The sequence below is a fragment of the Cryptomeria japonica genome, chromosome 9, assembly GCF_030272615.1.
Source record: "Cryptomeria japonica chromosome 9, Sugi_1.0, whole genome shotgun sequence".
In the NCBI taxonomy this organism is placed as follows: domain Eukaryota; kingdom Viridiplantae; phylum Streptophyta; class Pinopsida; order Cupressales; family Cupressaceae; genus Cryptomeria; species Cryptomeria japonica.
The window spans coordinates 546,626,308-546,698,396 of NC_081413.1; the positions used below are offsets into that span (position 1 = coordinate 546,626,308).

At 35.5% G+C, this 72,089-nt stretch overlaps 1 protein-coding gene across 1 annotated transcript; it reads right to left on the bottom strand.

The window, feature by feature from the left end:
* Positions 1-23,486: 23,486 nt before the first annotated feature.
* On the bottom strand, positions 23,487-38,365 carry LOC131060997 (probable RNA 3'-terminal phosphate cyclase-like protein). Its single transcript, XM_057994495.2, has 6 exons — positions 38,060-38,365; positions 37,839-37,988; positions 32,789-32,970; positions 32,509-32,684; positions 24,146-24,365; positions 23,487-24,035 (listed from the first exon to the last, which is right to left on the bottom strand). Exons 1-6 carry the CDS (start codon positions 38,265-38,267, stop codon positions 23,826-23,828), a joined length of 1,146 nt encoding a protein of 381 aa, XP_057850478.1. The 5' UTR covers positions 38,268-38,365; the 3' UTR covers positions 23,487-23,825.
* Between the last annotated feature and the right edge of the window lie 33,724 nt (positions 38,366-72,089).

Below are 72,089 nucleotides of genomic sequence, written 5' to 3' on the forward strand. Positions count from 1 at the left end.
TTGTAGTTAAGTGGAGAAATAGGAGAAGATAATTAACACAATAAGACCAATCTAGTGTAGGAATGAAAATTGGCATTCTTCATCAGTTATGATGATTCTTTTTATTTGTTGTTGGAGCGTTTTAACAATTGAGTTATTGGGTTTTTATTGATCAATCTATAGTGCACCGCTTATTTTCAGCATCCCTCTTAAATATATCTATAGTTTCATTGGGGCTTATTTTCAACATTTCTTTAAGTCTATATTTGGTTCGGATGTGACTTATTTCCAACATACCACTTAAGTCTATCATTGGTTTGGGTGTGGCTTATTTCCAACATCTCTGTTAACATCCCTCTTAAGTCCATTGTCTGTTTGGGTGTGGCTTATTTCCATCATCCCTCTTAAGTCAAGGCTTATTTCCAAAATCCCTCTTAAGTCCATTGTTGAGGGTGTGGCTTATTTCCAACATCCTTCTTCCTCCTTAAGTCCATCATTGGTTCAGATGTGACTTATTTCCAACATCCCTCTTAAGTCCATCCTTGGTTTTGGTGTGGCTTATTTCCAACATCTTTCTTAAGTCCATCATCACTTCAGGTATGGCTTATTTCCATAACCTCTCTTAAGTCCATCATTGGTTCAGAGTCCAGAAGAGACTTATTTCCAACATCCTTCTTATGTCACACTACAGATACTTGAAACTCCTAGCCCGGCTTTAATACCACATGTTGAGCTATAATTCATATGATCTAGTTAAGATGCAATCTAAGAACCTTTCATTTGGTACTGGAGTGCTCTACCAACTAAACTGCTGGCCTCTCTTTGACTAACCCATCATTGATCCAAATGTGACTTATTTCCAATGGTTATGAGATTAATGAGGCAAAGCAGTGGGAAACTGCAGAGTGAGATTGAGGAAGTGAATGATGAGGACATTAACATCAGCAGGGAAATTGTGAAAGAGAAGATTGTTAAGATTATAAGATACCAGAAAGAGCAATACATTCTTAATAGGAATCCCATTAGCAGAGATGCAGTTGTTGAGAAAAATGGGTCTCGCAGGCGTGGAAAGCTTTTGCAGTTGATGAAAGATGGGGATTCTTCTCTTGAACGTCTGTTCCGTTTGGAGAATGCATCTCCTCATGACTACACCAGTGTTCCCACGGAGATATGGCCTTGTTTTGTTGGCAGCACCAGCATTGTTAGTCACTTGGATTTAGATGATTGGGAATATGTGAGAAAAGCAGTGCAAAGCAAAAGTGGGCAGCCTGAGATTAGTATAGATTCCACAAGGCAAACAAATTTAACCAGTTCAACACAGGTTAGAAAAATGAAATTTTTAGTGATCAGAAGAAAAAGAAGAAAGAAAGAAAGAGTTTTGCGAAGGGTAAGAGGTTTCCGCACATTACCTTACCCTCAAAAGTCCAGAACAGGTTTCAGATTGAAGAGACCATTGAGACTGTTGATATGTTGTGGAGGAGTAAAGCTTAGAGGTGCATTATGATAAAAATATGGTAATTGTTTGTCATTTTTGTGCGTGGATGGATTGTAAATTATATATATTTTTGTGAATGGGTGAACTGTACACTTTTTGTTAGATCTTATATATTGTTCTCTGTAAGTGCTACAGAAGATTATTTGTTTCTTTGTTTTACTGGAATTAGTTTTTCCAAAGTACTTGTCCACTTTCTTATCATAAATTTTCATACAAATAATCATCATTTGTCTCATCACAAAGCTGAAAGATTGGTCACACAAGAAAAATGATTCGTTTTAAGCATAGCAGTTTCTCACAATGGTTGAGTATACCAACAGATATTTTACAGTTTGATTAAGAGGAATGTAAGAAAGACTCGGAGAAGTGTATCCAGAACAAGTATTGTAAGTAAGTTGCCTGAATATTTTCTAGAAGAAAACTAAGATGTGAGCGACAAAGGAATGGGATTCATGGAGGAGAGATTCTGTAATTGCATTGCTTAAGGAAAGAACTGGATAACTGAAAGCGCTGAACAAATAGAAAACAAAATCTGACACTTAAAATTTCGCTAAGACAATTATTTTTCCATTTTTAGTAGGGATGAGGTGTAAAATTACTATTGACTTTCTAATTGTCCAAAAGTACAATGACTAAGTAGAGTACTAAAATTTTATATTTTTTGAATCATTTCAAGGCTTTCTGCAAAAGAAAATACATTCCAATCACAAGCATGCTAAAGATGACGTCATATAATAGTGAGATATTATATATTTTTTTTATTTTTTTATCGGTGAGCTTCAAGATTTTTAGCCTAGACCGAGACCAAGTGAGGCCACAAATGGGGTACATTAGACCCAACATGAAAGCACTGTTAGGTCCCGGAGACAACAGGGGTGGGGGGGTGAATCAGTTGTCAAATAAATTCAAACCAAAAACCAATTAACCAACTTGATGCTTAATACCAGTAAACCAGTTAAGTATGCCGGTAGACAGTGTTAACAGTAAATTGCTATTCCGGTAAAGATTAATGCATGAAACAGAAACATAAAGTCATCCACAACACATAACACCAATATTTGTACATGGAAACCCTATAAGGGGAAAAATCACGGTGGGAAACCTTACCCACAATCAGATGATAATACTGCAGATAGTAAGTGTACATAAATGGGGTCTGCACATGCAAAAAGGCCAACAGCCTAGAGCTCATTGCTCAATCACAAAATGAGAGTCACACTGACTACAGTTGGATGGTTAAATCCAATAAGAGTGTACTGCACAAAATAGCATCTTCATATACTGGATTCAGTACCGGTGTAATGCTGATATGCTTATACAAAAACCTAGCTTCACTTTCAAATGATGTCTTCATATATACCTCTGCTTAATCTCGCATATACCTTCACTCAATTCTTTTTTGCATTCCACACTTGATCTTACAAATAAGATCTTACATTTATACCATAACCTAAGACCAATTTTAGTAGGTCGGCTTTACAAAATATTACAATAAACATTTTACATAGAATATAATATCCGATGCAATAACCGATTAAACATGTCGGCTTAATGCATTTACATCAATAATAAATCATCTCCATAGCGTGCCATGCTGATCTGGAAAAGATAAACCTGTCGGTGTAACCCCAGATAACCTGGACCTATTTGCCGGTAAAAGCAAATATGCAAATATGAATATACCAATGATTAATTCTTCAAAACAAAGTGTCCACATGATGTCTTCGACATTATCAAGTGTCTTCCATATCATTCCAGGTACCGGTGAACATTATATCCTGTCGGTGAACCATATACCAGTAACTGTGCAATAGTTACTTGCTTGCCGGTGAATGTTGCTGGATTTCCAAAGTGCTTGTTTTCAGTAGGTGTTGACATCAATGACAAAACCACACCAAAATACCAACAATCTCCCCCTTTGGCATTGATGGCAACACAAGATGGAAAAACCGTCAAAATGTCAAAACTAAAATGCCAAATACCAAAAACCAACAATCTCCCTTAGACAACAATTTCTCCCCCTGGGAGCAACATGTGTTTATCCAAATATTTATTTTCAATACCAATCTCTCCTCAAAAGATAATGTGTAGATAATGTGTTTTTCCATAGATATCTCTCCCCCTTTGACATCAAATGCCAAAGTTACAAAAATCAAGTTCATACAAAATACCAACTACTCCCCCTGAGAAGTAGCTTCCTCATCAAAGACCGAAGTAAAAGATTTGTCTTTTAATTCTGCCGGTTGATGACAATCATCAACTGTCTAAGTCTCTACCAGTGGTGGTATGACTCCAAGCTGATCTCTGAGATATTCAAAAGTCTCCTTAGGCAAAGGTTTTGTGAAAATATCTGCAAGTTGTTCTTTAGTATTCACATAAACTAGTTTTATCTCCTTTTCTTCAACTTTTTTCCTTAGAAAATTCAGTTTGATAGAAACATGTTTTGTTTTAGAATGTAATACCGGATTCTTAGATATATCAATTGCTGCAGTGTTATCACAATATATAGTAATGGGTTCCTTGCATTTTACCTTTATGTCTTTAAACATTTGCTTAAGCCATAGTACCTGTGTACAGTTAGTTGCTGTTGCAACATATTTTGATTTTGCTGTTGATAAAGATGTACAACTCTGTTTCTTACTCAGCCAAGAAACTAATCTCTTTCCAAGAAAGAATGCTCCTCCAGTGGTGTTTTTTCTATCATCCACATCTCCTGCCAAATTTGCATATGTGTATGCACATAGATCAACATTTTCATCTCTAGGATACCATAATCCAAGATTTGTTGTGCCTTGTAAGTACCGGAAAATCCTTTTTACTATTGATTCATGATTTTCCCTAGGATTACTTTGAAATCTAGAAACAATACATATTGCATTCATAATATCAGGCCTGGTTTGTGTCAAATACAGTAAACCTCCTATCATAGATTTGTATCTAGTTGGATTAACAGGTGTAGATTCATCCCTTTGAGATAATTTGTCATTTGTAGTCATAGGTGTGCTTACCGGTTTAGAGTTCTCTATCCTAAATTTCTTTAGTAATTCTTTCAAGTACTTGGATTGACTCAAAAATATACCTTTATCAGTTTGTGAAATCTGCAATCCTAAAAAGAATTTTATTTCTCCAATCATAGACATTTCAAATTCTTGCTGCATTTTAATAGAAAATTCCTTACATAATCCATCTTCTCCTCCAAAGATTATATCATCAACAAATACTTCAATAATCAAGATGTCATCTTTAGTTATTTTGTAATATAAATTGCTATCTGTTTTTCCTTTAGTGAAACCAATCTTTAAAAGATACTTATCCAACCTTGCATACCAAGCTCTTGGGGCTTGTTTTAATCCATACAGAGCTTTTCTTAACCTGCAAACCATATCATTGTCATCTGTCAAGGAAAATCCATCAAGTTGTTCAATATATACTTCCTCTTCAAGATCTTCATTCAAAAATGCACATTTAATATCCATTCGATAAACTTTGTAATCCTTGTGAGCTGCAAAAGCCAAAAATAATCTGACTGCCTCAATTCTGGCTACCGGTGCAAAGGTTTCATTGTAATCAACTCCTTCTTTCTAAGAATATCCCTTACACACTAGTCTTGCTTTATTTCTGACAACCTTACCATCCTCATTAAGTTTGTTTCTAAATACCCATTTGGTTCCAATTACATTTTTATTTTTAGGCTAGGGAACTAATGTCCAAGTATTGTTTTTCTCAATTTGTCCTAATTCTTCTTCCATAGCTTTAATCCAAAATTTATCTTCACATGCCTCATTGATAGATGATGATTCAATTTGAGAAATAAGACATACCTCTTCATTTGCCAATTTTCCTCTTGTCATAACTCCTTTAAATTTGTTTCCAATTATCTGATCTTCAGAATGATTCAATCTTACATACCGGGGTGTCTTAGTTTGTTGTTGTTCTTCAATTACTGTGGAATCCTCTGATGATACCGTGGTAACTGGATCTTCATTCTGTACCGGTGGATTCAGTGTAGGTTCATTTGTCACAATTTCTGTTGGCGGTTCAGAGTCTATATACCTTGAAGTTCCTCTGAATTGTTCATCAATCTTTACATTTGTACTCTCAACAATTTTCTGCAATCTTTTATTAAAACATCTATATGCCTTGCTCTTAGATGAATAACCAAGAAATATTCTTTCATCACTTCTAGGATCAAATTTGCCAATATACTCATCTCTTCTAATATAACATTTACTTCCAAAAATTCTGAAATACTTAAGAGTAGGAGTATTACCAAACCATAGTTCATGAGGGGTCTTACCGGTTTCACCTTTGATGTGAACTTTGTTGAATGTATAGACAACAGTGCTAACTGCCTCTCTCCAATACACGTGGTAGATTTTCTTTTGATAACATACTTCTTGCTGCATCCAAAATAGTTCTATTTTTCCTTTCAACAACTCCATTTTGCTATGGTGTCCGAGGTGCTGATAATTGTCTTCTGATTCCATTCACTTCACAGAATGTATTAAAGTCCTTAGATGTGAATTCTCCTCCTTGATCTGATCTTAAACATTTGATTTTCTTATCGGTTTCATTCTCAACCATTGATTTTGACAGTTTGAACTTCCCAAGTGCTTCTGATTTTTCTTTGAGAAAAGTAACCCAACACATTCTAGAATAATCATCAATAATTAGCATGAAATATCTATCACCTTGTAAGCTTTTAGTTCTAGCTGGACCATATAAATCAGTGTGAATTAAATCAAGAGCAATATTGGATTTTTCTGGAATACTTTTGAAACTAGGTCTAACTTGTTTTCCAAATTGACATTCCTTACAAATTGTATTCTGAGGTTTCACAATTTTAGGTAGATCTCTAACTGCCTTAGAAGTACTGATCTTTACCATGCAATCAAAGTTTACATGACATAGTCTCTTATGCCATAACCAACTTTCATCTATATGTGCAATTAAGCATGCCTTTTCACTGTTATCCAAATGAAAGATGTTACCTCTAGTCTGATTACCGGTTGCAATTTCCAAACCAGTTCTATTCATGATTTTGCATTTTCCATTTTTAAATTGTAACTGATATCCTTTCTCAACTAATTGACCAACACTTAAAAGATTATGATTTAATCCTTCAACATAGTAGACATTGTCAGTGTTATGCTTACCATCTAGAGATATTGAACCCTTACCTTTGATTGAACAGGCTTTGTCATCTCCAAATCTTACTAAACCTCCATTGTATTCTTGAAAGTTCAAGAATTTACCTTTGTCTCCGGTCATGTGATGTGAGCATCCTGAGTCAATGATCCATTCATCCTTTGCTTCAACTTTAGCTGTAGGGCTTGTTCTCCCGGTTGAGCAGTAGGTGTTGGTTGATCCTCTGTTATAGCAACAAAAACCCATCCATTGTCTGCTGGATCCTCATCAGAATCATCAGTCACACCTTCATCAGCAATGTAACAAGATTTGTCTTTGTTCTTCTTAAATCTGTATCTCTGATATTTTGGATTAGGCTTGTATGTTCTTCTAGCTTCTTCTCTTAGTCTAGCATGTCTATCAGGGCATCTTGAAGCCATATGACCAATCTTATTGCAGTTAAAACATTTAAACGGTGCTTTACCTTCATACTTACTTCCAACTGGACCTTTTGGCATTTTTCTTGCAAATAGTGCTTCAAGTTCTTCAAGCTCTTCATTGTCCTTCTTGGTTTCTTCAAGTTCTCTTGCATAAAAGGCTTTCCAGCCTGATTTGTCAAATGATGGAGCAGATGATGTTGATGCTTTAAAGGCCAAATCAGTTTTTATAGTAGCAACAAGACCAAATTCCTCAATTTCAAACGCTGAAAGTTTTTCAATCAATGTATCCCTAGTTACTAATGTATTAGGCATTGTTCTTAACTTATTTATAGCAGTAACCTTCATTTTATATGCCGGTGGCAATCCTCTTAATATTTTTGAAACAATTTCATCCTCACTCAGGGTTCCTCCACAACATTTAATATCCAAAACAATTTCATTTACTCTTTCCATAAAAGCAGAAATCCTTTCATCTTCTTCCATTTTCAGATGTTCATACCTGACTCGGAAGCTTTCAAGTTTTGCAATCTTGACTGTGGAATCTCCTTCATTTAGTGTTTCCAAATGATCCCAAATAGCTTTAGCAGTAGACCTATATGATAATCCCATGATTTGTTGATCTGATAATGTGCTCAAAAGTGTTTCTCTTGCTTTGCAATCATTTTCTTCATCTTTAGCTAAGGTAGTTGGAGCAGTCTGACCAGCTACAACAATAGTATAACCATTCTTTGTAACTTCCCAGATGTCTTTACCAATGCAATTCAGATGTGTCTCCATCCTAATCTTCCATATCCCATAGTTGGTTCCATCAAGTTTAGGACTGTCCTTCCTGAAGTAATTAGTAGACATTGGATCTCCTCAAGTTGTTAAACTTTTGCAAAAGAGGACTGGGCTCTAATACCAATTGTTAGGTCCCAGAGACAACTAAGAGAGGGGGTGGGGGGGAGTGAATCAGTTGTCAAATAAATTCAAACCAAAAACCAATTAACGAACTTGATGCTTAATATCGGTAAACCAGTTAAGTATGCCGGTAGACAGTGTTAACAGTAAATTGTTATACCGGTAAAGATTAATGCATGAAACATAAACATAAAGTCATCCACAACACATAACACCAATATTTGTACGTGGAAACCCTGTAAGGGGAAAAATCACAGTGGGAAACCTTACCCACAATCAGATGATACTACTGCAGATAGTAAGTGTACATAAATGGGGTCTGCACATGCAGAAAGGCCAACAGCCTAGAGCTCACTGCTCAATCACAAAATGAGAGTCACACTAACTACAGTTGGATGGTTAAATCCAATAAGAGTGTACTGCACAAAATAGCATCTTCATATACTGGATTTAGTACCGGTGTAATGCTGATATGCTTACACAAATACCTAGCTTCACCTTCAAATGATGTCTTCGTGTATACCTCTGCTTAATCTTGCATATACCTTCACTCAATTCTTTTTCGCATTCTACACTTGATCTTACAAATAAGATCATACATTTATACCATAACCTAAGACCAATTTAAGTAGGTTGGGTCTACAAGATATTACAATAAACATTACATAGAATATAATATCCGATGCAATAACCAATTAAACATGTCGGCTTAATGCATTTACATCAATAATAAATCATCTCCATAGCATGCCATGCTGATCTGGAAAAGATAAACCTGCCGGTGTAACCCTAGATAACCTGGACCTATTTGTCGGTAAAAGCAAATATGCAAATATGAATATACCAATGATTAATTCTTCAAAACAAAGTGTCCACACGATGTCTTCGACATTATCAAGTGTCTTCCATATCATTCCAGGTACCGATGAACATTATATCCTGTCGGTGAACCATATACCAATAACTGTGCAATAGTTACTTGCTTGCTGGTGAATGTTGCTGGATCTCCAAAGTGCTTGTTTTCAGTAGGTGTTGACATCAATGACAAAACCATACCAAAATACCAACAAGCACAACATGAATGTGAATAGTCTAGACCCATGAGCACAGTTGTCCAGCAGGGGCACAAAGCCCACAAGCACACTAGCCCAGCAAGGGTGTGGAGCACAAGGTATTGGGCATAACTCCAGCAGCATCAACATAAATTTTGAAACTTGTGAACAAATTGGATCAGGGCTCAAAGCCCACATTAAATATAAATATTTTATATGGTGATTTCAAATCATTTAAAAAAAAATGAAATAGGCATTTATATTAACTATAAAAGTCTTTCAACATATATTATATCACCGAAAAAAGAAAGCTAGGGAATACATATAAATGAGAAAAACAAAGCTACTAAGTAGCTAGAGTTTTAGAACCACTAGAAGAAGGTCGGTACCAATCATTTAATTTTTACACATTCAAATTTTCCTATTCGTCATGCTAATAGGGGCACCATCAAGATTATACTTATTGGTTTACACTTCCTCAAGAGGCTAAGAGGAAGTTCTAGTAGGAGAAATGGTTAGGGCAAGCTTAAGGAATTAACTAATTTTTGGCCAAGTTAGAGCTACTCTAAAATGATGCCAAAAAGAAGGTGAAACTTGATGAGAGAAATGGGACCAACTATCAATACTGTGACCACAAGATATATAATGAGAAGCATGAGAATTGCAATACTCGTGCATATTTTGACTTTTTCATGTCCACGCCCTCTAATAGGGGAGTGGCCCCTAATTGAAGGAGGGGAAATCAATGGCACTCTAACAACAATACAAGGGGCCTCTACCTAGTGATCAAGGAGAACCTATAAGTGGGCTAGTTTAAGTGCAACTTTATTAGCTTGCACTTGTATTTGTATTAACATGTTGGAACATATCATCGAATTAGTACATACATGAAAAATGTCTATCAACATGTCCAACAAAAAGAGAAAAATTTATATCTTTCTAAATACTAAAAAAGAAGGTGAACTTCAATGAGAGGAGTGGGACCAACCATCAACACTGTGACCACGAGCAATATAATAAGAACGATGAGAATCGTCATACTCGTGCATATTTTGACTTTTTTCATGTCCACACTCTCTAGTAGGGGATTGGCCCCTATTTAAAGGATGGGAAGTCAATGGCACTCTAACAACTATATAAGGGACCTTTACCTAGTGATCAAGAAGAACCTATAAGTGGGCTAGTTTAACTGGAACTTTATTAGCTTGGACGTGTATTTGCATTAACATGTTGGAACATATCATCAATTTAGTACATAGATGGAAAATGTTTATAAACAACATGTCCAACAAAAACAACAAAATTTCTTTCTAAATACTAAAAAGGGTTATCACTTTAAAAGCATTCTAGACATAGCTATATCCAATAGAGATTTTGGATCAATCTCCTATGAAGATCATATGCCAAGAAGAAAGGTGGAGTCTAAGTGGCTTACAGATCATGAATTTTCAATGTCAACCAATTTGAGCTTTAGGGAAAGCCTAGAAAATGTGTTTGAGTGTTTGTAGATGCCCACAAAAAGGATAACAAGAATTGTAAACTCACAAATGAATTGATCCAGATTCAATAACAAGGCTCTAAACATGAATGTACAATGCAAAATAATAATATATGGCTCAATAATATCCTATAAAATATTCTAAAATCTACACTGTGAAGTACCAATTAATGAGAATCTAAAGACTATATTTCATTAATATTTTACACCATATACATATGTGGAAAAAGTGAAGCATAACCGAGTTGTGATATTGATAGTTAACAAATGGTATATCATGATACATTTTCGATCTTTCCACCATGGTTTGAAACTTTTAGTCCCAATTTTGAGTAACATTTTCATAATAATGAAGTTGACAACAATATTAAAGAATTTAAAATCCTACATAGTGAGTCTATAATTCACCTTGGATTTAGGCCAATAAATAAGGCCTCTAGTGGTCCTTGAAGAAGGATTGGAGAAACTTTTAATACCTCTATTTAAAAAATTAAATGAATAGACCCAAGAACTTTCAACAAGGGGTTTATCCTAGAAAGTGATAATAGGAGACCACCAAATAAACTATTTAATAGACAAAAAAAACTTGAATTTATTTTTATTCCAAATAATCTATGGCTAAGACTTACATTTGGTGATATAAGTGTCATGGCTTTCTAAAGGCTCTTACATTATGAGAATAATGAAGACTAAGATCTATCTAGGATTTACACCCACATAACACTCCTATAGAAACATAGTAATGAAGTAAAACCTTCCAAGCTTCATCTCTCAAGAGTACTTTGTAATGCTAAAAGTATAATTTTGGATCTTAAAGAGTACAAATAGCATCACTATGAAGTACACAAAAAAAGTATATTCACTTAAAAATTATATCTAAGAAGGATTTCATATGAGCTCAAATGGAGCCTCATAAGGTTCCAAAATAAGAACTATATAGAAACACTCACAACAAATTTTGAGATACAGAATAACATTACATCAAGATAAAAAGATTGTCTAAACCATCATAAAGTACACAAAAAAATCCCTAAATAAGATAATTTCTCTTTATCTACTAGGAAGATGGAAAAGCGATTGATGGATATTGTCTTTTTTTTGCTACGACAGGGGTATCCCCATGAACCAACCCAAAGCCCACCCGCTTTACCTTGGTCTTACTCATTTCCAAGTTGGGGTTAACGAAGGGGCGAGCTAAGGCAAGACTAGTCCCTTGTGGGGAGGATCCATAGCCCGCAAGTAGTCCCCCCTCATAAATCCAGGGAGAGAGTCAAATCTGAGACCCATGGGGAGAAAATCAATGACCCAAGCCAACTCACCTACCCATGCGGGCTGATTGATGGATTATGTTTATCCATGCTTACAATCCTCACCATCATCACCCAATGAAAGAATGTTGTTATGTTGTAATAATGTTTATGGGAGGGAATTGATAGATTGTAAGGTCTCCACGTCAACATTATCCTTGTAATAATTGTGTGAGGGAATTGATAGACTATAAGGTCTGCACCTCAATGCTCTCCTGCACAATAGAAGGGACTATCACATCTTGAATGTCTAGTTTAGCTAGGGGTCTTAATTATTTGTCTTGGGCATGACATGCCCCCTCCCAACCTTATATAGAGCCCTTGTCTTTACTTCAAAAATTTCTCATATAAAAATAATTTGAAATATCATTGAGGACAAACCCATAATTGAGAATCTTCAAGAAATATATTGACACCTTTTTATTATTGCATGGGGTATTGTAAAAAATAATCCACCACCTATCCCAAAAATTATCCCTTATTTATCATGTTCGCACCAATGAATACACAATTTTTGCAACGTTTATACATAGGTGCATTCATTCTCACATCCACAAAGATACACACAAATTGGATTTAAATTTTTTCTTTCACTATTTTATATGATAATTTTGCAAAAAAGAATTGTCATGGATTCTATCTATGATTTGACCATATGTTTATTTGGCCATTAACATAATCTATATTAAAAATAATAGATTCCAAGGATATGGCAAGGGCACTCCGACATGAACGTGATGCATTAAGATTTTTGAACATTTCAACTAATGTTTGGAGTATTTTTTTATTATTGTTACTAGTCTTTAGTTGTATCTCCCTCATGCACATTGTTTGGTGAAATAGGGTTTAGGGGTCTTAAAAAAAATTAACTCCTAATTTTAAAAAAAAATTGAAGCATAACAATTGAAAAGTAAATATTAATCTAAATTAAACTATGAAAAACATAGAAATCTTACCTCCTTGACCTCGTAGACATTGTGGTGGCATAGTGATGGGTCGAATTCACTCTAATGGTATCCAAACATGTTTATATGATTCTTATATCATGTTTAAGCATTGGGGACAAATGAGATCGAGCTAAAATAGGTTTGGTTTTCTTTTTTATATTTTTATCATAGGCAGATGTGAGCATATTAATGTGCCCATATCGTAACATGATTGCATTATGTCTCAGTAGTGACCGAACTAAGCTCAATCATTATTAAGCCATAATGCAAACATGCTATAATGCGCTTGCATTTACCTATCATGGAGTAAAAAGTGTTTGTGGCCATTTTTTGGTCCCCCATCTTTATGCACATGCCTAAGCGATAGATGTAATATGTTGTTAATTAGATAGCATTCTAATGTTGTGTTGGGTGTGGACATGTCTTGAAAGTATACGATTATGAACTACAACATGTGTAGCCGTGTGAAAAGTCACCTACAATATGGAGATGTGTGCTAAAGGATTCTAGACAAGTTGATGTCAAAAGCTAATGTGTGGAATTCTAAGATGGCATATGGCCATGAATTTGCATGATGTGATTGAACAGTATGTGTCTTGCATTAACTTGTGAGTAATCATTATAATTGATGGTTGGGCAAACATGTGATTCTTTTTTGTTGGAATTACCTATGTATTGTGTATCTTGGTGTTTTTTGTATGCAAGGGAAGATAGAAGCATGAGATTGTAGCACTGTAAATCGCATCCCTATGCAATTTCTCGCTCAATGCCCAATTTTAGCATGTATGGCCTCATGCATCCGATCCCATTCATCCCAGCTCAATTTCACATTTCATTCTAGCTTCTCCTTCCCAATTTGGACCTCAGGTCCAAATTTGGGGCTACATTGGAGGGAGAAAGGCACCTAGGGCAACCTACTCCAGGGAGCGGGCCAATCAAGGCTCCATGCTCACCCATGTTTGGCCCCAAATTCAAACCACATAACAATCAGCATGATTGTGGGGTATCTTTTCCCATATCAGCCTGCTCCAAGTTTTGTACCCTGAAATACTTGGAGAGGTATATAAGCAAGGTATCCTCCCTCATTTTGGGTAATCATGAATCACACACAAAACATGGGAGGAGAACTATAGGCAATTCAATTCAAGCATTCAAGGCATTTCATCCCACAATATTCTTCATTGTGGCAATCTTCAACAACCTTCATGCAAGGATGTCTTTTGTGAAGTCCTTTTAGGTCTTTTGTGAGTCATGCTATTGTATCTACATTTGTGATCACCTTCAAAGAAGCATTTTCATCATCAAGGTATAAGACATTATCATTCTTAGAACTAGCCTATGCTATATATCAACATGCTTTCCTTTCAATTTTAATTCAATTCAATTTGGTTAATTCCAAAACTAAGGTTTGACTTAGACAAACCCCTTTCTACCCAACATTTTCCCTTCTTTTTGTGTGCAAGAACATATGACGAGCCCATGAAAATAGGTATAGAGCAAGCAGGAGGAGATCCACAGTTTGCAATTCGTCAGAGTTGAAACTATCAAGAGCGGGCCAAGCATATCACCATAGTCCCAGGAGTAGGTCGAGCATATCTCCTTTCTCCCTCCACTTTTGCTTGAGATTTGTCCTGCAGGTTGGTTATAATCTACTCTACTCGATCCTCTGCCAAAATTAGTCCACCAGTTTACTATCTCCCTATACACATAAAAAGGTCATCTTGTCACCCTATTTCACATCTTTCTTCCTAAATTGCAAAGTCTAATCTTCAAGTATCCCCACGAGGGACCACTAAATTCACCTTGTGCCTAATAACATCTTAGGCCAAGTGGATCATTCTCCCTCTCAAAGTGATTAAAGTGGAAATAGGCCTTAAGCTTCCTAGTTTTCCCATATAAGATAGTGAACCCTATTTTCCCACATCAAATTTTGGTGAACCCAACGCTTTTACATATTTTTGATTTGGTGATTTCAAATCTAACTTTTCATAATTTCATTGCATACATTGAGTGAACATTGTTTTAGTTATTGATTTGATAAATGGAGTTGTTATCTTGCTTGGCTAATTCAATTTCGAATTTAATTTAAGACCTCCATAATGTTCCCTTTTCTGCATATGACGATATTTCATGTTTTTATTTTATTGATAGCTATGATTTACTCTCTCTTGAAGATCCTCTTACCCATAAGAACATTTTAGTGGAAGAAGAGATTGATAATACTTTTTTTTAAACTCTCTCTGCTAAGGATGAAATTTTGATGGATGATGTTGATCTTTCTCCTAAAAAGGGTTTCTCTAATAAGGATATCCTAGAGGAGGAGGATGGTATCATAAACACCTTCCATAGTGTCACCTCACCTTTCATACATGATATTTCTCCTAGAGATGAAGCATTGATAGATAGTATTAATCCTCCTCCCAAAGCTTTTCTTACCCATTAAGATAATTTGGTGCAAAAGGATGACTTTATACCTTACTTTACTAATGATAACATACCTACTTTTCATTTTAATGACTTTCCCTCTATAGATGAACAATGAATTATTTTTTGTACCTCTCCTAGGGTATCTTATGTTAATACTCATGTTAATGCTATCTCTAATGGAGAGACAATATTGAAGAGCAAGATGACACCATTCTCTTGTCATAAAGATACTTTAGTGCAAGGAGGGCAAGGTCAAAATATTGGTATACCAATCTCTCTAGATCCTTCTTATTCTCCTATAGTTTACATTAATCATCAACAAATTTTAAGGCAAAATTATGTTATGCATTTCATTCATTATCTATCTCCTAGCATAACAATAAGCAAGAGTGAAGTCTTAGATGATAAATATCTTTCTTCCCAACTTACCAAAGAGGACATTAATGTTAATGATGGAAAGAAGAATCTTTTAACAAAGGATATCCCTTCTTCATCTATTCATCCTTTTGGCCTCTCCACATGCCCTTATGCAGTACATTACAAAGACTCTCCTCGTTTGTCTAATACATCTTTTTCTGACTTTTCACCACAACAAGAGAGTATTTTGTATGAGCTTCTTAAAGCCAACTTAATTAATTTACCTTTGAAAAATTGAAGAAATAATTGTAAGAAACATCAAGACAATCCTTATTTTTGCAAGTATCATCAAATCCATGGCCATGCCACCAATGAATGTCATGATTTGCAAAATAAAATTCAACAACTTATTGTAATTGGTATCATTCAAATACTTGATGACACTAAGTTGAACTCCCATCTTATTCCTTCTACATAGAATTTGAGTGTTTATTATGTTGCTCCTTACCCTATGACATTGGTATTTTACCTTAATTGGGGTCTCTTTGTCATGAGTGGTGATGCAACTTAATTTCCAATCATACTTGGACACCAACATAATAGTCATCATTTCTTGCCTCCCTGCTTGGGGGGAAAGGATAATATTTCAATTTTATCTCTTATTTTGGCCTTTCCCTTTATGAGTTGCTTTTTTTATAACTCGGTGTTCTTTCTTGCATAAAATTTTCCTTCATGCAAATTCGTTTGTGTTCCTTGTTTTGGACCTATTCTTTTTTTGAAATACTATGTCTCTTATGGACAATCTATTATTGGTGAATGTGTGCAATTATTCTCTCGAAGGATCCACTTTTCCCTTGGTTGAGTGGTATTTGTTTATGATACGATGTCATCTCTTGTGTGGAATTGTTTGTGTGCTCAAGGATTCTCTCTTATGCAAGATGTGTGCATCATTGGGTACAACCTCTTCCTCTCTTGATGATGTATGCCTATTTTAAACAACTCCCTCACTTGGAGCTAAAAAGTGTGTTATCCTTCATCAAGAATCATTTTACCTAGCAATGGGAGGAAGGTGTGAATTCTTGTTCTCCTTTGTTTTGGTCAATGATGTTATTTTTGTTCATGATCTCCTCTTGGAGGTAGATGTCTTTGAAAAAAGATCTCTTACTCCTTCATATCCCTCAAAAGGACCCCTTAACACTTGTTGCAAGATAATTCACAACTATCTCCTCCTTGGCTCACAAGAGTTATGCCTCTTTGGCTAGGATTGTATGTGCATTCTTGTTTATGGACATTTCCTTGGTGATTGAAGGTGGGTATCCTTGTTCTTCTTTTCCTTAAGATGCCACCATAGCTCTACACTATCTTAAGGAGGGGGCATATATGTGGCCTCCTTGTGTATTATAGCAGATTTCCTTGGAGACAATGCTTTCCTTGGTTACCTTTTTGTACCATTTTTAGCGGATTTCCTTGGAGACAATGCTTTCGTTGTTTATCCTTTTGCATCATTTTTGGTGGATTTCCTCGGATACAATGCTTTCCTTAGTTATCCTTGGGATGTGTTGACTAGAATAACACAACTTGCTAACCCATGGAATCCATGCTCTCTTTCTCTCTCCTATGTGATCCCATAGCATACCGTTTCTAGTTGATTGGCTCATGGAGTCTTGTCTCATATTTGATGTGTGCTCTAGCTCTTTCCAGGTAACCACCTATGCTCTTGCAATAGTATTATAAGGATCATATTACAGGTTGAGACATTTTTATTGTCGAGGTCTCATCAACTAGTTGACTTGGAGCCTTTTTTTTTTGTACTGGCGCTCTTTGTTTGTTTGTCTTTCTTTTTTGTGTGTCCTTGCATGTGGTTGTATGAGTTAAGATCCTTGGTTTGGGGGCTTGTTCCCTTGAACTTAGTGATATTTTATCTCTTTGCAAGCTTTCCCAATGCCTCTCTCTCTTTCTCTTTCTTCTACTTTACCTTGAGTATGTGTGTAGGCTCATACTCCCACTGAAGTAGGGGCTAAATGTAGCATCGCAAATTGCATCCCTATGCAATTTCATGCTCATGTAGGCCCTATTTCAGCATGTATGGCCTCATGCATCCAGTCTTATTCATCCCAGCTCAATTTCAAATGTCCTTCTGGCTTCTCCTCCCCATTTGGGACCTTGGGTCCAAATTTGGGGCCACATTGGAGGGAGCAAGGTGCCCAAGGCGGCCTACTCTTGGGAGCCATCCAATCAAGAGGCCATGCTCCGCCATGTTTGGCCCCAAATTTAAACCACATAACAGTCGGCATGGTTAAGCAGGAAATTGTTTCCTGTGTCGGCCTACTTTGAGTTTTGCACCTCAAAATGCTTGAAGAGGTATATAAGCAAGGTATCCTCCCTTATTTTGGGTAATCATGAAATACGCACAAAGCATGGGAGGAGAACTATAGGCAATTCAATTCAAGAATTCAAGGCATTTCATCCCACCATATTTTTCATTGTGGCAACCTTTAACAACCTTCATGCAAGCATGTCTTTTGTGATGTCCTTTTAGGTCTTTTGTGAGTCATGCTATTGCATCAGCATTTGTGATCACCTTCAAAGAAGCATTTGCATCATTAAGGTATAAAAGTATTTTTATTCTCAAATCTAGTCGTCGCTATATATCAGCATGCTTTCCTTTCAAGTTCAATTCAATTCAATTTCTTGGTTAATTCTAAAACTGAGGTTTGACTTAGGAAAACCCCTTTCTACCTAACTTTTTCCCTCTTTTTTGTGTGCAATAATAGGTGATGAACCCACAGGAACAAGTACAAAGCAAAAAAGTGGAGATCTATAGTCTACAATTCATTGGAGTTGAAACTGCCAAAAGTGGGGCGAGCAAATTGCTTCGGTCCCTCCACTTTTGCCTGTGATTTGTTATTTAAGTTGGTTACAGTCTTCTCTATTGGATCTCTTGTTGAAATTGGTCTGCTAGTTCATTGTCTCCATGTACACACATAAAGGTCATATTGTCACCCTATTTTACATATTTCTTCCTAAATTGCAGTCATCTTCAAATACCCCCATGACGGACCACTGAATTCACCTTGTGCCTAAGAACATCTTGGGCCAAGTAGATCATTCTCCCTCTCAAAGTGATTAAAGAAACAATAGGACTTAAGCTTCCTAGTTTGCCCATACAAGCTAGTGAACCCTATTTCCCCACATCACAGAGATTTGTTTATATTGAACCAAAGCACAAATTTGTGAGTTGCAAGATGCATAGAATTGCACTTGATTCATTCACACTTTCTTATAGAGAAATGGTTTCATCATGTTCTAGTGTGCATTATGAAGAAACTTGTACAAATTTTATGATTATCTAAAGACAATGGTTGTGTATAGACCACTTTCCCTTTATTGTAGGGTTGTAACCCTTGTTTCACTAAAACATACCTTGGGGTGACAATGCCAAAAATGAGACAAGGTCAATTTTGGTGCACTAATGTAAGTTGCATGTGGTGCACAATTTGTAGTGCATGTTTTTAATAATAACTTAAAGATATTGATTGTTTTGATTGTTGTAGATAGAGCCTTTACTTTTGCTCATGAATTAATAAAGATGTGAAGCAATCATACTCCTTAAAAACTAGTGAAGGTCCAAAGTGTTCTAGCAATATTATTGTTTGAATTATGGTCCTAGATGCATATGCTTTCAGAAGCCAAGTGATATTGGTCCTTGTACATTCACACTAAAAGGAGAGGTAATTGTTGAACTTGTGGTGTCTTGTCAAGAGAAACACAAAACATTACATAGTGAGAAAGTAAAAATATTAATAGTGAAGTGGTTCAATGGCACACATTGAAATGTATTGTGAAAGTTTGAGTTGGATTCTAGTTGAAATCACTAAAGTGTGGTTGTTGTCTAGAATGGTGCAAAGTTGGAGGAGCTTAACCAGTAGAGTAGAATTACAAAGAATTCATGTATGTAGTCTTAAAGAGAGTTGTAAGCTTTCAATTTGGACATAGGAATGGCATGTTACAAGTGTGGAGCTATTAGGGTAGGCCTTTTTTATTTCGGATGCTAGAGGCTGACATGAAGATGTGTGAATTTAGCATGTTACTAACAAGGAAGGATGTTGTACTTGTATATAATCGAGTGTTCCTATATAGGTTGAAGTAGATGTCTTTGTTTTTCTTAGGTCAACATGTTGAAATGGTGTGCAATGTGAACATTGTAGAATATGGTGAAATCAACAATAGAGGGTGGATAGTTGAAATATGATATGAATGTTTGTACAACTATCCAAATTTGGTCCTTCTAATAGTTATAGAAGCTAACCTGAAGACTAGTTTTTTGTTAGTTTTGAAGTGGGGCCCCATGGGATCAATTCCTTATGCTCAAATACTAATGATATAGTTGTGGCTTGAGAACTAAAGGACAAACTTTCAAGTAGTAGCAAGATTATGGAATACTAATGGATATAGATTTATGTCCATTAGGTGTTTGAATGCAAAAGCTCTATAAAGGTAACATGACACAAAATATTTGGTCATGCCAATCAAATGAAATGAATATTCTCCTTTCTTCATTGATAGTGTGAATATTCAAAGTTGCAAAGGTGATGGTAGGAAAGTGGGTTCCCATGATCATGCAAAGAATGCATCCATTCGATTTACCAAGGAACCCTAGAAATGTTTGACCCATGATTTTAAGAATCTCTATTTATGTACCAAATTGTTTAATAAATGATGTTAATTCAAAAGTCTTAATAGACCAATTCCATAGGACTAATTATAAATAATGCACCATATGACATCACAATTTTAACTTTTGGCATCAAATGTTCAAACCATGCAATTATATTGCTAATTTAGTGTACTATATCATTTTTTTGGCTAACAAATAGTTTTTCTTGTCATTACTAGAATTTAACATAATTCTACCTCTCACCATCATTTATGGTTTTGAATGATGGTTCTTAAATAGCCTACAAACAAACAAATATTGTTTTACAAATAGAACTTAAATTTGACAATCGACTCTACTTGTCAAGCCATTACCTGTGACAATCATTGAGTCGTCCTTCAAATGTTAAAAGATACCTTATTTCATTTAATTCATATACAATCCACACACACACACACAACATATATATATAGCACATGAAAGGGGACACACAAAACAAAGCTCAAATGTCAATGAGTTAGTCTCATCCAAAACCAAAATGAACTTTTAACCTTCAAATGCATATCAAAAGATAATAAAAAGCATACAAATGGAAGTAAAACAAATGAAAAGAAGAGATAAGAGACTCCCTAAGATGCTCCTATTATGCTCTTGATGGCTCTTCCTTGTTCTTCTCCCCTCCAAGATCTAAATGCTTGCTTGAGTATAGCTCTCAGTTTTAGCATGAAGTCATGGATGCCAAATGGAAGATTGAATGTGGTTGAAAATAAACTTCTATTGCTATACAAATGCACAAAATAGAATTGCTATGAGAAACCTAAAGTAGAAATGTCTATGCAACTATAATATCAATGCTAAGAATGCTTCCTCCCTTCGCTTGAGGTTGAGGATTCCTTTTATAGGCAAAATGGGCAATTGAAGGGTCAAGATTGATTTGGCTTAGCAAGGTCTAGGATTGCATGAGGAGGGTTTGATCCTCAATCCATGTTTGCAACTTCCACTAATGCCATGGTGACAAGTGGCATCATGAGAAGGCTTGAGAAGAGAGGGAAGAAACATTAAATGCTTGAGAGGACATCAGGGTAACCCTAGGTGGTTAAGTATGGTTAGGTTAATGGATAAAGCTTTTATCTAATGGTTAAAGGAATGTGCGAGGGTTAAAGGGTTAGATTGGTCAAAGCATTAAATGCTTGAAGAGACTTGAGGGTTAGATAGATGGTTGAGTTAGAGAAAAAGTCTCTAACCAAGGGTCAAAGGGGGGTTAGTTGGATTAAAGCCTTTAAGGTTTGATGAGACTTTGAGGGTTAACTTGTAGAAGGGAGAAAGTCTTTAAGGCTTTTGTAAGAGCCTTAATTGTTTTAAGAAGTGACTCCTTACTAATCCTTAGTTTAAGAATGTGTAAATGCTTAGGAGGGGATTAGGCTAATTTAGAAGGGATTGGAAGAAATTAGAAAAAAGGTTAGTGTGCAAGTGGGTATTGTAGGAAAATGCAAGTGGGTGAGGATAAAGAAGATTTTAAATAAATAATTCATTTATTTAAAATAGTGGTGCAACTTGCCTTTTTCAGGAAAATGCAAGTGGATGTAGATTGAAATGAATATGCATTTATTTAAATGTGTGCAACTTGCCTTTTTAGAAAAATGCAAGTGGTGGAGATTTAAATAAATAATAAATATTCATTTATTTAAATAGAAATTTAATTGGGGATTTTAAATAAATGTTTTATTTATTTAAATGAGGAAAGGGGGTAATTAAATAAATTGATAGATTTATTTAACATTTGGACTATAGTTAGTAATTTTAATTTAAATAAATTTATGAAACTTATTTAATTAAATTGGTAGAATGAGTTGAAATGAATTAATTAAATGTAAATTTAATTAATAGAAGAACATTAGTACATTACACAAATATGAAATATTCTCCCCTTTTATGTCTTGATATTTCTAAGAATTTAATTAGATTTTACAACAAAAATATTTATCTATGACTGCAACCATCAAATTTAGATCTATTAACTACCAACATTTATTGTCTTATTTGCTTTTTTGTAACCATCTAATAATAGATATTATTTCATTTTTCAGACTATAAAAGAGCATTTTTTTTAATTATTTGAAGTGACTTTAAGAATATTTATTTACATAAATTTTAAAAAAAAATAGATTTAACTTTTTTTTATTTTATAATTGAAATAAATTTTGCAATTACAAGAATTAATATAAGTGCCTTAAATACATTCCTCTAAAAAATGTTAAAAATATCAATTTTGAACTATTTTACTTATTTAGAAATCATTTTATTTTACTTTTGAACTATTTAACTTACTGCATATTTACATAAATTCTATATACTATTTATTTTGGAAATATTATGTTGAATATTGAATGTTAATATTTAACGTTTAAATAGCTATCAAATTTAAGGTAAAAAATTAACTGCTTTTTAAACACACCCTGATAGTTACACTCTACCCCTTGCTGCCATTGTAGAATACTTTTTGACATTAGCAATAAGTGTTTAATATTTATAAATAAATTATTTATAATTAGACACTGAACTAAATGCAAACAGACATGTTTCAAATTTTGATGTACATATTATTTTTATTTTGTGCGTATATATATATATAATTGCATTGAGAGAATCTTTACCACTCCCTGCATTGCCTCTATCTCACTCCAATTTTTTGTTATTCCATTTAATATTCATCTGCGAGCTTCTCAAATATTCACAACAATAGACCTCGCTGCCTAGCTCAATCAAATTGGAAATGATCAAATCCCCTTTCTACTAACACCATTGCTATGGATCATATTCTGCATCCTTCTATTTATAAAAATAGCCCGTGTTACTCAATATACCATCTATTTGTAAATTGTTTTTCTATTGAAATTGCTAAAGAATCTTTGCTTTGGTTCTATATGTTATCTTACCCAAGTGCCTTTAGCTGCATTTATTTAAAAATACTGATAACACAAAACTGTGTGTAGTCTTGAGTCCTACCAGTTCAAAATCAAAATAGAAACCAATTTTTGCCATATTTACCGAGGTTCTGCCACCAACTCACTTGGACCACTTGCAGTTTATTTTTGCTTCACGATATAACAAGATTGTGACTTCTTAGCATTTTGTATGCAATGGCCTATAACTTTGTTATAACATTTTATATTCGTAACTACAAAACATAGCATCATGTAAAACTCATTAGGAAGATATATACAACAAAAACTTGAGAGGTATACTCCAAGGAAATTCAATAAGTTTAGAAAAATATTAAATTATTTTATAAATTTCAGATAGACAAGTAAAGAGGTAAATTCTGATTAAGTTCTCTTTCAAGTAAATTTTACATCATATAAAGACACATAAAGACCAAAAAAGACCAAAGGAATATCAGATCTCCAACTAGAAAGCTAGTTAGAAAAGTATGATGAACAGATGTAATTGCAGTGTCTCTTTTTCTGCTTTTAGGCATTTGAAAGGAATTATCATGATACATGGGAGGATAATTTCCAGCTCCAACAATACTGCTGAACAATCACCGGAGGAGACTTACCATCGCTGCACTTTTTCTGGCCCGCATAGATGTTGAACACGACATGCTTCATTAATAATACAACAAGATTGCAGTTAAGGCTAAGAAACTTTACGTGAAAGATTCTTGTAACCACTACCAATACAAGTCAAAATTACGGTGCCTGTTGTTGGATCTGGCTTGATATTAAACTGAATGCCAAGAAACTCCTTGATGTGGCGCAATGTTTTCATACCATAAGCAGAGAGCTTCCCAACACGGACTTTTGAAACATCCTCTGGGCATAATGCGCAAAGAAGAAATAGTAAACCCTGCAATTAACACCAAACTATCACCCTGGAAAGCAACATAGTTGGAGAAATTTATACAATTGTGCAAGCTACAGTTATTGGACAAAAAACCTGAAAAGGAATGTTATTACCTGGTGTGTTGAATCTACCACGCCACCCTTCTTGATTTCTTCAAGAAGCATCATTGCACCTTGTGAACCAATATCTTCGGGAAGCATTGGGGCTTTCTGATTCTCTGCATCAGAAATATCTCCACTTTCTTCACTCATTGTATGATTGGCAGCACACTCTGCTGATATAAGGCAACCAGTAGTAGTCTCAGCCACTAATGATATGCCATAACCTGGAGATCTTCACAACAAATTATACGATCAAATCAGGAACCAAGACAAATCTTTAATTTAGACACAAAGGAGAGCAATCAGAACGTCACAAACAATACTTCCCAAAATTATTTCTTTAAATAGATAGAAAGAAAAGCTTTTTTAGATTTTAGTATTGAACTTCCTTTGAGAGAGCATGTTGCAATAATAATGGAAAACGAAAATAGTTGAACAGTTTCCGATAACTATAATTAAACAAGCATATAAAAAAGTAAAAGACCATGGCTAGAAAGAGCTCAAAGTTCGTGAGATGACAAACAAGGTTAATGTATTAATGAAACCATAACAAAGCAATGACTCAAAGTCAAAACAATCTGATGTTAAATAATAAATATTTTTCCATTCGTTATAAACATATTACAGAATGTACGAAGATGATGATGGGAGGAACACCTGGACAATGCTTTCAGAGAATATCACTATTGCCTTCATTAGAGGAGCCCTTCAATACGTAAGACCATCCAGATGCCCCATAGGAAACATAAAAATTGTTTTAAAATAAGTGAGATTTGGATTACACGCAAGAATGAAATTTATATCAAGAAAAGAGAATGATACAAACTTCTTGCCACCTGAGCAAGAAAGGATCATATGCCCTACTAAAATCTACAACAAATTTGCCAAGCAATAGCAGTATGCACAAACCTATATTAAGCTCGTCTAGAAACCTATTAAATTCCATGCTACACAAAATCTCTTTTAGGTCCTTTACAACGTGATCTTATACTTTATCAAAGTGGTGACAAAATATATTGGGTGATTGTGGGGACTATCTGAGGAAATCTGATCTGCAAAAGAAGAGAATGAAGCCACATGAACTAACATGTACTTCCTTTGCACTGTAGTATTTAGCTTTGATGGTAGATGAGGAGATGGATGCTTGCTTCTTTGTCCTCCAGCTCATTGGGCCAAATCCAAGAGAGATGTGGTCAAATGTGCTCTTCGAGTTATCAAGATCCCCTGCATAATTAGTGTAATGCCACTTTTCTCCCAGACTAAGTATTAGCAGCGGATTTGATAGATTAAAATTAGATTTATGACAATTTACAAATGTAATATTATTAAAATAGATGTGAATAGCTATGTAAAATAACCAATGTAAACTATACATGTAATGTCCCCTTTTGTAAATGCCCTAGTTTTTGCCCTAAAACCACAAATTCCATTCAAATAAGAAATGTAAAGTGGTTAGACGTATAACTTTCCCAATTAGATCCTGATTGAAACCCCTCAATCATATTAAATATAAGATCAAACTTTCCTACTAGGGTTAGGAACATTATCTTAATCATCATTGTAATTTACAACTTTACATAATATGAATGTGGCTTTCCTTCAGGCTTAACCCAATGACCCATCCACGCTATGAAGCTAAAGGAACCTTGAGCCTATCCATCAAGTTCAGGGGCACGGAAGTACATCCATCATTCAGCCTCCTCACTTAACTCAAATGGACCACCAAGCTACTTGCTTTCCTTATATGTCCACATCTCCCCTCCGTAGCGGAACGTCAGATTGGATGAAGCTTAAAGGAATCTTCATCATCCTTATATATATATATATTATATATATTAGAAGCAATAGATTATCTGCATGTCATTCCTATTTCATTCAAATGAAGGACAGTAATAAATCAGCCAAGTCATTAAGCATTATCTTCATACCACAATATTAGATGATTATATAACTGCTGATTAATAAGTATGTTCTGGGTCTGCACTCTTATTAATTTGAATGATTTACTTCCTCGTTAATGACCCTTGGTGTATATATGTACTTGATTATCTATTCAACACACCCCTTCTTCTTTGCATTCAGCCTTTATGTATATCTTCATTTTTTATTGAAAGGGCTCTTAAAATCAAATCGCACCTCTTGCTTATTAACTGCTTTTTAATTGTTTGTTTATTCTAACCAAATCGCTGTAGTATTATATTATTAATCACTGTTTCAAAGTCTTGTTAATACACATCGCACCACTTGAGAATCTTATTAGAATTGCACCCGTTTAGATATAAACCGCTTGTTCATTATTTATGGTTTCTCAATTCTATCATAATCTCAATATACCCGATGTCTAATCTTCTTTTCTGATCACTGCATTTGTTAGTTGTTTAATATAAACAAATTCTATTTATATTGCCTTTGCTGTTAATATGTCTGATAGGTGCATTTTGTTGGTAAATACTAATCACTGTCTATGAAGAGTTTCTTTAGTCAAATTGCACTTGCTTACTAATCAAATCGCCACCACCTAATTGCAAGTCACTTAATTCATGGATGAAGTTCGCCAAGCATCAGGGTGTTAATAAGATTGCTGCATATTGATATTCTTTGACATTGTGGATCACTGCCTAAGTGGTTAAAATTTATGAATATTTATACAAAGCTGCTCTTAAACTTATCATCGCTGTTCCATACTAGTCACATTTGGTATATATTATCAAAAGCATCGGGGTTGAATTGGATTGATAGGATAGAGTCAGTATTTTCTTTCTATTTGCCTTGGCTTGATTAGATTACAGAAAATTGTGAATTTTCTGAATCTATTTGATGATTAATATGTTATAGCTGGGGTCATGACAATACATGTGGATAATTTGGCAAAAATTTCTAAAATAAATAATTAACATGGTAAATGGAATAACACAATCACATATTATCATCGAATTCACATATATAGTATTCCCAATATCTTTTACTATTAAGGGTCTCCAATGCTTATCTTAATCAAGCACTTGGAATGATTATTCTCACCCAAGGAGAATTTCAGTGATCTTGGCCCTCGTAGCTATGGCACACTCCAAGAAGAACCACTTCTTATTGGAAATCAACACACATGCTTCCAAAGCAACCTCCCTGGCCAGGACAATCTTGGGTGTACCCCATACCCCAAGTTGGACACACACTATGTGCCACTTCTTCCATGCTCATAGCCCACCAAATCACTTTCTTCTTCCTAGAGTGATCTCCATGTCCCTTTCCGAGTCTCCCATAACTGCTTTATATAAGCCTCACGGAGTGGTTTTCAAACCATCACACCCTTTCACAATGGTTGTCTTTAATAATTGTTTAATAAATATGTGTATTCCTCCCCTTTTAAAGGTGCTTATATGAATACTCTTTATTAATGCTCATTTTAACCTGAAGATCATATTATCCTTTTATTTTTGTAACTCCTTTAAATGCTTTCATAACTTTATTTTCACTCTGGACTAAAAGTTTCATAACAATTAGAGTCATAGAATCTTGAAAGAACGAGAATACTGTCTGTTGCATAATGAACTCTAAACTGAAGAAATACATGCTTAGTTATCTGAAGATGACTAGCACAAGGTGTCTGCATGAACCTTGAAACTACAAACAGCAAAGAAAATGTCAGTTCAAGTATGCATGTGGTAAAAAAGGATCTGCACAAAAAGCCATTACTCCATTACCCACAGGTACATAGCTTCAAGGTTCTCCAGTATCTTCTGTAGGACCTTGGGGGCTGTGTGTAGTGTGGTGTTTAATTGGTTTGGCATGTCTGTGGATGGGGTCATCCTTTTTTAAGTTAGAAATCCAATGGTGCTTTTCCCCTCATATCAGCGATTATTATGGTCAAGTCGAAGCTGGATAGAGGTGGTGTGAGATCTGAAAAATTATTTTCAATTTGTAGCAAAAACTTTGTAATTTGTCCGGATAAACAATGTGAGATTGTTCTATCTGTGGAAAAGGAAGGTGAGGCAGCTGTGTCTGCAAGGAAGTTTAAAATATAGTAACACAACTATGAAATTCATTTTACAAATTGAAGAAACTAGGGTTGCTCTGCCTCATTTAAATGCCAGAGTTCTAATTTATTTAACTCCTGATTTTGAAATTCCAGATATTCTCGAGTATACATATTGTAGACAATATTGTTAAGTGTTAAATTGAGCTATTAAAGAGTTTAAATGCTCCTTTCTTGTGCAAAAAGAACACTCTTAAAAAATACGGCCCTAAAATTCCTCAGTTTTTTGATAAAGCTTTCAAGAAAGAGGAAAATTAGAGTAAGGAATCTTCGGATAAAAATAATAAGGGAGATAAAAATTGGAAGGAATAATCAACCTATGAATAACAGACATGGTGACAAACAAGATGCGAATAACAGTGAATTGGAAAAGGAAGAAATGATCCCCACAAACAGTGGACCTTCTGAGAGAGCTTTGCTGAGTAAAGATATGGCTCCTCCCATATTAGACCTACTATTTGAGGGAGATTATGTTGTTTAAAAAGCTAAATGTGATAATAGGCATAGCAGTGCTCTTGACAAATACAGGATTACAAAAGAAACTGAAAACCCCTTGAAACAAAATGCTCAGTAGTTAGCCTTGGGGAAAATTAAAGCCAGAGCTGAAGTTGAGGAAAAAGCAAACAAGTGACCCCGCCACCCAGCACACCGCAATGCTACTGGGCAAGGAATCTTTGAAGGACCTAAGTAATTATGTAAATACCGAATAACAATAACCCTTAAAGGCAAAGATTGTCTTAGATTGTATTAATCCTCTATCCTCAAAAAGTTATATGGAAATGGGCAAAATTGAAGATTTGTCTTCTAAAGAACTTATGAAAAAGAGGAAAAAAGGAGAGCAAGAATCAAATGGCAGGAAACCTGTAAAGAAAAGCAAAGAAAAAATGCCAGAACTTTTTGATAGATTATACAAGAATCAAAAGTCTGGGGCTTGCAATGAAAACTCTAAATGATTATTAAAGTTGTAAGTTGGAACATTAGGGGACTGGAGTCCCTTGACAAAAAATATATTCTCAGGATCTTTTGTAGAAATAGATATAATCTTGATTTTCTTTGTGTTCATGAAGTAAGTTGGATTTCAATTGGATTGTGTTCTAAAATTTTGTCTGGAAGAATGCTAAGGCAATTCACACTATGCATGATAAAGGCAAAGATGGCACAAGTATCTTGATTAACAATAAAAGGATTCAGTTTGTTGTTGAAAGTGGCTATTCTCCATGCAATAATAAACTGGTATGGGTAACTGTGGAAAATGATAATTGTAAATTTGGTATCTACTCTATTTATGCCCCTAATGATTATAGGGATATAGTTGTTTCTTCTGGTCTTGAATAGCTCACTGTTTGCCAAAAACTCCTTGGATCATTAAAGGGGAATTCAATATGATTGAATACAAAAGAGGACAAAATTGGGAGCAAGGAAAATCTCTGAAAAGGCAATGAACTATATTTCTGATCCAGAATGAAAAGAATCCACAACCTTGTCAATCCTCTTGAAAGAGGAAGATGCAGAGACAAACATATTTGGTTCACTTGGTGCAATAATCAGAGCCAAGGAAAGAGAGAATATTCTAGACTTGATAGATTTTATGTTACTAAAGATGTTTGGACCTTATAATAATAACCCCGTCCAAGTCATTTCTACTACCATGTCAAACCGCTCACCAATCGAAACCATCATTTCAATTGGGTATGTTTATGCAAGGAAGGAGGGTAAGGGACCTAACATGTTGAAACTGAATCTCTCTCTGCTTAATGATCAGAAATACTTAGGAGGGACAAGAACTGTCACTAATTATTAAGAATGTTAAAGAGAAGGCTCTGTTATCAAGAGATGAAAATACCTGATCTGTGCTTGAGAGATATTTTCAAGATTGTGGGTAAGAAGAAAACACTAGCCAAAAAACATTGAAGAATTGCTCAAGGAGGTCTTGAAGGCTAAGGGTCAGCTGCAGCAAAATAAGGATGATCAAAGGCTGCTTGATAGTTTGATTAATTCCAAGAATCTCCTCAAAAAACTACAGAATTATAAAGCTCAGGGCGCCAAAGTCAAAACACAAATTAATTGGATCAAAGAAGGAGATAGAGGTTCAAAGTATTTTTTCAATGTGCAAAACAATTGGTCCAACTGACCATGGAGGAATGATGTCTAGTGACATCAAGTTTATGGAGGTGGCATTTCAATTCTTCTATCAGTGTCAGTTTTCCTCTAAAGATAACAATCAATGTAAGGAGGCGAGAAAATTTTGTTAAAAAGTGATCCCAAGAAAAATCAATGAAGAAGATACCTTGAATCTGAGTAGAGGCATCACAAAGGAAGAGGCCATTAATAAAATTAATTCATTTAGTGATGGTAAAGCTCCAAGGAGTGATGGTCTACTAATTGAATTATACAAAAGGAACATCGAGTGGATTGGATAAGAATTATTAGATCTCTATTAGAAGGCCTTTGAGAAAAAGATAAATAGAGGTATCATCAAGTTATTCCCAAAAGATAGTGATAAGTCTTTGATAAAAAACTGGAGACCTATTACATTGCTTCCTATATCTTATAAAATCTTGGCAGAGACACTTTCTAGTAGATTGACTAATATTTTAAAAAGTATTGGCTGTTCAATAGCTGGTTTTATTATTAAATTTCTGAATTTATATTTTTTACTGTTTCTGAGTTTCTAACTTAGAAATTTACTAAATGATTTTCATTCTTTGCAGATATATTTGCTCCATTATCTCACTTGTTGTGCAGGTCATAAGATATGTTGAACAATCTCTCCTAGCCTTGGAAAGATTTATGAGAAATTTGACAACATGCTCGGATAGATAAAGCATGCAATTCATAGCGAGTACCCTAGTTTGGGATTTATGAGGAGCGCATTTGGCCCATTGTGACATGGCTGTGGAACACTATGATCACCCCACTTCATATGGTAGCCTATGCTCTAAATCCGAAATGGTATACAGAAAAACCTAGGAGAGTGCCTCTGATATTGAAGAGGTGAAAGAAGAATTCACAAAGGCCTTTGGAAAAATGTATACTGAGTCTAGCATACTCAAAGCACAGTGGCTAGCCTTTGTGGATCTTCCTGGCCCAACATTCAGTAGACCAGAGGCAAGGATGGATAGAGCTACATTAGCTCAAACCAACCCCATTAAATGGTGTACATGGCATGGCAAGAATGCATCAGAGTTGAGGATGCTTGCCACTCGTCTCCTTTCACAGGTTGCTAGTTCCTCTGCTGCAAAGAGAAATTGGTCTACATATAGCTTCATCCAGTCAGTCAAGAGGAATAGGTTTACCTCTAGATGATCAGAGAAGTTGGTGGCTGTGGATAGTGCCTTGTAGCTTCAAGATTGACAAACTCTTGAGTATCATCAAAGTCCAGCTGAACATTGGGTTTGTTGATCGCAAAGATACTACACATGTTGATGATGAAGAGGCATATGATGTATTGTTTGGAGTTCCATTGGATCCAGATGAGACAGCCTCTCTAGTAGCAGTGACTCAAACTCCGATTTTGATGCAGTGTTAGGAGATCCTGATTAGGGAGAGCTGAATATTTCTATATTTTGTCATTTTGTAGTTGAAGCTTACAGCCTTTGGGCATTTTGTTGTAATTTTTATATAATAAATACGCACATTGTCAATGAATGCAATCATTTTTTGTTAAAACTTAATTTGTTTGTCACTTTCTATGAATGAAGATCTCATTCGAACTCTAAATATCATTTACTAAGGTTCTATGATGTATATAATGATTGCCTTGTCAATGCTATCATATGAATATTTGAAATTTTCTATATTTTTAAAATTTTCACTACAATTTTAATTGCCGCCCCCTAAAAATGGCCTTTCTACCGTCTCCATTCCCAAAAACGTACCCCCGTTCCCGTCTTGGAAACTTGGGGTTACATAGGTTACAAAAAGAGAAATAGTAATTTCATCATTAAGTGCTACAAACTTAGAACAGATTTGAATGACTATAAAAGCCGAAAGCGGTTCATAGTGAACCATAACAAAAAGGAAAAAAGGCATAAGACTACACATGGTCCTTGTTTCATGGCTTCGCAGATTACTAAACATAATTAACCCTATTGTTTGATGAGTTGCAAATCCCTGTACTCTGTAATTTACACTACAAAATTATGAGTATGCAGTTACAGTAGAAAGGGCAGATGGTGTCTTTGATACCATTTTTACAATGGCTTCTATGACATCCAAAATGTCAAAAATGTTATGCTGCTCGGAAATTAAGTATAACTTTTCGAAGAATTTTACATGTTCACATGGCCACAAAAATAATTATAAAAGAGTGCAATGTTCCGAAATTTGGCATGCATCTTACCTCCCTGAAAGCTGGCCCGAATAATGATCAGTGAAAACATAAACATCGGGTAACAGTCGGTTCAGAATAGCACGAGAAGCATCTACCATGCGATTAGCCATTTGAGGGGATATTCTTGTAGAATAAGCTACTCCTCTAATTCGTTTTACCATACCCTCATCAACCCATGTGACAGCCTACAAAACCAACTCAGTCAAATGGTCTAAATTGAGAACACATAAAGGAGTAACAAAATAACATTCATCCTTCATGTGATACATTATAAATAATTGTAACTTACTGTCAAACTATTTTGCACAATTGGAACTTTTAAACGCACTTCTCCTCCTCCATTAGGAGGTGCCCCTCTACTAACAATTTTCAGTTCCAAGTCCTCCAAAGGAATGCCAAATTGCTTAAGAATGGGCAATGTTGTAGTCCGGAAAGTATCTACACATGGGTCCTTATCATCATTTGTAATTCCTGCAATGAAACAAACAGCTTATCAACAGAAAATCAACATATGGTTCTTTCACAGTAAGTGGTCCTGTAATTGACCAACTTCAGGAGAACTTGAGTTCAAATTTAATGTCTACTCGATAGGCAAAATATTTATAACTTATGAAAAAGACCATCAATCTAGCATTCCTGTGTACAACATCATAACTTTTCTCAGCAGTAACACCACAAATTAATATCTTTCTCATAGTGGCCACATATAGACAACTTTATTTTAAATCACCTATAATGCACTCAAGACAAGTAAGAGATCATATGAAAGGAAAATGGAATTCAAAATGCATAATTACTTCAGGTTAAAGAAATACGTTAGCCATAGTATAAAAACTCAGTGATTACTTGGGAGTCTGTTTGGCAGGAGATCAACTCGCCCACAGTTCACAAAGATGAGTTTCAAGTGAGTACTTGCTGAGTCCATGGTACACCTTGGCAAGAGTATGAAAAGGCAGCCGGAAGTGCCAAATGCCCTTGGAAAATAAAAATTTCCCATTTGCACACTTGGGTTTTTAGCTCAAAAATATGCTAAGACTTGTTTCTCCTTATTTATCAGTTGTCATAAAATGATCATCATCATATTGAAAAGGTTTCCAATGGCAGTTCTTCCCTAACATTTTTTTATTATATTTTTTTTTCTTCTTTTCTTTTCTATTGTCAACTCCTTATCTTTTCATTCTCTACATTTGTGGTGCAACTATGAAAGAATGACATTCACTAAAGGTAAGGCACCAGGCAAGGCAGTAAGGGTCCTACTTGGAATCATTGCATACTAAGATATAAAAAAAGGGTAGAATGACTTGCACTATTCTAGATTAATCAATCATCTCAAATACCACCCCCACACAAATCCCTAGTCAAGATGTAAAGTTGTGCAATCAAGTGAAGAGAGAAGAAGCATTAGAGATGAATACCCTGCATAATAGCTCCGAGAAGGAAATGACAGAAAGGAAGCTGACATAGGAAGCACTTGCAGCTGGAATTCCCCCTGGATCAGATAGAGGCTCTTCCACTGCCCCATGAATTCACCCTTCATCCACTGAACAGAGTTCAAGCTGGTGCAATTCATGAGACTCCTATATTCATCGCACACAACCTTCACTCAAAATACTGATTGCCAAGAGAAGCACCATTGTGCAAGAATGAGCTGCTATTTTTTGACACTACAATGGCATACCTTTCAATGTGACAGAAATCCCACACTGCAAGAAAATGATAAGTGCATTCAACCTGGCCTGCACAAGGTTCTAAGCCACCAATTCTTCATGATTTCAATAAGTCCTTGCTAAAGGAAGTCATTAAAAACATGAAGGAGACAAGAGAAGAGCAAAAAAAGGGTTTCAACTTTTGATGCATGGGTTGATGCATTGCAGGAGTCAGGCATTAATAGACTTTTTTGAGGCTTCTAGAGGCACATTGTGTCACCAAACAGATTTCTCACATGAAATGAAGAATGTGAAACTTTATGTAATTTGCTTGAAGGAGAGTTCTTAAAAGTGGACAATGAGAATGTTGTACAAGTTGTAATTGGCAATGCAACGAGATATGTAGCGGCAGGGGATTTTTCATGACCCTTGCATCAATCTCATGCTTGAGGGCATTGAGGAAATGGAATGGGTGAAATATATGGTAGAATCTGAAAAGAACATTACAAAAAAAATTACAATCGCACATGGATGCTTAGCTTGATGAAAGATCATACCAAAGGAAAGATGCTTGTGCAATTAGGAGTCATCCAGTTTGCTATAAACTTCATCCCATTCTAGAGCATTGCAATAGCACTAGCATCTTTTAGGTGATGCTTATAAGCCCTTGGGGCTTAAAGTCTCCGTATTCTAAAAAGGAGGAAAGGGAAAAGGTGATGAAGAAATTATTTGATGATGATGACAAGTTCACGAAGAGCACAAATGATCCTCGAGTTAACTTACAAACTTCGAAATCTCAATTCTTTGATTTTCTTTTTCCTGTTGTTATTTACAATATTTTATTGAATCTAATTTTCAAAATTAAAAATATTTTAGGTGATATAATCTTTAGTCATGTTTCCACTTTTTCAAGTTGATAGCTACAAAATACCCCAGTCGGTTAGCCCTATAAGGCCCTGGATAGGGCCAAGAAGGCGATCCGGTAATTTTATGGGGCATATGAAAAATTGTAAAGACAATCAGCATGTATTTGATCTGGATAGAACAAGTAGTTCAACCCGCCAACACATGCAATAAGACCCTAATCAAACACCAACCACTCATCAATATCATACTAAGACATTTTACAGGTTGTGACTAACACAGCACATCTTTGTAGATTTGTTGGCATGTTGATTTAGGGGGTTCACAAGTACATATTTTGGACTTCATGTCTCCATGCATCAAAGTTTTGAACAACATATTTAAATAAATTGAAAAGATAAATTGGATGAAAACAACAGTGGCAAAGGTTAGACACATACAGATCTTCACTTGCAACCACCACAGCCCACTTGCTCTCTTCAAGACTTTTTTGAACAATGAATCCATAAAATCTAAGGAAACTAAATGTACCAACTACTTCATCTTGCTAGAGAAAATGCTTGAAGTGAAGGGACCTATAGAATTAATGATGGTCAATGCTAAGTTGGTTAGGTGGGTAGAGGCCAACACAACTAAAGAGGAGAGTGTGAAGCAAAAGATCCTTGATTATGATTGGCGGCCCCCTATCAGTTAAGAAATTAATACTGTTTGTAACATGTAAATTTTGTTTATTTTTTATTTTAAAAACTTTATCATTCTTTCTTTGTCATGCAGAAACATTTGCTCATGTATTAATCATTATGCTAGTGAATAGGTATGATGATACTAACTCTCCTAGTTTTGAGATTTGTGAGAATTTGACAGCATGTTAGCCAAATGAAGCAAGCAACAATTCACGGCAAGAAAACTAATTTAAGATTTTATAAGGGGCATGCCCAAACACTAAACACTTGCTCCATATGGCAATCTATGCTCTAAATCCCAAATGCATGCACCATGGATTGGAAGAATACCTCTTTTTGAAGATGAAGAGGTGAAAGAAAGGTTTATAAAGGCCCTTCAAGAAATGTACAACACTAAGGAGGCATGATGATAAACTTTATCAATCTCCATGCTCCAACATTCAACAAAATAGAGGAGCTCCAAAATTCAACGAGCTAGAGGCCAAAATATATAGGGCTATACTAGCACAAAAAAACCCCATCAAATGATGGAAATGGGATGATAAGGATACAATGGAGCTAAAAATTCTTGCCACTTTCCTCCATTGCTAAAAGGAATTGATTCACATATAGCTTCATTCAATTTAGCAAGAGGAACATGTTTACCTCTCAATAAGCAACAATGTTGGTGTGGGTTCATAGTACCTTGTGACATCAGGATCAACAAACTCCTGAATATCATCAAACTCTAGCCACAACCTGGAATGTCAATCTGAAAGATGCCACACAGATTAATAGGAGGCACGGGCAGGATTTTCCAAAATTCGTAGACAAAGATTTAGCGCAGTGGTAGGAGATCTAGTTGCTATGTTGCTTTTCTACACTTCTGTCAGTTTATAATTTTAGCCTTTAGGCCTTTTGTTGTACTTACTATATATATTCATTGACAATGAAAACAATAAAATTTAATTAATTTTGGTATCAACTCTCATAATTCTCAATTCAACTCTATGTTATGTGATATGGTTCCATAATGAATATGATAACTTATAATTTGAACAATTTAAATTCCCTTTTTCCTGAATTTTCCCTATTTTTAATTGTCTACCCTTGTTGACCCCAAATAAAAGGCCTCCCATCCCGTCTCCCCAATCCTAGGAACACCATGAGAACATATAAAATAATAACTATGTCATGTGCACTTCCTACCTGTCAGCCTAAAGTATGAGAAAACTTCATGATATTACCCATACGTTATTTGAGATATTGTTTGACAGATTTGTATGACAATTTTGTTCATAAGACTTGTAAGCTAATATAGTCCTAAAATATGTAGACCGATGGGTATGACTTAAGTATATGATACGGAAATGGTCATCAAATAAGTTAAACTTGTTCTTAGAAAGGACACCACAAAGCATATAGTTTCAGGATTGTCTGGTCGATAATCAGGAAAATTATTATTCTTAATGGAAAAATCAATAATATATTGTGTAATGAATGAAACCAATGTTGTCACCAAACCACATTTAGTATTACATATCTAATAGATTTTAATACACTTTCAGATGACAAGAAACAAGAATTGGTGACTTAAAGGCTGGAGTTAATTATCTGCCAACCTTGTTATGGTGATGGAAAATCTGTAATGTTGTAAATGTATATAGTACTAACTATAAAAATAGAGATTGAAAAAAATTATGAAAAAGGACTTGTTGGGAGTTGCAAACTATTATCTACAGACCTAAACTGGTAATGCCAGCAATGCAAATCTAAATATTGATATGATGGTTGCTCAAGTGCTGAGAATGAATTTAACTCTAAATGCTCATCAAGGGGTATCTTAAGACTTGTTTAGGCTTGAATTCCAACTTCTTGCATTTTTGCCATCCTAACGTCATGCAACTGTCCTGTATGCTTAGCGAAAAAAACTACAACAATCATGGACTGTCGTCTCATTTGGACAATTATGTTAAGAACCGATCGTGCTAGGTTGGTAATGAACATGTAAAGAAGTGCGTGGCAACCAATTTTAAATGTGTGACAAATTCAGGGCTGCAACCAATGATAGCTTGTCCTTAGTTATTGATAGGACGAATAACCATATGATAATAAAAAGAATTATCCTTACAAGAGAAGATGGAAATCCAGTGATTAATGTCCATACCTTTGAGTGTAATAGCAAGGGGTTTCTTGCCAAAAAGTCCAAGAACAATCAAAGGCTCCAAGAAGTAGCCAATTGACCTGGCCGTACCAAAATCATGCGTCAAATACTTTCCACCAACAAGTACACCGGGCTTGTATCTTAGCTTTGTCCCTGCAAATACTTGTTAAGTAGCTGAATCCTGTATATGTAAAAAGTTGAAATTGACGAGATAAGATAATTACCCGTTTCGTTGATCTCCACAGCACAGCCATCACTAATTTTCTCCATAAGACGGAGAAAGGAAACCTCGTAATTTCGTAAGCCAGGGGATGCATCATCAGCGCGAATATTTTGAATACGCAAAGTAGTGCCAGACAAGGAAGACAATACCACCCGCTGACGAAAATGCTCCGCCCCCTGCAACTCTATACTTGATGAACCTTTCACCATTTTCACCGTAACTACAATGCCCTCTAACTTGCAGGGTTTTAGCTGTTTCGGGCCCTTTAGGGTTTAAGCGTTTCAGATTGTTTTATGAGCTGTGTTTTACGGGCCAAAGATAACCTTAAGAGTAATTTTAATACTAAAATTAGAAAAATTGAAAATATAATATTTTAAGGTGTTTTTAGGCTTAAAAATAAAAAATTTGAATAGATAATATTTTTGGAAGTTTAATTGTTGTAAAAATAAAGACTTCTAGTAATATTTAGGTTAATTAATGTAATAAGATGGATGGTCAAGTGTTTGTTAGTGGATGATTTCAAATAAATTCTTTCGGGTCAATAGTCCACTTCAAATTATATTTTTAATTAGCATGAGGAAGATTTAAAGGTATATCTTTGGATTTGAATTCATGATTAATTGTAGATAATAAAGTAGTTATTGATTCTTCTCTATAGTAGAAAATAATAATGTAATAAGGCAATCAAAATTACAATCAATCTAGATATAAAATTGAGTCGAGAAACAAGCACTAATATGTATTGAAATAAATGCTACAAATGACAAAAAGGATAGAGGTGTTTGGCAATGTATGCAACAATGGATGTATATTATAGTGTATGCTTAGTGATCTGTATTAGATATATGACAATGGAGCTTTGGTCGACTAGGGAATGACCTATGCTCTATCAAGGTTCATATTTTCATGTATAGTGTAAATCTAGAAATAATTTCCTTTAATTTGGATTTCTAGTCTTGAACTTAGGGTTTCTAATTTTGAGGAATTTGTTCACTTTTGTACATTGAAAATGGTGGTGCTTAAAATCATTGTTGAAACCTTTTATGGTAGGAAAGAGAAGTCAAGTTGCTTCACATTTTGTTCCATAGATAGACCCCTTTGTTTGGTTTGATGGTGTTCGCAATTATTGGAGGCATACCAACTAGATTGCAAATGCCTATTTATTTGTCCTTAGGATTATAGATATCGATGTAATTATCTATATGATTATGTTTTGATGGTTGGATAAGAGATAGATGGATGTCTAAAGTCATATTGGGCTTTGTCCTTATATACAACACCTTGTCATTCAAATTTGAAAAAATTCACTCTTGAGTTGGTAATTGATAACTAGTTGAAATTAGGTTAGATTGGACCTATGATCAAATTTTATTTTGGAAAAGGGGGTTCAAAGACACCCTTGCAAGCTTGAACTACATTTAGGGCCACACCTACAATCTTTAACTAATACTAAGAATAAGAAGATTAAGGATGGAATTTAAGTATATTGTGGAATTGGACTCAAGGTTAAATCAAGTCTAGGATGAATGTCAACTCTTACATGAAAAGATATCATTAGATACATGGAATCGTGTGATGAGTCTTAGTTTTATGCCTTTATTTGCAGTCGTTTTACCATGCTTAGGACTCTTATATACTTACTGATGGGACTTTATATTATGTTTTGACTAACTTTTTGAACCTGTTTGATGATCATGTTGTCTATAGTTTGGAACCTTTATTTTGACAAAACAATGAACCTTATGAATGCAAATATAAATATTTATTGTCTTTGTGTGTTGATGGATGTGTTGCAATGAATGATCATGAAATGTGAATAGGAGTGCGTGTTCTAACATTGGTGTTGCAATTGAGTGGAAGATTGTGTGACGAAAGAAGGCTTTATTGATAAGCAACATGGCAACGTGGACAGGACTGGACAGCAATGCATGAAAAGGTCAAGGGTTGTTACAACTTGGGCACTAGATGTTCAAGCTCATTAGGGAATCTTGAAAAGCAGTCGTGATCTATTAATAATTCTATTAATAGCCATGTTGGATGTTACAACATATCTAGGGAAGATTTACAAATGTTCAAGAACAGAGCAGAGTCTTGTTTTCTTAGTTCTCTTAGATTTCATATTCTAAATAAAGTCCTCCACCTAGATATTAGGAAGTGGGCGGCTCTTGTGGAAAACTATTGTAAGGATGAATGTTATAAATCCTTCTCGAGTTTCCTAGTTAGTTAGTTGTTGTTTTTGATATCAGACAATGTTATGTTGTTGAATTGATTTTGAATAAAGGAGCATATCTACTCTCTTGAATAAGTTCATGGTGTTGTGATATGATTATGCAAGCTTTATAGTTAACTTTTGTTGTAACTTATAATCCAAGAGAGTCACTCAAGGGGGCCCACTTGGTGAGGATTGTGTCTGGTTGTTTTTATGCACTTTATCTTTCGAAGTTGTTTAATTTTGTTCTATTAAATTGCTCACTGTCTGTTCCTACAGCTACTGGACTGTCATTGTGTCTATTCCTGCAGCCACGACAGAATAGAACAATCATTTCTGCATAAGTTAGAAGAACTTACATTTTGTTGGTAGAAATTAGCATGGTTTCTTTAAGTTATAATTTTGAAGCAAAGTTCCTTATGAATATTTATTCAGTATTTCCAACTACTTAGAATAGGATAGATTTGTTCCTTAACACTCTTGGTGCATATATTTTGTTGTCCCATTTCAAGTTGTACATCCTCAGATTGATAAGATAAATGAGCTAGGATAGTGGGGTTTTGGATAGTTTCTCAATTAGGAACTTGAGTCTCTAAGCTGAGTATTATGTTGTGTTTAACATCCATTGTTTTGGACCAATATCTTGCACCAAAGATAGAACATCAAAGCAAGTGCATAGTGAGGGGGGGTGCAAATGATGTACTTTTTACCTTGAAATTTTTTCCTGAATTTGACTTGCATGTCAACTATATTATAAATTGTGCATATGAAAATAAACAACCAACCAACATGAAAGCAAATGACAAGCACATAAAAAAAAATATATAGATATTGGTGATGCTACATTTATGCTTCATATAATGATAACACAATTTTAAAAACCTATGTACATAAAGGTCCTGCTAGCCTATTTTCCCCTTTGGTCTAATAGCCTTTAACAAGGTTTCTTAGGTTGTTCAAACAGATCATTTTCCTAGTCCTAGAACTTAATTTTTTTAGATTTCTATAAGGTTAATTTAATAAGTGGCTTTCCCCATATTATAAGTTTTTCGTGATGTCTTTGGTTTGAATGAAGTTTTAGTTTTATCAAAGTAGCTAAAAGCCTTATTTTTGTCAAAAGTCATGTTCATGAATATTGGAGGGAAGTCTTATGTGAATAAGTTTGAGTTTCATTAACTACATTGAAGCAATCGAGATTTTTATAATATTTTGGACTCATTGTACAATATGTTGCAGCCATTCACAGTGTTTGAGACTATCATCAAACTTTAATGGAGAATTATAAGTAAGGGTATGTCAATTTCAACAACCTAGTTTTCAGTATAGTTAGGAAAAAATGCACACCATTTTTATAGTCACTATTGATACTTCCACTTTCAACACCTCGAAGATCTGTGATAGGGAAGTTTCATGCATGGACATGTCCATAATGAGGAGAAGATGTGTGAAAATGCTTGAAAAATTCTTGAAGGTCATCATTTCCTTTCCATGTAGAGGAATGCAGATTGAGGAAGCAGTATCTATGAGGTATGTGAGGTGAAGTGAAGCTAGAATTTTCTTATTCAAAGCTACCATGGAGGTCGTCTTGAGTTTACACACAAAAAAGAGACAATAAGTGTGTTTTTAGTGTTGTTTTGAGAGTTGTAGAATATGCAAAAACATCATTATTTTGTAGTGGGTTTTTTTTTTGGCTATATATCACACTTGGTAATAACATATGCATCTCAAAAACCTTGATTTGATTTGTTTATATTCTATAGTCTCCAAATGGTTTTGAGCCTTTCCTGCAAGCTAACAAGCGTCTAAGCCTCTTATCTATAAAGCCCCCAAATAGGGTTTTGTTACAACTAATAACATGCCTACCCCAAGTAGTTTGTGTCAAATAATGACACCAAATGACAAATGTACAACCATGATAAAACCCTAAATATTGTCAAAGGTTGAAAATCATTGTTAAACTCTAGCTAAGTAGCCTTGTATGACAATGAACTATGAGAAAACAATGAAATTATGGAGGGTTGTATAAAATATTTTTCATGTGTGAAAAGAAGAAGGTAGGTTTTGATAGAAGGTAGACTTAATGTCAATATGGAAACATGGTGTGAAGAAGCTCGAGACTACAATAATCATCAAGAAGATACCTAGTAATTGCTCATATGTCAATCTTGACAAAACACGATGCACAAAGGACTATGTGACAATGTGAAACAAAATAGACAATGTTATTGGCTAAAATTTTATTCCTGTATTCCTCTTTAGTTTGATGAATGAGGGGTTACAAGAAGACAAACAAGGGTTTTTTTGCACATGATGGTAAAGTAACCCTATATGACAACGTATTAATGGTAGATAGTGGAAAGAAGATAGAAGACAACTCATGCAAAGCCATCTCCCTTGTTAATGACCATGACAAACATTAAACATATTGGGTAACACTCTTGAAAAGGCATAAATAAGAATGCTAACTTTATGAGTGATAGTAGAGACAAAGTAGAAAGAAATCACCATGGTTAGGCAAAAGATAATAAAAACAATAAATTTAGTGCTAGTCCAATGTTCAGAAGGCCAAAACACAGTAATAAATCTTGATTTTATCCATGTACAATGGAGGGTATGAAAAGGTCATAAAGTAATTCTATCATGATATAACAATATAATGACCAAGGGTATGGTATATGTCTATCATGATATAATGATATAATGGCCTATAGATGACAATCACAAAAAGAGAGATGGTCATGCAAAGGAGATGATAATGAAGCCCTAGATAATAGTTATAAAATGATAGACCTACTCAAAAGGGATTACCAAACATTAATGTAGGAAAGACAGACATAGTGAGGTATAAATGTGATGTTATGATTTCATCTAAGCACAATCACAATAGTGACAAAAAAGTTATCATAGATTACAAGGACATGAAGAATTGACATAGTGGTCAAAGATATAACACAAAGACAATATACAATCTAGAACTACAAGCCTATCATGGATAAGTGAATGATAGAAGGCAGATTGTTTGTTGATAATAATTAGTAGCCTTGTGATTTATTCCATAGTAAGGAAGTCTAAATTAAATGAAATTATATCAGGTTTTAAAAGACAAATTCCTTGAGACTAATGGATAATGTATGATAAGATATTTTAAGGGAAAAGTATTGATAAGACAAAATTGCGGCTGAGAATTGAGACTAAATTATTCTTGAAATACTATTGAATTGATTTAATCAATTCTCCAAAAGATCTTTTATTGCTTAGCTTAGTTTGTTCCTAAGTGTCAATCTAGAACTTTGTAAGCGGTTAGAAAGGTAGTAAGGCTATCTGTCGAAAGATTGAGAGTGGTAAGCTAAGTGGGGATGCAATGCAACTATTCACATTTTTTAAATTAAGAGATTAAACTAATTCACACTTCTGAAATTAAGAGACTAGACTAAGTATTTTGTTTCCTGTCACAACTGTGTCAGGATCTACAATAGGGACTGTTACAAATTGGTGAAATAACAGTTCAATTAAGGTTTATACTTGAATTCCAGAATGCTTACAAACAGATGAACAAATTTAGAACACTTACTAATGCTAAAAGTTAAAGAAACCAAACACAAATTGAAAGACAAGTTGAATAAGGAACACACTTAAAGAAAACCTACAATCGAAACCTTACTTACAAAAAATAAATGAATCAATACAAACCACACATAATAAAGATTAAAATAAATTTATGCATACTACTAAATAGAAAATGAAATACCATCGGGTAACCTTGGAGTGGCCCTATCTCCTCAGTTGCCTAATGATAATATTGATTCTAAACTACTTCAAATACACACGCATATAGAGTAATCTCTCACATAATAAGATTTTTAGATTTGCATCAAAATACTGATTACATAACATATATGTCTTTGCACATATACATATTTATATCGTGCCATATAGTATAGTTACCATATATTTTAAACAACATAGTTTGTCTTCATATAAACAAAGTTGGCTAAAGATAGTTCCTAAAGGTTGTAGGCCATTATATTGAAAACTAACTTAACAAAATACTAAATAGAACTTGTTGTAACAACCACCATCTAGTCTCCTTGCCTTCTTTCTTTCTCCATGTATGCAACTTCTATCAATATGCTATGAATTTCCACCTGAGATCGATTAAAAATAGGTCAATACACAACAAACTTTAGTATCAAATAATCATTTTAATTTCCCTTTATGTGTCATGAATTATTCCTATTTTCTTAACCAATGGTGACAAGAAGTTGATAGACATGATGGTTAAAGATTAAAAAAAAAGGTAAAAATAATATGTAAGTTTTGCACTCAACAATTACAAAAAGGATAAATCAAAGATGTTGCATACTATCAAAAATGAAAGAAGACCAAATGATTGTGAAGACCCATCCATTGAGTACTGGAGAGGATTGTTGGAAGACAAAAGGATATTTCTCATATAAAGATTGGTTAGCAGTGAATGTGGCTAATAATTTTATTTTTCTATCGTACAAACCCCCATTTATATAAATTAAAAGGACCATCCCGTGTAGTCATTGTAAAGTGAAAAATTGGATCCTAGTGACTCCCCACCTAGGAGAGAGAGAGAAAGGAAGCCACTAGGATGATTTTCACTTTGGAGATAATTTACATTCAAAAGAGGGGCTTGAATCCAATAGATACAAATCCAAGGGAAACAAGGATGTGAATTCCAAGTGGATTGCAATGGTTGAAGTACGATTTACCCTCTTTTGTAAATGAGAAAGTTGTCTTGTTGACTATGCGGAAAAGAGAGAGAAAATGAGTGAAATGAGGAGCTACCAGTTCGGGATTGCGTTGTAACTTCGGATTTGAGCTAATTAGATTGATATGGATCTACCTTGTAAATTTGGAGAAAAGTTGTCAAGACCGTGGTGGGAATGTACATGGTCCTTCACAAAATCCGTGAAACGAAAAGGGTTATTTTGTCTCTGCAAATGAAGCCCAAACCTGCAATTATAGTTGTGCACCTGCAATTATAGTTGTGCACCTGCAACCTACACATAGAAAAGAGGGGAAGAAGGGTTTTGGATAGGACTTTGCCTCAGTCAAACTCCGGTTGAGGAATCAACCTTGAAAGAAAGTAATTGCAAATGCTTGAATGTAAACAATGGAAATGTATACCTTGTAGATCTACAACTTGTTGATGATGATTGCTTTGCTTCTTGAATGTAATCACAAGTGTTGCATGTTATGGCATGTAACATGACAAAACCCTAACACACATACATGCTTGCAAATGAATGTTGAAATATTGCTCCAATGGATGAATGAAGAAGACTTGAATGCTTGAATGCTTGATGATGTATATCTTCGCCTATGCTTGCTTATCATCCCTTTGCTTGAATTTCGCCTCCCATTCCTCCTTATGCAGATGATGAAACCAACTCCCTTTTATACATGCCTCTTGAAGATCAATTCATCTCATAAAAGGCCGACATCGGGGACATTTAGGATCTCGAAGTGCAAATGGGGCCAGGGGGACCTATCTTGGGGCCACCCTAAGAGGGTGGGATAGGGGCGCCACGCCCCTATCCAAGGGGGACAAGGGTGCCACACCCTTGTCCTAGGGGGGACAGGAGCGCCATGCCCCTGTCCTACCCTATCTTGGGGCCCAGACAGGGTGTTGAGGCTATCTCAAGGCTCAAATAGGAAGGGGTCAAGGGTGAAAATACATAAATAGGTCTTGGTTGGGGAAGAAGATGTCGTTGCCGAGGTGAGGACCTAAAATGTGGTTAAAATTGCAAGAGGTGCAATTTTGTGACACTACATTGAGCCTCCACTTTAGCGGGAGTATGGCTTACGCCACTATTGCTGGTAAAGTAGAAGAAAGCGAGAGATGAAGATGAGAGAGGCGGAGCAAGATCACAAGGAGTATAAGATGTCACTAATCTCAAGGAACCAAGCCCCCAATCTTAGGATCTTAACTCACTCAAACATATGCAAGAGCACACAAAACAAAAGGAACAAGACGCACAAAACAAAGCACAAAAGACACACGACAAGACAAGACACAAGATGACAAACCAACTAGTCGAAGAGACCTCGATACTCAGATATCTCAACAAATAATCAGGACACAAATACCAATGCCATCACATAAACATGAGCGATCACATAAAAGAGAAAAGTTGACATCATCCATGAACTATCAATAGTAAAACTATGAGTTCATGAGAGGGAGAAGAGAGAGGACATGTATACACACTTTGGTGATCCATGAGAAGAAAGGTGAAGAAGAAAGAAACCATGGATGTCTCGCCCCTAAAACTAGGTGATCCATGGAGAGAAGGACATGGAAAATCTCACTCCTAGAGCCTGTCTAGGTGATCCATGTAAGGGAGGAGAGTGGGAACACCATTAGTTCCACCCAACCCCCAGCGTGTGTGTGTGCAAGTGAGGTTTGAAGCACCTCATAGGAGTCTATGGACGAGTACGCTACAACCTATATAAAATATATAATACAAGTGTCAAGAAAGGTGTGACATCCCGCTCTAAGAGTTTGTGCTCTGGTTCCAAGAATAATCACCCCGCATAAAAGAAAAGTGGCGTCATCTCTCTCTAAGAGACCGTACTCTGGTTTTGAGATTGACCCACTATAAAAAGTGATAACATCTTGCTCTAAGAGGCTTCCCTCTAGTTTCAATAATGTCCCACTATACAAGAAAAGTGATGGCACCTTTCTCTAAGAGGCCGCCCTATGGTTCCAAGAATGTCCCACTGTGTACTGCATGAGAGAAGTATAGTACAAAGGAGTAGTGTGGGTGCCCCCCCTTAAGATGTCAACATAGGTTGATGTTGATATCTTAAGGAAAGTAGAATAAGGATACCTACGTTCATCACAAAGAAGATATCCGCTATGCAACAATGTCATAGATCCAAGCAAGAGAGGGAATACTCTTCAAGCAAGGATAAGATAGTTGAAAAGAGATATCTTGTTGTAAGTGTAAAGGTGATCCTTAAAGGAGAAGAGATCTTTGTTCAAAAGACATCTACCCCAAAGAGGAGTTGTCTTAAACAAATATAACATATTCTAGCACAAAGAAAAGAAGAGAACAAGAATGCAATCCTTCCTCCTATTCCTAGGTGAAAGGGATTCTCGATGAAGGATGACTCATGTTTAGCTCCGAGGGGGATGGGTGAATTTATCATAGCTGTACATTACCCAGTGTGAAAAGAAGTTGTAGTCAAGGACTGACACCTCTTGTATAAGAGAGAATCCTTGAGCAAACAACCAACAATTTCACACAAGGAATAACATCAAGTAATAAATCTCACACCATCCACACAATAGGGAAAGGTGGATCCTTAGAGAAAGAGAGAGGGAGAGAGATCATTTCCCCCCAAGCGTAGGACAATGAGAAGAATTACACAACTTCTAGAGAGATATTTCTCATAAAAGACGTATCATTTCAAGCAAAGAATACATCCTAACCAAGGAACAGACATGTGCTCGCATGAAGTATAACTCCATTCAAGAAAGGACATCAAGTTATGAATAACACAATAGAAGAGGTAATTTTCAAAGAGAGAGAAAGAAGGAGGAGGAGGTTCACAAAAAGTCCTCTAAATAGAGATTATTCATAATAGACGTACCATTTCAAGAAAGGAGAATATCCCACTCATGGAACAGACATGCGCTCGCATGAAGGAAAACTCCATGCAAGAAAGGACATCAAGTTTATGAATAATGTACTCCATAAAGAAAATAGTGAAACCTTAGAAAGAGGGAAAGGAATATTCTTGCCCCCCAAGCATAGAGGCAAGAATAAATAGACTATTACGTTGCTCACTAAGTATGATTGCACCTGAAATTGTACCACCATGAGTGCAAGGAGCCCCCAATAGGTAGGCTAACTATGTCACATAGTGAGGAGCAACATAATATAAACTTGAATGTTATTTTAAATGATCATGATGAATATGCCATTCATTATCAGATGTTATTTTTAAAATGCTTGAATCAATGTATTGTGTTTGTGTTTTCAAAGCGTGACACTCATTAGTAGAATGGCCATGGTTTTGATGATATTTACAAAAAGAAGAAGTTTGAGAATGTTGTTTATGTTTTCTTCTTCATTCAGGACAAAGAGGAGATATGAATTTGGAATTTAGAAGATTGGTCAACACATGTTCTTGTTGCAACTCAAAATTAGAATGAGAAGTTATGGATTTACAAGACAATGGAGAAGAAGACGTGGACAAAGGAAAGTGTGATTTCTCATGACTTTGTCGCTCACATTCAAACATTCCTCCATTGCATGTTTTTTCAAAAGAAGGTTCACTCTTAGGGGGGATTGGATTGAAGTTTAAAGAGGCCTAATCAATTTCAAGACTGTTTTAAGAGAAAAATTGGGAATGTTAAATTCAGGCATCTTAGAGTTTCTAGAAAAGGTAGGAGTGAAATCTAAGGACCCCCAATCATTCTCTAAGAGTTCTTCTTTAGGAACTTCTTTGGTAGGAGATGGGGTGTTTGAGTGAATTGAAGAGAGGATTGTAGGAACTAAGAAAGCATAAGATGCTTCACTTATGTTCTCATCAATTACCTCATTAGTATATGTGTAAGGCTCAACATGATAATCAGGAAGAATTTTTGGTTTCCTAGGAACGTGAATGGAATTGATTTGATTTTTGTTACGCTCTTGATTTTTGGGAGAGAGACCATTATGATAAGAAATAATATCATCCTCTTGTTCTAAGGTATCTTTATGTTCAAGACACTCATTAGAAAAAGGACTATCACATGTAATTAATGCTTCATCTTTAGAGGGAAGTTCATGAAAAGAAGGTATGGTATCACTAGGATAAGTAGCCATAATATCATCCCCTTGCACCGAATAATCCTTATGAGGGAGTGGTGCAGGAGCCCCTGACATGAAGAAAACTTGGAGGACACCATGGAAGCATGACAAGAAGGTGTATGGGTCTAATAGACTTAGTTTTGATGTCCTAAAGCCAATTATGGCATTTCATTGTAATGATCCTAATGTAATGGTTAATTGTCCTGGTGGGCCTAATAGGACCACAGGACCAAATATGGGATTTCAGGGTTATAGGGTTGGGAATGGTCTTAAGATTGTTTAGACCTCTTGAATAAATCATTTTGATCCTTTGAGAATCATTAGCTTTGGGTAGAAGTCATAATAGGTTGTTTAATAGGAGTTTTTAATTCAAATATTTGAGTATTAATGGCTAGTGCCATTTTGGTGGGAAATGACAAAATAGGCTTGTTAATCATTTGTAATGACAAATAACTACATGGATCAATTGGGATAGTTGTTGGAGGCCTACTTAAATCCCTGAGAGGTATTTTTATGAGAGAGGAGAGCACAAGAAAGTACAGATTGTACGGACTGCAACTCAATAGCAATAAAACTCATTTATTTTCATGCAAATCTGTGGTTTAAATGTTTTCTTTGCCCTAAATTAGTTTTTCTATTGGTTTTGTAATTAATTTAGGGTAGTGTCTATAAATCCTTACATGTTTGTAATCTGTTGAAGGTTCAATAAACCTGGAATCACACATTGTACTGTACATTCCTAAGTCTGCAGTCTTTTATTTACTGTTTTGTTGGTTTCCTTTGACATATTGATCCAACCATAGATGAAAGACTTTGTTTCCTATGGATTGGATCAACCCTAACTTGTATTGTATGTTCCTGACAATTTAATGATAGGAAGAAGAGAAAGTTTGGTGTACACCGGCAAAGATTAACTGAAAATGCATGGTTTTTGTGCCATAGTTATAACAGTAACAGATCGGCCTTAAGGAGGGGCTATTTTTATGTTGATTACATGGTTAATCAGCCTTCATTTGATTATGGAAGTGTGTTTGGATGAGTTTTTGAACAAGCCCTGGGTTTAAGGGTGAATTAGTGAGGGTTCTGGGGTTAGGGCATATAGAAGCCTAACCTAGCCACATAACATAGAAAATAATTGGTTTTGGATCATAACCAAAGACTCTACTGAAGGGTTCTTTCTGGAGATGTGTTTTGAGAGTACTTCCTTTGCAAATGTGGCCTAATTAGCCTATCAGATACAAAGGACGGTGAGTTTTTGAGATTGTTGGTCCAAAGTAATAGTACCTGATTTTTGGATATGTTATTGTTGGCTGAAAAGGGTATCTTGATATGTGATTTTTTTGTCTGGTTATTTGCAAATTTGGGGAGATAATCGCCTAAAACAGTGTTTGTAGGGCTAGTAGGAGCCTGGGCCTAGTTTTAGGCTAATACTTGAGTTGTCTTGACAAATGGAGTCTTGATGTATTATTAACCTTAGACACATGTTTTTTGAGAGTTTTTAATTGTTGTAGAAGCATAGGATCCACTTTTCTTAGTGGAGGACAAGTTTTGAGCCTCTTAGAGGCATTAGATGCACTTGAATCACCTTAGGAGTGTGGGGTTTGGGTCCTAATCATATATTTATCTGCAAGTTTTGCAATTACTCCTCTTGCCTCTACATCAGGGAGGTAATTTTTAGGAGAAGAAGGAACACAATTCTCCAAAAATTTATATTTAGGAGGGAGATCTTTGAAAGAAGTGTCCATATTCCCTTTTTGCACCAATGTGCCCTCATTAATGAGATCAATTTTGGGAGAAGGTAAATCATAGCTATGAATGAAAGGGAGAACTAAATTATCATCATATGCATGAAAGGGAACATCATGAACATCTTTAATATAATTCAAAATTTAATTAGCAAAATAAGATAAGAACTCCATATGCACTTATGATCAAACAAGAAACTCATATGTCATTTAACCATAATAATGTTTACCCCATACATGCATAAAAAATTGAATAAAGGAGGGAAAATGGAATTTGAATTGCATATGTGAACTTTGAATTTAAATTTATGAAATTTTGAATTTGTGTTTTACCTTAGAGGGTGTTAAAATTGATAGTATTCCAATTTTTTGGATTCAAGGGTGAATTCACAAAGCTGGTTCCCACTTTTGCCAATGAAAGAATTTGGCGAAAGTGGGAATTTCGGATTTGACAATGTTCAAGCGAAACACAAATGTTCGCTCGGACTACCCCTGGGAGTCCGAGTGAACCAAACAGTTCAGTTGGGTTCGATCGAACACTATGGTTCGAGCGAACCCATTAAATATCGATATTTAAATGGGTTCGCTCGAACCCCCCATTCGCTCGAACCCTTGGCAGTTAGGGTTTTTTTTTAAATTTTATAAATATCGAAAATGACAGTTAAAAGGTCATTGTTACATTTGACTTTTTCTGTCTGGTGGGGGTTGGATCGAACCAGTCGTCAGCATCACGTCATCGAGCCTTGTCTACAACAGTTAGCATCTTTCTTATTTCAGTTTTCGACCCTTGTTATATCAGGTGCACAAAATAACCCTTTGTTTGGTTTAATAATGTCTTTTTTTATTAAATTTGTAAATAATTTATTTGTTAATTTAATTTTTTAATTAAATAATTATATATAGTTATTGGTTCTGAACATTTTAGAAAAATGTTTGATAATTTATTGTTTTTCATTATTTTAGAAAAATGTTTGATAATTTAATATTTTGATTGAAATGTGTAAATTTGTTTTTAAAATTACATAATTGTATAGATGTATATTTTTTTCAACATTTTAAAAAATTGTTATGAAAAACATAGAAAACTACCCTGTAGTAAATCAGATCTTAGAAAAACATTAGCAAAAAAAGAAAAACGTTAAAAAAATTAATTTAAATAAACATTAGAAAATTTAGATACCAAATTTAAACAAATTAGACAAAATAAATTTCCTCTACAATGTGACCTATTTTCACATCCTATTACACGCACAACATGACCCCTTAAGACCACATATGACACTATACGTTCCCTTAGGAGGTCATAGAGGATCACATATAATATAATAGTGTACATGTATGACATTCCCTTTAGGATCACATCTAGTGTCCTAAGGGGTCATACGTGGTTCTAAGGGGTCACACGTGTTATAACACATGCGGGACCCCTTAGAATCGCATATGACCCCTTATAAAATTGTAGGGTGAATGACATACCCCTTAGTCCATCAAATAGTGTCTTAACACATGCGTGACCCATTAAAATCGCACATGACCCTTTATAAAATCAATCTTAGTGTGAACGACATATCCCAAAACCCATCACATAGCATCTTAAGGGGTCGTATGTGGTCCTAAGGGGTCACGCATGCTTTAACACATGCGTGACACCTTAGTAGGTCACATAGGACCCCTTATAACATCCTACTATACATATGACATTCCCCTTAGGATCACATAGTGTCATAAGGGGTCATATGTGGTTCTGAGGGGTCATGCATTTGTTATAACATATGCATGACCCCTTAGAACTGCATATGACCCCTTATAAAATCCTAGTGTGAACGACATACCCCTTAGTCCATCACGTAGTGTCTTAAGGGGTCCTATGTTGTCCTAAGGGGTCACGCATGCATTAACACATGTGTGACCCCTTAGTAGGTCACATATGACCCCTTATAACATCCTATTGTACATATGACATTCCCCTTAGGATCATATAGTGTCCTAAGGGGTCATATGTGGTTAGACCCACATATGACCCCTTATAAAATCCTATAACCACATATGACCCCTTATAAAATCCTAGTGTGAACGACATACCCTTTAGTTCATCACATAGCGTCTTAAGGGTCGTATGTGGTCCTAGGGGCCACGCATGCATTGACACATACGTGACCCCTTAGTAGGTCACATGTATGACCCCTAATAACATCCTACTGTACATATGACATTTCCTATGTGTCCTAAGGGGTTGAATATGTGGTCCTAAGGGCTCACGCATGCATTAACACATGCGTGACCCCTTATAACATCCTATTGTACATATGACATTCCCCTTAGGATCGTATAGTGTCCTAAGGGGTCATATGTGGTTAGACCCACATATGACCCCTTATAAAATCCTATAACCACATATGACCCCTTATAAAATCCTAGTGTGAACGACATACCCCTTAGTTCATCACATAGCGTCTTAAGGGGTCATATGTGGTCCTAGGGGGCCACACATGCATTGACACATACGTGACTCCTTAGTAGGTCACATATGACCCCTAATAACATCCTACTGTACATATGAAATTTCCTATGTGTCCTAAGGGGTTGAATATGTGGTCCTAAGGGCTCACGCATGCATTAACACATGCGTGACCCCTTATAGAATCCTAGTGTGAACGACATACCCCTTAGTCCATCACATACTATCTTAAGGGGTCGTATGTGGTCCTAAGGGGTCAACATGCATTAACACATGCGTGACCCCTTATAACATCCTACTGTACATATGACATTCCCCTTAGGATCATATGTGGTTAGACCCACATATGACCCCTTATAACATCCTACTATACATATGACATTCCCCTTAGGATCATATAGTGTCCTAAGGGGTCATATGTGGTTAGACCCACATATGAGCCCTTATAACATCCTACTGTACATATGACATTCCCCATAGGATAATATAGTGTCCTAACATACATATGGCGTGTTAGATCTCTCTATTCTTGAATTTTTTATGTATGTCAAAGATTTAAATATGTACATGTACATTAGATCTCTCTATCTCTCTGAAATATATGTTATCTCTAGATCTGAAATATATGAACTCTCTCTCTCTCTCACTGAAATATTTGAAATTTTTACATGTATTTTTTGAAAATGAAAATGATCTCTCTCTCTCTGTCATGAAGATTTATATGTATATAATCTCTCTCTCTCTCTCTCTCATGAAAATGATCTCTCTCTCTCTCTCTCTCTCATGAAAATGATCTCTCTCTCTCTGCTTACGTATTTATTTTAACTTTATGACATGTACCTAGATAGATGGCATCCCAAGACTGTGGCGAAAGTGCACACAGTTCGACCAAATGTTTTTGAAATTTTTAGGGATGATAGGTATTATGATATTATTGCGGAATCCAAAAAAATAGTTGATTTGGAGATGTCTAGATCGGTCAAATTCGCAGTCAAAGGTCGAAAATAGAAAGATCTTAAAAATTAGGGTTTTATGATTTAACCATTGAATTTTCAGAATAAAGAGATAGATTTGAATTGCAATTTTGAAATAGAAATCAGATCTGAAACAAGTAATTAAAATTTTGCACTTCACAAGTTTAATTTGCTCAAAATGAAAAATTAGGGTTTTTATGCAATTAACCTCTAAAATTTATAAATAGATCAAACTTGGAAATAAAAATTTGAAGTTCAAATTGCAATTATTTAGATCTAATAATGAGAAATCGGAATTAAGATGTAGGATGTCAAGTTCACCAAAATGTAAAGTGGAAAATTGGATCTTAGTGACTCCCCACCTAGGAGAGAGAAAGGAAGCCACTAGGATGATTTTCGCTTGGAGATACCTTACATTCAAAAGAGGGGCTTGAATCCACTAGATCCAAATCCAAGGGAAACAAGGATGTGAATTCCAAGTGGATTGCAAGGGTTGAAGTGTGATTTACCCTCTTTTGTAAATGAGAAAGTTGACTTGTTGACTATGTGAAAAGAGAGAGAAAATGAATGAAATGAGGAGCTACTAGACTGGGATCACGCTACAACTTCGGATCTGAGCTAATTAGACTGATACAGATCTGCCCTGCAAATTTGGAGAAAAGTCGTCGGGACTGTGGCAGGAATGTACATGGTCCTTCACAAAATCCGCGAAACAAAAAGGGTTCGTCCGTCTCTGCAAATGAAGCCCAAACCTGCAATTACAGTTGCGCACCTGCAACCTACACACAAAAAAGAGGAGAATAAGGGTTGTGGATAGGGGTTTGCCTTAGTCAAACCCCGGTTGATGAATCAACCTTGAAAGAAAGTAATTGCAAATTCTTGAATGTAAACAATAGAAATGTATACCTTGTAGATCTACAACTTGTTGATGATGATTGCTTTGCTTCTTGAATGTAATCACAAGTGTTGCATGTTATGGCATGTAACATGACAAAACCCTAACACACATACATGCTTGCAAATCAATGTTGAAATATTGCTCCAATGGATGAATGAAGAAGACTTGAATGCTTGAATGCTTGAATTCTTGATGATGTATATCTTCACCTATGCTTGCTTATCATCCCTTTGCTTTAATTTTCCCTCCCATTCCTCCTTATACAAATGAGAAAACCAACTCCCTTTTATACATGCCTCTTGAAGATCAATTCATCTCATAAAAGGCCGACATCGAGGAGATTTAGGATCCCAAAGTGCAAATGGGGTCGGGGGGACCTATCTTGGGGTACCCTAAGAGGGTGGGATAGGGGCACCACACCCTTGTCCTAGGAGGGACAGGGGCGTGGCGTATCTTGGGGCCCAGACAGGGTCCTGAGGCTATCTCAAGGCTCAAATAGGAAGGGTTCAAGGGTGAAAATGCATAAATAGGTCTTGGTTGGGGAAGAAGATGTCGTCACCGAGGTGAGGACCTAAAATGTGGTTAAAATTGAAGGAGGCACAATTTTATGACACTACAGTCATGAAGATTAAAGATGAAAATCCTTAGGGTAGCATATAGTCGAGACAAGGATAGTAATGAGAAGCCTAACAAAGGACAATATGTTGCACAAGGAAAAAATGGTCTAGGAGAATTAGTGAAAAGATGCAAGAATGAAATACAAGGGCCAAGGAGACAAAGCATTATGAAAGGTGGGTATAGAAAGGAAGATGATAGGTCTTAGTGACCTATGAACTATAGAAGGGCAATATGGAAGTCCATTGTGATATTATTGGGCATAGATCAACATGAACAAAAGATATTGGACAAAAGTGACAGTCTTGGTAGGGGATTAAAAGATAGTTTAATAATGCATGATAATCCATTAGTGATAGCAAGATGACAATGAAAAAATGATGAGCGTTAGAGGAGATTAAGTGCAAGGTCAAGAGTATTATTTTTTGTTTGATGAAAGCATTAAGAAGTTTATGCATATCACAAACATGTACAAGATGAAAATATGAAGGCGAAAGAAGCTTTGATAAATGAGACCGAAAGAAGCTTTGATAAATGAGACAACTATCAAACTCTTATCTCAGAAGACCTCACATGCAACTACGAGGTTTTACACATTTCAATGCCTTTGTCACATGTTCTAAGAGCGAAAAATAAGGTGATGTTAGTTTGGAGAATTAAAGGGAAATTATGATCAAGTGGAAAGCATCTATGGAAAGTTGGGTAACTTGTGCAGTAGATGGGAGAATAAAGGAGGCAATTTGTATCAATCTATATCACTTCCAACCATCTAGGAGTTTTATAAAGAGATTTTTCATATGGATGAGGTCAAAATCAATAAGTAATCTTAAATGACCCGCATAATGGAACAATCTAAGGAGAAGAACTAGGGAAGGAGCCAATTAGATGCCCAAAAGAGGTTTTACCCAATCAACATATATCATTTGTTCTTCAAAACATGTGGTAGAAAGATAAGAAACTATAGTAAGAAAAAAGGATGCTTGGGCTTGTAATCAATTAATTCTTGCATTTTCACTAAGTATTGTAACCTCAAAAAAAAAAATCTTGTAGAGATACAATATTGTAACTCAAAAAAGTCAATCCTGAGACTGAAAAATGACATTGTAATACTAAATTTTCAAACAATATCAAAGCATTTTCATACTACGTACTATTATAAGAATATTTTTATCAATAAAATCAAGTTTGTCCCTTCTCAATATTTTGTTACATTGAGTTTCATTTCATGATTGATGTATATTTCTGTAATTTTACATTAAAAAACATGAAGTGTATGCCTCATTCCAACACATTTAAGTAAAAGATATATGAATTTTTGTGTAGGTTGTAAATTGTGTAATGGATGAAAATGACTATTTGTTGTGAAAAAATCTTTTTCCTTCAAAATTGTGAAACACTCAAACCTTCTTGCAAATAATTGATGCATGAATATGCCTAAACATTTGAGATGTGTAAGAAATAATTAAACTAGTAAGCATAATGCATCAAAACAATTATACAGTAACAATTAGGTGCATCACATCCATAGCACTTAGGTCTATTTTATGTCTTTTATCCTCTTTTTCTTAGTAAAAAATGTTATCTCGAGTAAGTTTAGGTGATAAACCAAAGGAACCAACCCTCTTTGGAGGTTGATATCTGATATCAAAGCCCACACTTTGAGATATCTTCCCATGTTTAATTGAATAGTTAAGCTAGTTCTTAGCAAGCGTGCATATTCACACCATAATATTTTTTTGAATGAGACTATTTAAGGTAAAACAATCTTAGATATTTTTATTTCTTATTGTAAACTAGAAAATTAATCCCTAGTGATTCCCCACCTAGGAGAGAGAAAGGAAATCACTAGGATGATTTTCACTTGGGAGATACTTTACATTGAAAAGAGGGATTGAATTCACTAGATCCAAACCCTAGAGTGAATAAGGATCTGAATACTAAGTGAATTGCAAGGGTGCGATACAACTTAACCTCTTTTGTAAGTAGAAGAGTTGACTTGTTGACTATGCAGAAAATGAAGACAAAATGGGTGAAATAAGGAGCTACCAATTCAAGATCGCGATGTAACTTCGGATCTGAGTTATTTAGACTGATACAGATCTGCCTTGCAAATTTGGAGAAAATTCGTTAGGACCGAGTTGAAGTTGCACCTGGTCCTTAGAAAAATTCGTGAATCGAAAAAGGTTTTTCCTGTCTCTACAAACGAAGCCTAAATCTACAATTACAACCACACACCTACAACCTACACACATAAAAGAAGGGAATAAGGGTTGTGGATAAGGGTTTGCCTTAGTCAAACCCCGGTTGAGGAATCAACCTTGAAATAAAGTAATTGCAAATTCTTAAATGTAAATAATGAAAATGTATACCTTGTAGATCTGCAATTTGTTGATGATGGTTGATTTGCTTCTTGAATGTAATCACAAGTGTTGCATGAAATGGCATGTAACATGACAAAACCCTAACACACACACGTGCTTGCAAATGAATGTTGTAATGTTGCTCCAATGGATGGATGAATGAAGACACATGAAGAAGGAGATTTGATGAATGCCTGAAGACTTGAATGCTTGATGACGATAATGAATGCCTCCTCTTGAATTTTTTCTTATGCAAATGAGAGGACTAAATCCCTTTTTTATACTTGCCTAGGAGGATAATTTTCATCTCACCGAAGGCCGACATAGGGGAGATTGAATCCCAAAGAGAAAATTAGGGTCAAGGGTCAGATGGACCCATTTTGAGGCCACACAAAGAGGGAGGACAAGGGCGCCATGCCCCTATCCTAAGGAGGACTAAGGCACCACGCCCCTGTCCCGCCCATTCTTGGGGCCTGAAATAGGGTCTAAACAAGTTGTAAAGTGTGGAAATGAGGCCCATTCCATGGTGGAGGTATAGATGGGTCCCGATCAAGCATGGGAGATGATATCACCAAGGTAAGGGGCCTAAAATGTGGTCAAAATTGCCAGGGGTGCAATTATTTGACACTACATTTAGCCCCCACTTTAGTGGGAGTATGGCTTACGCCAATACTGTCGGTAAAGTAGAAGAAAGAAAGAGATGAAGATGAGAGATGTAGAGCAATACCACAAGGAGTATAAGACATCACTAATCCTAAGGAACAAAGCCCCCAATATCAAGATCTTAACTCACTCAAACATTATGCAAGAGCACACAAAACAAAAAAGAACAAGACAAACAAAACAAGATAAATCACAAGAGACACAAAAAAAAAACCAAAACACAAGACCACAAATCAACTAGCCGAAGAGACCTCGATACTCAAATGTCTCAAACAACTAATTGAAACATAAAGACAAATGCCATCACATAAACACCAATAATCACATAAAAGAGAAAATTTGACATCATCCATGAACCATCAATAATAAAACTATGAGTTTATGAGAGGAAGAAGAGAGAGAACATGAATACACACTTTTGTGATCCATGAGAAGAAAGGCGAACAAAAGAAACCATAGACATCTCGCCCCTAGAACTTGTCTAGGTGATCCATGTAATGGAGGAGAGTGAGAACACCGTTAATTCCACTTAACCTCGTACGCCTGTGTGCAAGTGAGGTTCAAAGCACCTCATAGGAGTCTATGCTCAAGTATGCTACAACCTGTATAAGATGTATAGTACAAATATCGAGAAAGTGGCGACATCTCACTCTAAGAGGCTGCCCCCTAGTTTTGAGAATTACCCACTGTATAAGAGAAAAGTGGCAACATCTCACTCAAGAGGCTACCCTCTAGTTCTGAGAATGACCCATTGTATAAGAGAAAAGTGGTGACATCTTGATCTAGGAGGTTGCCCTCTGGTTCTAAGAATGACCCACTATATAAGAGAAAAGTGTTGACATCTTATTTTGAGAATGACCCATTGTATAAGGGAAAAAAGGCAACATCTCGTTCTGAGAATGACCCACTGTATAAGGGAAAAGTGGCGACATCTCGTTCTGAGAATGACCCACTGTATAAGGGAAAAGTGGTGGCATCTCCTTCTCAGAATGACCCATTGTATAAGGGAAAAGTGGCGACATCTCATTCTAAGAATGACCCACTGTATAAGGGAAAATCAACGACATCTCGTTCTGATAATGACCCACTGTATAAGAGAAATAACGTGCAAGAGAAATGTAATACAAAAGGAGCAGTGTGGGTGCCCCCCCCTTAAGATGTCAACGTAGTTCAATGTTGATATCTTAAGGAAAGTAGAACAAGGATACCTTCTGTCTGTTGGCATTTGGCATAATTGATGCAGATGAGGTGATGTAGTTGAAGTTTAATGATTGCACCAATAAAGGATAGAAATCTATTTGTGATGAAGAGATTGAGATTTTGTGAATAGATGACATGATCAGTTATTTGTGTTTCTCATTGATGGCAACTGATGTCAACCGATGTTCCTGATGTTTTGTTTTGTCATCTTAGTAATTTAGTTTACTGGAAGACAAGGTTTACCGACAGTGAACTAAATTATGTGAAATAGGACTTTAATCAATAAAGAAGAGTTGTTTTGATTGGATTGGTCGATCGGAGATGATTGGTGATTTGCGGTTTGGATGGTGAACTTGTATCATGGAAAGATGTATATGACCAGAATTGAAACTTGTGGAGATTACCGAAAGGCGTGTTTAAAATTTCTGATGAAGTTTTGCCAAGGTTTTAGTAGGGTTTAAGACCGGTGAAGAAATCATCAAACCGGTAATGATTTATGTTATGACGGTGATCGACGACGAGTCTACATGAAGTTGGTAACATGACACAACCCGCATGAAAGATTTAATTATTGTTTTGGCGCGATTCAAGGAAAATTTTCTTGGGAATCAACAAAACGCTTAGTAGAGTGTTTTGAGGGTTTGACTTTGGTGCGGATCGAATTTCCGTGATGAGTTATGATTAACCAACGGTTGATATTGCATTGTAGTTTGTTGTAATGATATGTGATGATCTCTTATGATTTGAATTGTAAATTAATGATGTAATTAGGGTTTTGTGGCCGACCTAGTTGAGATGGCTATTTAGGATGACATAGTTGATGTTTATTGTATCGGTGGTCTTAGAGAATGTGTTAAGTCATCCAAGTAAAGTGTGAGATCTACCTGAGAGTTGAGAGTGTTGTGTATAACTGGATCTGATCAAGCAAGCAGAGAAGTGCAAGTAACAGATTATTTTCTTACTGTTATTCCCTAACAGTCGCAGCAGGTTAAATCCCTTAACTAGGTAGGTCCTAATAGGCCTTAAAAATTTAAGTCCCCTAACGAGGAAGCTCTCAAAAGAGTGTTAAATCCTCTCACGAGGTTGATCCTAACAGATCATGAAGCTCCTAACCGGGCTACAAGGCAAATCCCCAAACCGGGTGACTCCTTACAGGGTCTGCTCCTAACCGGGCGTATTATAAGCTCCTAATAGGGCTAAGCTCTTAACAGGGTGTACTTCAAAAGAGTACAAATATTGGTGGGTCCCAAATCCCACCGCGGTTTTTCCCTATTTGGGTTTCCACATCAAAAACTTATGGTGTTCATGCGTGGAATGTTTTTCATGTGATGTTATTGTTTATGTTTCATTTCATGCATTATTTCTAAGACACCGGTTATGATGTTTTATCAAAAGTTTATCAGAGGTTACTGGTATTGATAAGGATTTGTCTTAGACAAGTATAACATCTTCTAGAATAAAACGCAGAAGAGAGCAAGAATTCAATCCTTCTTCCTATTACTAGGTGAAAGGGATTCTTGATGAAGGATGACTCACTTTTATCCCAATGGGGATGGGTGAATATATTATAGATGTACATTACCAAGTGTGAAAGATATTGTAGTCAAGGACTTACACCTCTTGTATAAGAGAGCACCCTTGAGAAAATAACAACAACATCACACAAGGAATGACATCAGGTAATAAAACTCACACCATCCGCAAAATAAGAAAGAGTGGATCCGTAGAGAAAGAGAGAGGGAGAGAGATCATTGCCCCCCAAGTGTAGGACAATGAAAATAATTACACAACTTCTAGAGAGAGATTACTCATAAGAGACGTACCGTTTCAAGAAAGGAATACATCCTAACCAAGGAACAAACATGCAATCGCATGAAGGATAACTCCATTCAAGAAAGGACATCAAGTTATGGATAACACAATAGAAGAGGTAATTTGCAAAGAGAGAGAAAGAAGGAGGTTCACAAGAGTTCTATGAGGAGAGATTGTTCATAATAGACGTACCGTTTCAAGCAAGGAGAAGATCCCACTCATGGAATAGACATACGCTCGCATGAAGGAGAACTCCATGCAAGAAATGACATCAAGTTTATGAATAATGTACTCCATAAAGAAAATAGTGAAACCTTAGAAAGAGGGAAAGGAATATTCTTGCCCCCCAAGCATAGAGGCAAGAATAAATAGACTATTACGTTGCTCACTAAGTATGATTGCACCTAAAATTGTACCAGCATGAATGCAAGGATCCCCCAATAGGTAGGCTAACTATGTCACATAGTGAGGAGCAACATAATATAAACTTGAATGTTATTTTAAATGATCATGATGAATATGCCATTCATTGTCAGACATATTATTTTTAACATGCCTGAAGCAATGTAATGTTGTATTTGTGTTTTCAAAGTTTGACACTCATTAGTGGAATGGTCATGGCCTTGATGATATTTACAAAAACAAGAATTTTGAGAATGTTATTTATGTTTTCTTCTTTGTTTAGGACAAAGAGGAGATATTAATTTGGAATTTAGAAGATTAGTCAACACATTTTCTTGTTGTAACTCAAAATTAGAATGAGAAGGTGTGGATTTACAAGACAATGGAGAAGAAGATGTTGACAAAGGAAAGTGTGATTTCTCATGACTTTGTCGCTCACATTCAAGTATTTGTCCATTGCATCCATGTGTATGTTCAAAAGAGGGTTCACTCTTATGGGGAATTGGATTGAAGTTTAAAGAGGCCCAATCAATTTCAAGATTTGTGTTAAGAGAAAAATTTGGAATATGAAATTCAGGCATCTTAGACTTTCTAGAAAGGGTAGGAGTGAAATCTAAGGACCCCCAATCATTCTCTAAGAGTTCTTCTTTAGGAAATTCTTTGGTAGGAGATGGTGTATTTGAGTGAATTGAAGAGAGGATTGTAGGAACCAAGAAAGAATATGATTCTTCACTTATGTTCTCATCAACTACCTCATTAGTATATGTGTAAGGCACATCATGATAATCAGGAAGAATTTTTGGTTTCCTAGGAACATGAATGAAATTGATTTCATTTTTGTTAGGCTCTTGATTTTTGGGGGAGAGAGAATTATGATGAGAAATAAAATCATCCTCTTGTTCTAAGGTGTCTTTATGTTCAAGAAACTCATTAGGATTTTGACTATCATATGTAATTAATGCTTCATCTTTAGAGGGAAGATCATGAAAAGAAGGTATGATATCACTAGGATAAGTAGCCATAATATCATCCCCTTGCACCAAATAATCCTTATGAGGGAGTTACTTATTAGGAGAAGAAGGAACACAATTCTCCAAAGATTCAACTTTAGGAGGGAGATCTTTGAAAGAATTCCCTTTTTGCACCAATGTGCCCTTATTAATGAGATCAATTTTGGGAGAGGGTAAATCACAGGTATGCATGAAAGGGAGAACTAAATTATCATCATATGCATGAAAGGGAACATCATGAACATCTTTAATGTAACGTGAAATTGAATTAGCAAAATAAGATAATAACTCCACATGCACTTATGATCAAACAAGAAACTCATATGTCATTTAACCATAATAATGTTCATCCCATACATGCATAGAAAATTGAATAAAGGAGGGAAAATGGAATCTGAATTGCAAATTTGAAATTGTGAAATTTGAATTTGAAATTTGAAACTTGCAAAATAACTGAATAATTCAAAATTATAGGAAAAATGATTATTCAATTAAATGAACAAATTGATTGAAAGAATAATAATGCAACCTCCTAGGAAATTGAAATTTAAAATTTAAAATTATCCAAAAGTTATTGAATTTTTAAAATTAGGGCCTATGGGATACCACTTAATTTCAAATTTAAAATGGACACAATTAGGGCAGATTATAATTAACCACTTAATTTTAAACGTTTCCTTGAAAGTTGCAATATTGAAATTGGGAAATGTTTTCGATTTTAGAGGGATCAAAATTCGACAAAATCAACCAATTTTATGGATTTAAGCAATTAAATACAGTCATAAAAGTCTCTCGAAATTTCAGGAAAAAAGCCAAGGACCGGGTTGAAGTTGCACCCGATCCTCCCAACTTTTTAAGAAATTTTTCAGGGATCAAAATTCGACAAAATCAACCAATTTTCTAGATTTAAGCAATTAAATACAGTCATAACAACCTCCTGAAATTTTGGGAAAAAAGCCAGGGACCGGGTTGAAGTTGCACTCGGTCCTCCCAACTTTTTTGGAAATTTTTAGGGATCAAAATTTGAAAAAATCAACCAATTTTATGGATTTAAGCAATTAAATACAGTCATAACAGGCTCCAAAAAATTCAAGAAAAAAGCCAGGGACCGGGTTGAAGTTGCACTCGGTCCTCCCAACTTTTTCAAAAAATTTCAAGGATCAAAATTCGACAAAATCAACCAATCTTCTAGATTTAAGCAATTAAATACAGTCATAACAGTCTCCCAAAATTTCAGGAAAAAGCCAGGGATCGGGTTGAAGTTGCACTTGGTCCTCCCAACTTTTTTGGTTCACAGATAAAAACTATGATGATTTGAGAGCTAACCCCCAAAAATTGATTGATTTTATGATCTCTAGATAGGTGAAATTAAGGTTTGAATGCCAAAATAGGACCCTATTAGGGTTTTCAAAAAGATAAGAAATTGAATTGCAATTTTGAAACAGGTCAAATCTAATGGATAGGGCAACCTTAAATAATATTTAAAAAACAGTCATTGGTTGAGATTGATTGAAATTTGTACAAAATCCAATTAAATTTGAAAATTAGGGTTTTATGACCTAACCATTGAATTTTGAAATTTTAAATTTTGGGAAAAGGAGGGAAATTGAAAATTTGAATTTTAGGCAAGAAGACAAGTTTGAAAATAGTCACAAATCTGAAAATTAAATGTAAATCCAATTTTTGCACAAGTTCAAGTTGATGTTTGAAAATTAGTTTTGATAATTAACCACTTAATTTTGTAAATTCGATTTGCAAATTGAACAAGACAATGAAAGAATTGAATTTAATAACTAATGTAATTTTCAGATCTAAGACAATAAAGAGCAATTTTTGCAAAATACAAGCATGTAAGACGCTGGGTTGACCAAAATGTAAAGTGGAAAATTGATCTCTAGTGATTCCCCCACCTAGGAGAGAGAAAGGAAATCACTAGGATGATTTTCACTTGGGAGATACTTTACACTTAAAAGAGGGGTTGAATTCACTAGATCCAAACCCTCGAGTGGATAAGGATTTGAATACTAAGTGAATTGCAAGGGTGCAATGCAATTTACCCTCTTCTGTAAGTAGAAGAGTTGACTCGTTGACTATGCAGAAAATGAAGACAAAATGGGTGAAATAAGGAGCTACTGATTCGAGATCGCGTTGTAACTTTAGATCTAAGGTATTTAGACCAATACAGATCTGCCCTGCAAGTTTGGAGAAAAATCGCTAGGACCGAGTTGAAGTTGCGCTTGGTCCTCCGAAAAATCTGCAAATCAAAAAGGGTTTTTTTGTCTTTGCAAATGAAGCTTAAATATAGAATTATAGCTACACACCTGCAACCTACACATAGATAAGAAGGGAAGAAGGGTTGTGGATAGGGATTTTCCTTAGTCAAACCCCAGTTGAGGAATCAACCTTCAAAGAAAGTAATTGCAAATGCTTAAATGTAAATAATGAAAATGTATACCTTCTAGATCTACAATTTGTTGATGATGGTTGCTTTGCTTCTTGAATGTAATCACAAGTGTTGCATGAAATGGAATGTAACATGACAAAACCCTAACACACACACATGCTTGCAAATGAATGTTGTAATCTTGCTCCAATGGATGAATGAAGAAGACACATGAAGAAGGAGATTTGATGAATGTCTGAAGACTTGAATGCTTGATGACAATAATGAAGGCCTCCTTTTAAATTTTCACTTATGCAAATGAGAGGACTAAATCCCTTTTTATACTTGCATAGGAGGATAATTTTCATCTCACCGAAGGCCGACATAGGGGAGATTGAATCCCGAAGAGAAAATTAGGGTCAAGGGTTAGATGGACCCATTTTGGGGCCACACAAAGAGGGAGGACAAGGGTGCCATGCCCCTATCCTAAGGAGGACCAGGGCACCATGCCTTGGTCCAGCCCATTTTTGGGGCCTGAAACAGGGTCTAAACAAGTTGTAAAGTGTGGAAATGAGGCCCAGTTACATGGTGGAGGCATAGATGGTTCCCGATCAAGCGTGGGAGATTATATCGCCAAGGTAAGGGGCCTAAAACATGGTCAAAATTGCAAGGGGTGCAATTTTATGACGCTACACTTATTAATATTGGTATGTGTATTAGAAAAATCATGGTTTTTGAAGCATTCTAAGCATACCTAGTAACTCAAGGAGCTTTGGTTACAAAGTTTCAACACAAAAATTGAATGAGAAGGATACAAACAAGAGTAAGCTTTGAACCATTTACATATCGACATATGTCACCACCTAGGAGGAGAGGTAGAAAATTTAGAAAAGGTGCAAGTCTAGTATCAATAACACTCTCTACACCCCCTCCTAGTAGGCCATTCCATTGCAATTTTATAAATAAAACACCTTTGATTCCTATGGCTACACTTATGAATCAAGTCTTTGTGTCTTGAATGGGGGCATCCCACTCAATTTAGAGAAACATGATGATATCCTCATTGTTTCCCTCAAAATCATTATATTCTTTACTAGAGAAGATTGAACTACTCTTCTAGAGCATGTCAAAGATGCAACTACCTTGTGTTCATTCCATCACATAATAGAAGATAAAATTGCAATAGGATTTTTAGTTGCCTCATTGAAGAGGAAGACTCTACAATGGTTCAAAGGCTTGAGAGTGAACTCAATTATCTCTTGTGATCAACTAGCGGAGGCCTTATGCAAGTAGTTTGAGGAAAAAATAGATCACTTGTCCTTATTGGAATAGTTATCCATGATTAAAAGAGCTCCACCTGAACATGTGACTAATTTCAACTTCGAATTACAAAGGACTTGGGATACAATTCCTTAGTTGATAAGACCATCTCCAAAATCATGTTTTTTAAATTTGTTGAGGGCATTAATTAGTGACATATTTGTGATGATCCAATCCATGGGTGGAGCTACACTCCCTAATACCTATGACATCATAATTAAATCTAAAAATAACCTTATACAAGCTATTAAAATTGCACCCAGGCCTTTAATACCCCCCCCTTTTTTTTTTGTAGAAATACAAATTGTCATACATCCTCAAATACCTAAAACTATACCCTTACCAATTGTAAACAATCAAGTGTCTACCAAACATAAGACTATCCCAACATAATTTTCATAACTACAAGATATAAAAGGCCTTCTGCAAACATATTGCATGAAATATAGTGAACCATGAGAAGCAAAAAATTCAAAATTACAAGTCTTATGAATGTTAGGAAATAATGCTTCATACTCATGTACATTTAATCCATTTCCTACATAACCTGTGAGAGAAAAGTATGCATACAAGCTTATAGAATCACCATTGTGCAAAGATCAAATAGACAAGCCACAAGATAACGTGATATATAACCTAGGAAAACCCTCATGAGGAAAAAACCCAGCCTCCAAAAGCATCCATACCCCATGTATTATTCAACCATAAAGCAATGCAAAGCACTTACAAAGTTACAATGAATACTCCTAAAACATCAAGGCCTCCAATGCATTCTCTGTGTGTCCAAACATGAATCTACACATCTCATGCCATGCTTCACATATGCACTCTTCATAAAGACTCAATAATGACAACCTAATTCATCAACCGACCTAAACCACTAACATGTGCTTGCTTTTATAGAATCAATCTCACACAAAAACAAAGAAGTGGTAAATAAAACCATGTGAACACAATATCATTGGCCCCTCATTTAATATTCGATACTAAGTTTTCACTATATTAATATCTTTCATAATATTAAATAAATACAATATTACATCTTAACATGACACCCACATTAAATATAATTACCAATGTTACAATACAACACATAAAGTGGCACCAAGAATGTACACTACTAGTGATGCATGTCCATCAAGGTTCCCTTAGGTGCAACACACATAATAAGTAAATAAAAAATTATAAACATTATGTAAGGGGTACAACACCTTATCCCAACAATCAAGCTCCTTATTAAGTTCCATATCACCCCAATCAACCTAATAGGCATCCATATCAAGCAAACACTCAAGTACAAAGGCAAGCTCTAAGTGCAAGACTTTTTCAAGCCTATAACCCCAATGCTACAAGCACTTCAAGGGATTTTTTTTTGTCCAAAATAATGTTGGCATAAGAACACGAGTGGTGTTTTTCTTGTACCAGCCACACAATTAGGCCACATGCTCCAATAGTGTAATAAATCAAGACCTAATTGTGCAAAACACTAAAATTGTGCATCCTTGCATCACTCATGAAGCACAATTTTACCAATGAGACCTCCAAGAGAATCCACAAAATGAAACAACATTGATAAATTGGCAAGGAGATGAGTTTTATGGAGTCAATTAGTCATAAGGCTAAAAACAATCTTATTCCTCAGTTGCATCCAACACAAGGGCCAAGAAGAGAGTTATAGACTTGGGAAAACCAGCTAGTAAGGTGTATTATCATGCTTCTCAAGCCAACATGGGTGTTATGGGTCCATCTAACACATCAAATGTGCAAGTTTTCTAAAGAAAATCAGGCTATAGCAAGCAAAGAGAAACTAAGAAGTCAACCTCAACCAACATAAGCTCAAGGAGATATTTTTGTTCCTAGGGGATAACAAAAGGTTAGAAGTCCCATTTAATATTCTAGAGCATATTAAGAAATCTAATATTAATATGTCAAACGTGGGACTCACTATCTATTTCTAGCCAAAGAGACTATTTGCAAAACTTGTTGGCATTGATGTCAACTTGATGTCCAACAATATGTGTTATCGTTAAGGAGATGAATTAAACATGTTTTGTTGGGTGATGTTATTGCTGGTGAGGCATATTTGAGAGAATTTGTGCCTCTATACAATTTGTGTCTTTGATTAGAGACATAGAATACAATCTGGAGGTTCATCATATGTATTCATGACAGTATGTCAATTCAAATACATGGTATACATTGATATACATGATTTACATTTTAGTTATATGATGTGGTCACTTTGGTCGGTGTCTATATGTTCAAGAAGTTGGTTGGTTGACATTTGAGATCAGATTCATACTTGGTTGCTGAAGAAATTTATCTAAGTATTGAACAGTGTGGTTCCCTATGTCTAGGTGCAAGTAAATTGGTCTACATCTAGCCGCATTGAATGCTTTGGGTATGTAGTTTAGGGGTTAAGTTAAGTAGTGTGTAAGGTGTCTTCCCATAAATTTTCATGACATTCACATTTTCACAAAAAAAATATAAGGGTCTGTACTCCAAATCACAACTTGTCAGCCGAAAATGATCCTATTGGCTCACTAGAATGCTCTGCATCCTTCTGTAATGATAAATATGGTTGTGTGGTTTTGGGAATATGTTAAGGATGACATATTGGATCAATAATGTGAGTTCCAAGAGATGATTGTAGAAAGATTATAGATGGTCTTCAATGCCTTCATCTTGTTCTGCATGATGTTTTGGGTTTCTCTTTGATGGTTTGTAGGCAAACAATCAATACTTTTGACAAGTAGTCTTGATATTTGAGTTGACAAGATGTGTTCCTTAATGTTCATTTAAACTTGACCTATTCTATTATATTGAAGGATAATATGATGTGTTTGGATTTTTTCCAAGTCTTGGGTTGATCTACAAGCTATTTTGTGGTTGATACATATGCTTGAAGATGATCTATTCTAGGTCACACATTTCATTTGATAGGTCCTATTGAGCTGACCTAATTAATGTTGTAGGATGTTGTGGAAGATATAAGGAAAGATGGATCATTTGTGAAAGATATGGAGTTGGTGATGTGAAAAATAGATCAGTGACATGTCAAATAAGTATGAAGTGTGCAAAATCAAAGTATTGGAGTATATGTACTTCAGAAGGGACTGCAACATAGACATTCATCATATGTCTTTCCTACAACAATTCAACTTATATTGTTCATTTTAATATTCATATATCCTTCTTTGGATAAGTGATCTTCTGATTGCAAGTCCATTGTATCTTGCCCTAACGTAATGTGCCTTAGCCCACAAGTCCATTCAGAGGGTAGTGAGCTTCCTTGGTAGTGTGCCTAAAACAAACATTGTAATTCTAGTTTCATATAGTGTGAGTTGATCCTCACTATAGTTTTTCGCTCCTTGGGTTTTCTACATAAAAAACTTGGTATTATTTTGTGGTGAATGTTTTGTTTAGGATCTTTACTTCTACAGATCTAATTTAATGGTTAAAAGATTAATGAATGGTTAAGTCTTGTTATCGTTGATTTAAAAACCCACCTCTTAGCATCCAAGTGTGTTCAACAAAATTGCCTTAGAAAACTTGAATAGGGCCTAAGGTTCTAGTCACAAATACACTGGTGCAGGAGCACCTAGTTTTGAGTCCAGTTTCTTCATTTTGGTGTGTTTGTTCATAGGATGGTTTGGAGTGGTGAATAAGAGTCTTCTATTAGGTCTTAATATGTTCTTGTTATGCTTTGGTAGGTTGAATGTCCTTAGGACAATGCATTTGCTCAATTTTGGCTTATAAGCCCTTGTAAGCCTAAAATAGCAAAATCTTGCATATTGATGAAAAATGCCTTGAATAGCCTTCTTTGGAATTAGGAAATTTCAATGTAATGGTTTCTAGTCATATTAGATGGTTTGGAGGAGAAAACTAATCATGTAAGGCAAAAACGCACTTTTTGGCAAAAGTTATCAAAGTTGCTTGACAACTTTTTGCAATGTTGAGCAACTTTTTGCAACGTTGAGCAACTTTTTGCATTTTTGAGCAAAGGGTTGGTTAGGGAACTGATGGAGAGTCAGTTAGGACAAAAATGGAATATAAAATCCATAAGAATGAATGTAATGAGTTTTTTGAACACCTGGAGTTGATTGGAATACAATTTGTGACCATTTTTGAAGTTTTACATTGCATTTTTCAAGAATTAGAGTAGCAATCCGTATCTAATGGATTGATTGCATTGTTGTAATTTGTTTGTTGTTTTGTAATTTGTTTGTTGTTTTGTACATGTTTTTGTAGTGCTCAGGAAGCAATTTGATTAGTTTATTTGCAGGTTTGAATTGAGTTTTCAATTTTGCAAGCTCTCGGCTTGAGTAAGGGTTTGAGAGGCCCAAACATGGTTCCAGCTTGAAGTCCTTTGAGTTATTCTCAATATCCCTTGGGACTCGAGAAATAGAACCTTTGTAAAATATATATAGATTTTATTTTAATTTGGAGGTCATTGAAAGGCCAATGAGCATCATTTCTTAGGCGAGCTCAGTCATAGCCCAGTTAGGAAATGAATGAGATTATGCAAGTGTTTGCAGGAATGAGCAAGGTTGGAGTTGAAAAGTGCTTGGGATGAAAAAGTGATGTGTGGCAGAACATATGTGTGAGTTTGGAGGTGTGGTAGATCAAGGAAGACACCTAACCCTTGGAAAAATACCAAAATAAGCCTAAAACCACCTAAACAAGCATTTCTCGGGTTCAATACCTGTACGGTCAAACTAAGATTCCTAAATTCAAAAATTGGAAAGTAATCCCAAAAGGGTATCTTGATTAGCAAATATTTTGTGTGGGTCTTTGGAAAAATTGGGAGAAAATCCACAAAAACCGACTAGGTGGGGCTAATTGGGGCTCTAGGGCTACTCGACCTAGAAAATAGGAAAAGGAAGGAGCGATGGGAAAAAGAATCAAACCCTCACTCAAAACCAATTGATTGCCCTTGAAAAACATCTCAAACACATACTAGAACCTCTGCAAGTACTTGTTAGGAGTTTTAGAGTGGAAGGTTGGATTTACCCTTGTGAATCTCAACCATGCTTGAGCAACCAGTGAGCACATCCTGATTGAGAGAACTCTTAAAGAGTTGAGGTGTCTAAATTGATTAGTAGACCAGATGAACAATGAATGAAGCCCACTAGGACAACACCTGAC

Coding starts and splice junctions, on each gene's coding strand:
- LOC131060997 (XM_057994495.2), bottom strand. CDS start 38,267: ATGGTGAAAGGTTCATCAAGTATAGAGTTGCAGGGGGCGGAGCATTTT. Junction 32,685..32,788: donor TTGTGCAAAATAGTTTGACA/GTAAGTTACAAT, acceptor TTGGTTTTGTAG/GCTGTCACATGGGTTGATGA. Junction 24,036..24,145: donor TGGTAGATTCAACACACCAG/GTAATAACATTC, acceptor TGTTAATTGCAG/GGTTTACTATTTCTTCTTTG.